Source organism: Candoia aspera, chromosome 6 (genome assembly GCF_035149785.1).
Source record: "Candoia aspera isolate rCanAsp1 chromosome 6, rCanAsp1.hap2, whole genome shotgun sequence".
Taxonomy (NCBI): domain Eukaryota; kingdom Metazoa; phylum Chordata; class Lepidosauria; order Squamata; family Boidae; genus Candoia; species Candoia aspera.
In genome coordinates this window covers 16081994-16142941 of record NC_086158.1, presented here as the reverse complement: position 1 = coordinate 16142941, position 60948 = coordinate 16081994, and the positions used below count along the sequence as shown (strand labels likewise).

General features: G+C 39.8%; 1 protein-coding gene across 3 annotated transcripts; it reads left to right on the top strand.

Moving 5' to 3' along the window:
* The first annotated feature begins 610 nt into the window (after positions 1–610).
* Positions 611–27248, top strand: SEC62 (SEC62 homolog, preprotein translocation factor). 3 transcript variants are annotated; one of them, XM_063306460.1, is made up of 9 exons: positions 665–717; positions 8925–8980; positions 10475–10583; positions 13551–13656; positions 14662–14872; positions 17463–17555; positions 20384–20444; positions 22523–22642; positions 25306–27248. In XM_063306460.1, the coding sequence occupies exons 3-9, from the start codon at positions 10553–10555 to the stop codon at positions 25770–25772; spliced, it is 1089 nt and encodes a 362-aa protein (XP_063162530.1). In that variant the 5' UTR covers positions 665–717; positions 8925–8980; positions 10475–10552; the 3' UTR covers positions 25773–27248. The 3 variants fall into 3 exon arrangements, with proteins under 3 accessions (XP_063162529.1, XP_063162530.1, XP_063162531.1); XM_063306461.1 differs by lacking the exon at positions 665–717 and adding an exon at positions 8118–8396; XM_063306459.1 differs by lacking the exon at positions 8925–8980 and having other exon boundaries at positions 611–717.
* Positions 27249–60948: the final 33700 nt, after the last annotated feature.

Below are 60948 nucleotides of genomic sequence, written 5' to 3'. Positions count from 1 at the left end.
ATATGCAAACCAAATCATCATCACTTTGGAAGCTGGCCCGTGGGGTAGATCTAGATGGATTTAGGGAAATACAAATACATTTTGATTTGCTTCGTCTGCCAGCGCCTTAGTCACAAGCCCCTGGCTCTCTTCACACCCTCAGAAACAAACGTCGGGTCCGCCTTTGTGGCAGCTTCCTCCCGCTTGGTGCCTTCCAGATGCGTGAAGGTCATCCCAACTAGGACCAGGCTGGGATTTGGAGGGCTAACCGATCTCAGGGAGAGCAGCCTGGGGAGAACGGGCTTTCAGCGTTATTTGGGAGGGGCTGGCTCGAATACTCTGGGTTACGTTTTCAGAATGGGGGTGCTTTGTGCCCACTCACAGAGGATCTTTTGTTCGCACAGAGTGCGCCTCAATCCCGGGCTTGCATAAATCACCAGCGTCTAGACGGCGTGCCGGTTCGCGCGCGCACGCTGAGCCGACAACCCCTTTCCTTGGGAAAAAACGGAACAGAGGGAAGCCCATCGGCCGGACCGCGCTCCCGCCCCGCCTCCACGTTACCTAATGGCTCGCGCGGCCTCTCGCGAGGTTGCCGCCCCTCGCGAGCCCGCTGGCTGGCGCCCGCTCCGACTCCCTTCCTCCGTCTCCCCCTCCCCGCTTTCCGGCTCAGCCCACGTCACCAGGAGACCAGACGGGGACAACATGGCGGAGCGGAGGAGACACAGGAAGCGGATCCAGGTACCGCGCTAGTTTATCTCCTCCCTCCTTTCGCAACCGCTTGCGGGATTAACTTCCCTCTTCTCTCCCCCACCCCCCCGCCGCCCCGTCACCATGCCCCGCCGTCGCCGCCCGTCAGCATCTCTCCTGCTATTTCTGCGACTCTTCCAGTCCCCTCTTCTGTCCTCACAGGGCCGGCCGCGTCCGGGGAAGATCGTGGCCCCTCAGTTCCCGCTTCTCGCGGCCCCGGACTGAGCGCCGCCGCCCCCGCCCAGCTGCGACGGGCGCCCCCCAACATCCATCACTCGCCGCGAGCCCGGCAGGCGCCTCACCGCGACCCCCGAGCTCGACGCCCTCTTCTGCGGGCCCCATCTCTCGCGAGCCCCGCACGGTCAGCCCCCGATGCCCATCGGGTGCCCTCTGATGCCCTCCCGCGAGAAGCCCTTTCCCTCCTCTTCCTGCTGTTGCCTCCCCTTTGCCTCTCGTCATTCTCCCGTGCACAAACACCAGTTTTTCTCGAGTGTCCTCCTAACAATCCAAAGCCCTTTCTCGAACTCCCCCTGCTAATAAGGTAAACATCCTCCCTGTTTCCACCTGTAATATCTGTTTGCACCTTCTCCTCCTACTTACCTGCCTTCAGGCGGCGTCTCCTTTTTGCACCATGACGAGAAGTCCTCACCTCATACTCCACCGCTAAATGTTTTCTCCAAACCTCCAGGGAATTCCTCAGTCGGCAGTCTTCATCCACATTATAGTGATGCAGGATTGCCGGTCATAATTATTACTGAGAGATTTTTAATTTTTTTTGTTGAGCACCATCCATCTGGGTTTTATTCATTATCTAGATTCTGTGTGCACTCAAATAACCATTTATCAGCTCTTCTTAATCCTACTCATCCTAGCATGCATGATTAAATGCACTGTTATTCCAGTATTGTATGTAAAACCTTTCCAAAATCTCAGAAGCTTATCAAGGGACATTTATGGTTCTCTCTCCTCACCCCCAATTTATCCTGTCAACAGCTGTATGATACATGTAAGGCTGAAAGGTGGAGGCTGACCCAGAGCTGCCCATGGAGCTTTACAGCTGGATGGAGATTTCAGCCTACCTTATGTCCAATATTTTATTATTTATTTTATTTATTTTCTATCCTGGCTTTATTATTTTCATAAATAACTCAAGGCGGCGAACATACCAAATATTCCTTCCTCCTCCTATTTTCAATCTCCTGAATTTTCCTTACATTCATGTACATCCTCACATGTACTTGTACAGAGAACAATTCTTCCTTGATGTATTGACTACACATAAATGAGTGATTTTTCCTGCATCACTTGCAGTAATTATTTTTAGTTTGTGAGAGGGGCAAAGCAGGTGTTTTTCTTAGTTCAAATCCAGTGCTGTAAAGCCTGCTGCCATATGATGCATAACATGAACATGCTATGAATGTCACATATGTATGTGTTTTTAAGTAGTGTATGGAATACATTTTGCATCTTTAAAGGACTCTTATGTATGTATGTATTTAGTTTAATAAGAAAATTTAAAGCAGAATGCCATCTGCTGAACAGGTAAAATTAAAACACTTCAGTGTTTTTCCCATATGTGATTCAAATGGAAAGTGTGCCAGATGTTGAGAATATTATCTTATGTGTTCAGTCATGTTTATATATAAGTTAGCAATACACATTAACCTTTGGCAACATCTAGAATATTATATCAGAATATAGTAATATGCTGTAGGTATGTATTATGTATACATGGTTGTAGCAAATATGCTAATAAATACTTGGGAAATATAATTGGAAATGATCTCAACAAACTTGTTTCTTGTTAACTTCATGAGTAAGGCTGCAGTTCTCTAAGCCATGTTTTAGAGGATTGTGAATAAACTCATGTAAGTATGAACAATATACCCCTCCTCTCTTTTGGCATTGACCTTTTTTCTAATGTACCTGAACAGTACTAGCCATACGTTGCAAAATTCCAAAAGTCCCAAACTACCTATAAATTGTGATTCTAAATCTGCTTAGTTTCTGCTCTCCATACATTTGTAAATGCTATTGTTTCTTGATTTGAGCATTGTAGCAAAGAAGTACTAATAAAAAAACTAGTAGGAAAATAATAAAACAGGGAACATGCATCTCTCTTATACACTCTTTTGTTAAAGATCAAGCATGTTTAGATTATTAAGAATTGGATTAAGAATTTTGTGGTCTTCATTTCCATACATCTGAAATTAGAGAACGTCATCTCACAGGACCCATGAGGTGTTCTTTTCTGTCACAGCGCTGATCCTGTAGAACATGACCCTGTTGGCTTCTCAGAAAGCCCTTAAAGTATGGCTATTTTCCCAGGCATGGGTGTCAGGAGGTTAGCTGAGCCCAATGAATCAATTGCTGGTTTCCATGGTTGCATTATTTTTGGTTTTGGTTATTATTTAGTTTGTATGATTTTTAAATTTTGTTAGCCTCCCCGAGTCACATTTGCAAGATGGGAAGCTATATAAAATACATTCATACATATATACATACCCACTCCATAAATTATAGACAAACGTTATTTCAGATATTCTGGAGACCAGGACTTGTAGAATCTCCCTGAAATTAAAGACTACATAAGCAAAAATTCCTGAAATGGATTGTTTTAAAAAATTGTACTATCTTCTAAATGTTAATATCTATATAGTAATTAACATGTTGAAAAATTCATAATGTGTTAGTCCTTTATTCAGCCATTTATAACTTTCAGGCAATAATAGAAGTTCCTGATTTACAAAGAAAGAACATAGCACAATCTTTTACCTCTGTGTAGAGAAGTAAAATACCTAGAAATTTTGGAATAATGGAAAGTTTTTTTCTGTTTGGGGAAAAAGAATAGTTTTGGAAAAAATGGAAATAGATATAATATTTCATTACTTTATGTACTATATATAAAACTTGATTTATTCTTCCAAAAACATCTATGTTTGGCATATAAAGTTTATTGATTATTCAGACAATTATAGAGTTATTTGTTTTACTATAAAATGTTTAAAACTTTTATTAAAATGAAGCTGTAAGCTGTTGAAGTTTAAGGAATATAGCATCTCTTCATTTTTGCCTGTTGGAAAAACAGGCAGGCAGAAAGTTAATACTGAAAACAGAAGGAACCATGAGCATTGCAATAAAATGAAGAAAGTGAGATATTCTGAACAGATGTAGTAAGGGCTAATTTTCAGAGAGAAATGAAAAAAAAAAACATTGTCTAATCAGTCTCATTTTCTGAATCTGAAGTGCTTTTACTTCTTAAAAACTGAAGCATTTTTTCTATTAAGTAAATCTTCTCTATCCTTTCCTCATTGATATATTGATATATTTTGTTGATATATTTCCAAATATAGACCAGTTTCTTTCACATCTTAATGTTAAAATGTGTCTCATCTGACAAATGTTTTATAATACATTTTTCCAACAGTTTTTATCTTGAATTTTTTCTGCTTCCACCCTACCCCCATATCTGTCTATATACAGTAGAATCTTGTTTTGCCAGACATTAGTGCTTCACGTGCAGTGGACCAAATTCCTTCTACAATTCATGTCATTTGTGTAATAATGTCATTACTCAGTGTAAATGATATGTTAAAATGAGGTTTTAGGTATGCAGTATATAATTTCTTATCATTCCACTCCATTAAAATAGAATTACTCTTACTTTAGGATCAATGTCCCTCCAGTCAAGTGCTATTTTTAATAAAACATCCATGAACAAAATTCAGCACAATGCTACAGAACACATGCATCAGGTTAAGCTTACATCTCAGGTTTCTTTAGGAACCTTTCAGAGATCCTTAAAGTTTTAAAATTTGGTAATTTAAAAAATGCTACATTCCTTTTTATATAATATCCTATCTGAGATAATCAATTATATAAGAGGAAGCTGACCATCTTACAAATGAAAAAGTCTTTGCTGTTTAATCAACCACTGGTACTTCTTTAGGTAGATGCTGGTCAGTTAACTAACAAATAATCAAAATACAAATGGATCCCAGCTGATTAAAAAGTTTGATAGATCAGTGTGGAATTTTGGGGGATTGGGTTGATGAAGATCAGGTGGCTGACAAGTACCATGGCTTGTTTCGTTTAGCAACAGAAAGCAGCCATTTAACCAGTTTCAAGCAGTGTAGTATGATACAGTTATTCTTGTATTTTCTCTAAAGGCACTTAAAAAAAAAGATTAGGTCAGTTTAACGCATTTATCCATGCTAGAAGCCAACAAGCACAATCTGTTCTCAGAGATATTTTTGCTTCTAATTCTTCATGTAGTGAAATTAATTAGAGTTCTTGAAGGAGCTGGACTTCAATGACTTGTTATTTGACTCAAATATCATTTAAGTCATACATTACATTCTTTCAAGAATAAAAAAAAATCATGAAGTCCAGATAAAATCAGATAAATGCAAGATATGCAGTTGACTTGTTTTTAACAGATTTATGTTTAAATGTCTAAGATAATGAGACTTAGACAATTCAGAGAAAAAGTTTTTATTGCTTTAAAAGATTGTCTTGAAGCACCAGCTTGAGTTAGACAATCTAGATAGCAGTGTTGGTGTTTTTACTGTAGGATTCCAATTCACCCTTTTTATTTGGTGCTAATCCAGAAGTACTATATGATAATCAGGGCAAAACACTGAAATGACAAATAACGTTAGAAAAAATAGATGTGATGGAGCTTAGAGCTGGGGGAGAAGGGAGTGCATTCCAGGCTGATAAATGTTCTCACAGCTTGGAGAGCATGGGGGGGGGGGGCGAGGAAGAAAGTCTAGCCCCTCCCTAGATTTCCAAGAGTATTTTTCCTTTTAGATCAGTTAGGAGACCTTTAGTCTGGCAAGATTCTGTCTGTGGCAAGAACAATAAAGAAACTAGAGTTGCAAATCCAATTTAGCATGGTTTCTTTGCCAATTCCCCTGACAATAAATGAGGAAATGTAGAAAAAAAGTACTCTTGAAAAGAAAGAATATTATTTGACATATCAAACCTAATATATTTAAAGAAGAAAATTAGCCCAGCACCTGCAAAATATATCTTGCAGGAGGAATGACTATGCAATATATGACAAGGCATATGCAGTCATTATTTAAAGCTGGCCAATACTGTAAATACTTTACACGTGAAATCAAGGTATTGGTAATAAGGGCGATAACGTATTGTAAGGCACAAAAGCTAAAATCTAGGAGAATCTACAAAATTTCAAATTTTATATAGGGATAGATGTGATTTTTCAAATATTGTTAGCATGTAGAAATGGAAAATAATATATTGTTACTTTAATTTGAATATTAAAAAATACTTTCATAGATTTATGTAGAGAAACATTAGAAAACTAGATCCTGTTACTCACATATGTTCATGTATTTGTGTCTCCATATCAGAAGCAGTCTGGTTCTGTTTGCTCAGACCAAATTCTATTAGACACAGTGAGGCTTGCTTCTAAGCAAATTCACAATCATTGCACCACTGTTTAGTTTTGACCACCTGAATATGAGTTATATCCAATACTTATAATTATATTTTCAAATAGGTTCACATTCAAAAAATTAGCTTGTGCCAAACAGCTTCATTAGATCTCATGGAATATAGGATAATATTCTGGATATTATGAGTATTCTGTGCTGTTCTCTACAAATACCAGTTCACTTAAAGAATGTATAAGGCAGGAAATGAAGAGTGCCTACAGGAAGATTTGAAAGCCTTTCCATGAAAAATTTTTTTTTTACAAATAGTCTGTCTGGATACTGAAAAAAAATCCAAATACTGGATTTTGTGAATACTGGATAATGTTCACTACTGAACATTTATCAACAAACATATAATAATATATTAATTGTCTTTGCATCTGTTGCACCTTATGCTTTCAGCGTACGTTTTATGTTTATGTGCCTATATGTATATGTAATATACCTTTAGTGTATGTGGCAGGGGAGAGTTGAGAAAAGGCCCACATTTCAGAAAGAATGAAGGGGATCTCAATTTTCTGATAAAATTGATAATGTATTTCCTATCAGTCCATTTCATATCAATCCTCATTGATGCAGACACACTTTATGTGGGAGGGGGCTTCTGTGCAGGGAGGAGCTTTAAAATCCCTGCAGAGCCAATGCAGAGCTCAGCATTTGCAAATCTTTGTATTCATGCCTTTTGCATACATGGAGCTGCTGAGGCTAGTCCTGAAGAGAATTGGGAAGTACGCACAGACTGGGATGCTAGAAAATTTGTCCCTGTTGCTTCATTAGATTGTGCACACCATAGTTATACTGATTACTCTATGCATTCCTTTTGAGACGCAGCATTTCTATTCAATGTGCAGAAATATGTGGAGTTCAACAATCCATTGCACTTCTTTAATTGTTGAGTAATTGGTATCAGTATGTTGTATAGTGTTTCTAAATAATTTAGTGATTCATCAGCCATTTTGAATTCCTAGTTGTTTTCAGGTGATCTGTCAAAGAATCCTGCTTCAACTTTGCCCACTTCCGACTACTGGGACTTAATCTCCTTATTAGTATGTGTATGGTACAATCATAAAAAACAAATCATTACTTATCCTTTATTTTATTTTTATTTTTATGATATGTTTATATTATTAAATATATATAAGAAAGATAACCTTTCAGACTGCTTACTCTGAAAGAAATAGAAGCTCTTCTGGTGAACAGCTATTGGCAGGAGCAACCTGCCATGGGGCAGTGTGAAGCAGCTTCATAAAGCAGCATGAGACTGCCGTTTCAGATGGCAGATACTTGGGGTGGCGGTCCTCTATCCAGTTCTCCTCAAACTATGGGTTGCAGTTCCCAGAGGATTGCAAATTTTAGGTTGGTGGCCAAAGCTGGAGTCCTATGAGGCCACGCTCCAGGCTTTTCGCACTGCTCTGCCTGAACAGACTGACAGTCCACTTGTCCTGATAGAGCAGGGAAGAAAGAGCTGATCATAGTCTGCCAAGGCTCCAGTCTGTGTGCTCTAGCGGGAGGCCCAGCCGTGGCAGGGTACTCCCAGCTGCTCTGCTTTTGCTTGGCCTTGACCAGCCCCCTGTGGATGCCTCTGCCTGGGACAATCAGAAGAGTCAGTATACCATCTCCTTAAAAAGGAACCCCCTGAACAGAAAGCAACACCTTCTGGATGGGAATGGTATTCCGATGGGAGGCAGGGCGGGCAGGGGACCTGGAAGCAGAGGTGGCCTTCCTCCAGAGCGAAGCAAAGCAGCAAGATGGAACCTGAAGGCTGGTGCACTTGCAGGAGATTCATCCACTTTCAGATATATGAAATAAATGGCAATTAAGTCTTCAAACCTTCCAAGGCTGTACATTAACTAGATCACGTTTTTTTTTTTATAATCCTTTCCTGTTACACCATTCCTAAACAATCCTCTAACCAAAAAAAAAAGGATGTTAAGATATGATAACACTCCTTCCTATTTTACATAACAGTATTTCCTTATCAGTGCTGGCTTGCACAGTGAAAGGTTTAGTTTGCTAGTCAGCTAGTACTATCATTACCTATTCTGCAGCTGTAAGGTATAATAGCATTTATACAGGACGTGTTCATTTTCTTCCACGGATTCACTTCTGCGCAAAGGCTTCATGTGGGAATTTGAAGACGAAGGTCCTGAAGATACACCCCTGTGCATTCCACAGCTTCCTTCTGATCTGTGTCAAAATGAGCTGGTCAGTAATTTTGTGTGGTGGGGAGCGTTGGGTCTTAATTGAAGCTGGCATGTCATACGATCCAGTAGGTGGATTCTCTTGCAGATTTTTATTCTTGAGTGTTTCCAAACCGTGTAAATGTGTAGTCAGAACTCTAAATGGGAGCACTGTTTACCTGCAGATCAAATGCCAAATATCTCATCTCATCTCTGCCAGCTGTTACTAGTTTTGTGAAAAGTGTATTTAAAGCAGTGGTGGAAGTTTGCTTTTGAATTGCTTATGTAGGGTTGGTTGGTTGGTTTTTTGATATAACTGATTCAGTCTTAATTAGACATTATGTCTTACTAAAAAGAAATACCTAATTCTCACTGACATAGAAATCTATTTAAAATATGAGACCTATATGCTGGAAGACTATTCCATACAAAAAAAGGTCCATCAGTCAAGATAGGGGGAAGTGAAAGTATAAGTGATTAAATTTGTACAGATTATTTTTTCTTAATGTTTCACTACATCTTCCTTCATCCCTCTGTCATCTTACTATTGTAGAAATTTAGATTACAAGCTACTTGAGGCAAGACCTGCCATTTTTAAATTTTTTATAAGTAAGTGCCATTTACATTTATACTGCTGTTTCAGTAATAATCACAAAATATATCAGTCCTGCTGGTTTCAGCAGAAATAACCGATGAAGTGTTTATATAAACAAAGTGGGTTTTTTTCTAGATAATTCAGTATTCTTCAGCTGTATTCTTATTTTTATATAAAACAAATTTAACAGCTTTCTAGAATATTTAGCCCAGAGGTTTCATCAGATTCCCTTTTAGCACTGTTCACATCATCAGATATTTACAATAGAATTGGAAATAGCTTGTGGAATAAAGCTGCTCAGTAAATTATTTACCTCCCAAATCCTCCATAATGCTTGCTGAGGCTAACATCTCTTGCATGGTTTGTTCTATGTTAAAGAAGTAATGGAGGGGAGGTGTTTCCTTCAATTTTTAATTCATTGACTAACAGGTAATGTTTATGTGTTGAAGCTGAATTTTGAAAAACAATTTGACTAGTTAAATATAATGTATGGAATTCATGTCCTTATATAATAGTACTATATGATATTAAAAGGACTGCTATCAGCTTACAAAGAGAGAGAAGTAACTATCACCAATAAACTTGTTTCACATTATTTTTCTTTCCTTTAGAAGGTAGAAGATACTTTTTAACAGGATTTCTGTGTGTCTTTATCATCTTGCCATTTAATTAAGCAAGATTTGTTTACATGTTTTTACCATTCAGTTACTTGCTATTTTACTGTCCTTTTAATGTGAAATGAGGAAAAATAAGAGAAAAAAATCAATGCTATTGTTTTAGAATGTGGTATTTTAACCATAACTGTTTATATGAAATGTACTTAGCTTCCAGTTTGCTTTTTTACTAAAATGCATTCATTCATTCATTCATTCATTCATTCATTCGATATTTCTAGACTGCAGTGAAATGATTTATAGATCAAAATTGCAATAATAAATTAAAATATAAACAAAGCACATATAACTCTTAAAGCATTCATTAAAAAAAAAGGCAGCCAGATAAAGAATTCATAACTGAATTGAAATCTGTGGCAATTAAAACATACACAATACCTGGCAACACTTTGAAATAGCTTTTTCTATCTGAAGATCAAACAATGGCAGTTGAGTCCAAATAGATGCATCATTCCACAGTGTGAATTTCGCTATTTAGCCCATAATAGAAAAGTCTGGTTCTGCAGTTTCACAGCTTAGACCCCACAGAGGAGGAACAAAGAACTATGCATTTGCCAGAACAGGAAAGAGACTTAAGGATGTACAGTATCTTAAGGATACATTGAATCAGAGAATATATTTGGGCTTCAGAGACAATTGAATGCCTAAAGTAATGGCATGGTAGTTGATTGACAAGCTCAAAGCCTTTGCTTTCTCAATCAATCTTAACCAGCATTTACCAACCAATTATATTAAATAGATAGATGAAGTCTATGAAAATTAGCAAGAAATCTTATAAATTTTGAATTCAAATGAAAATGTGCTACTGTAGCATATGTCTGTATTTTTTTATAGGAAGTGGGAGAACCATTCAAAGAAGAGAAGGCTGTTGCTAAATACCTGCGTTTCAACTGTCCGACCAAGTCTACCAACATGATGGGTCACAGAGTTGATTATTTCATTGGTAAGTTGATTATTACATTTATCCAAATAATGAAGCTATCTCATTATCAGTAGTTGTACTATATAAGGGATTCTGTAATTGAGTATCAGGAGCAAAGCTATGAGGAAATAATCCCCACTGAACACTGTGGAACTTGTTATACATATGCAGAATTACACTATTATGTTTCTAAAACTCTTGGCATTGTGATCTTAAAATAATGTATAAACTATGCTTTAAAAACAAACAATAATTTGATAGGTGTTTTCTTCTTGGTATAGTTTTTGATCATTTTCTGTGCAGCTATTGGATAATTTTTAAAAAGTTGATGTGACATGCAGCAATATTGGATATCAGATATATTTTATTTAAATGTGTCATCCATACAACTTAAGTGAAGATAGTCCATTGAATTTGGCTTCTCTCTCAGTTAAGATTAGGCTCACAGTATCCTCTTGTAGAGCAAATTCTGTGAACCATCATATTACGGCTAGCTGTCACTTAGGAAGTAGAGGTTTTCATTAGTTTTCAAGAATTTTTTGTAACCACCAGGTTCTTTCAAAGAACATTAAAACAGCCTGTTGGGCCACGATGTAACCTTAGAGAGAGAGGGTGAAATATAAATGCATTTATAACTGCTGTCAAAAAGATCGGAAGCTGCTTCTTTATAATCATTCCATTCTTTTTCTTTTTCTATGTTCTTTCTTACTTATTCACTATTCTTCCTTATTACCTTTGTTTCTTTTCTAATATTTGTATTGTTTTATCTTGTTAAAAATTTCTTCAATAAAAATTATATTTAGAAAAACCAGCCTGTTGGACCAATGGCCCATCTAATCCAACATTCTTTATCAAACAGTGACTAGTTGCGTTCAAGAGGCAAAACAGCACCATTTTGTTTTGAAAGAAATGGTTGTGTGGGAGATGGGAAAAAGCCAAGGATATCAGCAGCTGATAAGATTGGAGAATGGCCACCTTAGGGCAGTGTTTCTCAACCCTGGGAACTTTAAGATGGGTGGACTTCAACTCCAGAATTCTCCAGCCAGAGTTGAAGTCCACACATCTTGAAGTTCTCAAGGTTGAGAAACACTGCCTTAGGGGATGTGCCACACAAGGAATTGACAGTGGCTGTCGGGAAGAAGGTGACACTAGGAAGGTCAGGGTCAGCCAGGCTGATGAAATTTGATGCACTGAAACATTGGTGGTGAAAATGAGAGAAAGGAAGAATGGCTATATAAGGCAGAAGGGCTGGTGAAGCGTGCTGTGCTGAGACATAGGCAGAAGCTGAAGACAAAGAGAAAAGGGAAGGCATTGGGAAAATTGAAGGTAGATGCAGTGGTCTATGTGTCAGACTGAAAGCTGCTGAGGGCAGTGGGGAGACACACTCCAGCTCACAAAGCCAGAAGCAAACAGCTGGAAACCAGGCTAGTCGATTATCAAGACAAAGGAGAGGTGGAAATGTTCCTGCCGCCCAAAAGAGAGTTGCTTCGGGCTCATTGCATTTCACAGGTGGGAGAAAAAGGCAGAAGAATTTAAATCTTGATTTCACTATAAATAGGGCTCGCATTTGATACAGAGCAGTAGCTGGAATTCTTTTGTAACAGGTTCATTAGTTGTTGTTACTGTTTACAGTAAATGTATATTTAATAGAGATGTATGTTTTTAAATGCCTGCTTGGATCTACTTTCACATCTGTTTTTTTGTTGGGAGAAGGTTGATAGCCTTTCCCTACTTCTCATGCCCAGATTTTGTTTTGTCCAAAACCTGAACCACCAAAAGATTCTTGGGTTGGTTCTGGTAAATCATGGATGATTCAGAACTTTTAGACAGAATCCCAGAATACAGTGGTTTGTTCTAGGTATGAAACAAGACATTTCCTCATTTCATGCAGAAACTTACTGCAGTCATATTTTACAACCATAGGTAATAACAAATTTCAGTTTTGCTACAGTAAAAGCTTAATATAATGGAACTAGGTTAAATTGTTCAGACTTTGAACATAATAGTCTCTCTCCATATAGCACTTCTGCTTGTGTGTAATTCCTATAGTGTGTTAAATGAATGAAAGACAAATACAGAACATTCTGTTCACATTTGATAGACCTGCTTTTTTTACAGGTATCCTTTATCCCCTTTGTGTAAATAAATGCTTCCTTTTTCTCCCCACTTTTTATTTTACTGGATCACTCTTTTCTGATATTGTGGGAGGGGAAAAAATACCTTGATACACATTTTTCATGCCAGTCATGATTTTATGTATTTTTGATATCGCTCCCTTTTGGTTCAAGATTGAAGGCCACAAATACTAGTCTTTCCTCATAGTGGAGCTGTTTTAATTCCCTAATTATTTTGGTTACCACTTTTTACCTTCTCTCTAGGGTTTTAAAAACATTCCTGCAGTACCATAGTCTTAAAATTATTCAGATTTTAATTTCTAACAAAAGAGAAAACTCACTATCCAGCATCTTGCATGCTTTCTTAACATACTCCAGAATACCTGTTTGTTTTTAGATTAAAGTTTAGAATAGGTAATAGATGGAATGGGAACAGGAAATTGGCTGCCACGGAGAAGGCATGCCTTGTGCCAAAATGTTCTCTTCTCCCCATTTCTTCCACCAGAACTGTTTTCCTTCAGAATTGACAACTGAAGAATAGAACTGTAAAGTCATAACGTCCATACCATGGGAATCAGCAGAGAACTCTTCACAACTCCAGATTTATAAAAATGCTCCCAGATTTCAGGCTGTTCAGACTGAAACCAGTACCAGTGAAAGTTTTTTATTCAGACCTTTACTTTGCACAAGTAACCCCGATTTTCTAAGTTGTGTTTAGGGTTGCTAGCCCAGCATAGCAGTGTCTAAGCAACAGCCCCTCAGTGCTAACCCAACACATGCACCAGGATCAAATAACATTAGAAGACTAGTCACCTTTTCTTACTTAGTGCTCTTCTGAAAGTTGTGTGTCTTTCCCCCACCCGACCCCGATCAGCCTCAAAAGCTGTGGACTGCCTTTTGGATTCTAAGTGGGCAAAAGCCAAGAAAGGAGAAGAAGCCCTGTTTACAACTCGAGAGTCGGTGGTGGATTATTGCAACAGGTAGGATCCTGGTGTTTGAAACTTATTGTAAATGTTGTGAATATTGCTAAATATATTGGGCATTGCTCAGGCAGAGTTTAGTACATGAGCTGGTTCATGCTGGATAAGATAAGAAGGGTCATTCCAACCAATTTCTTTTGCCTGCTGCCCCCAGCCTTCATTTTCAGGATCCCCGTGACCCTCTAGGACAGCTTTTGGAGATACTCCAAAGGGAAAAGTTGGGTTTATTAAATTTGCTCCTTCAGCTGTCGCCTTTGGGTGGGCATGCCAATTTAATCCAGAGTGTTAAAATAGACTAATTGAAATGTGTTTTTATTATACTATGCTCAGTTTAGCTAGAAAAAAGTTATTGCAATAGAAATAACACACATGGTGCTCTTCACTTGGTAACTGCATCCCAAAGGCAGAGTTTTCAGAGATTATACTGGTTGAAAAAAAGTGTTCAGTAATCCGTTACTTTAATGTTTATGTCTTGTAGAAGTAAAATAAGCTGTTCATAAAGGACAGTGTTGAAGAGACTAGTTCTTATCATCATGTCTGATGAGGAATTCCCTTGCTCTTGGGTTAGGGTACATTGTCAAAATAGGACCCATTGTAAAATGAGTCTGATTTTTCAATGTTGTCCAGCCTATAAATGTAATTAATAATACACACACATATTGACTGTAAAACAGTAACCAGTTGGAAATGTGAATGTTATGTACTAAATATATAACTGTAGGAAGATAGATACATTTTTAGATCTTCTCTGAATCATATTTCCAAGATGATTTATAAAAGCGAGCCAGTGTGGAGCCAAGCCCAAATTCTGTCCCAATGACTGATTTAAAAAAATTTTTTTGAAGGATATGTGTGTTTTGCCATATTTCTAGAGAATCCACCAAGAGAAATAGGAGTAAAAATTGGCATTTGCTTGGTCAGAGTTGTATTTGAAAAGCTACAATACCATATAATTCCAATGTACATTATCTCTCAAATAAAATTCAATTTTAATTTTCTTTAAAGACTTCTAAAGAAACAGTTTTTTCACCGAGCACTAAAAGTGATGAAAATGAAACCCGACAAGGACATAAAGAAAGAAAAGGAAAAAGAGAAAGGAAAGACTGAAAGTGGAAAGGAAGATGAGAAGAAGAGCAAAAAGGATAATGGAAAAGAAGAAAAGGCTAAAAAAGAAAAAGAAAAAAAGAAGGATGGTGAAAAAGAAGATGGCAAGAAGGTAAGTGCAGTTTCCCACGTTTAGCTGAGATCAAGGCATGCTATAAGAAATTTGTGTAGTTGAGATGGAACCTTAATTCTAAAATATAAAACCAGGGCTAAATATGTATCTATGCACTTAGACTTCCTAACTTGATTTTTTTCTGCCTACTGCATAGCTAGGTTCATGGAACCTGTGTATGTGTGCCTTCGAGTCAGCATTGACTCCTGGTGACTGCCTGGACAAGTCCCTGTAGTTTTCTTGGAAACATTTTCGGAAGTGGTTGCCTTTGCCTGCTTCCTAGGGCTTAGAGAGAGTGACGGGCCCAAGGTCACTCAGCTGGCTTTGTGCCTAAGGCGGGACTAGAACTCACAGTCTCCTGGTTTCTAACCTGGTGCCTTAACCACTACACCAAACTGGCTCTCATTCACAGAACTTGCTAATCCTTATTGTAGTGAGAACATTTGTATTATGCTGTCTTCAAATTGATGATCATCTAATGTACAAATATTATTAGTACAATTTCAGTAGTAAATAAAATCTGTTTGTATATCAAAATAACATTCAGTTAGTTTAATGTTTTAAAGAGCACTTTGCTGATATATTTATTTCTTAATCTGATGGTTTCATCCCTGGCTGTAAAAGATTGTAAGTCCTTAAAAATAATATAAGCTATGTTTAGAGAACATTTTTGCATATCCTAAGGAAAAAATTGTAAAACTGATACAGAGTTAAGGAATTGATACAAAGTTAAGTTTCCATCCTTTCTTCCATACAGCCCTTATATCCTGGAAAAAGTATTTTTGGTTTCTTGATTAATGGAGGCTGAATTAAAGGTGAATGATAGAGAGAAATTATGGGGAACTAATTTTGTGAAATGCCTTAAATTAAGTTACCCTAGGACCCAAACTGTTGACTGTTTAAATAACATTTGGAAAACATCAGAAATGATAAATAACATTGGACAAACATTAGAGATGATGAAGTTCAATTTTTGGTTTAAACTTCAGATAAATGTATAGATTATTAATATTTGTTTATTGGAATCAGAACACATCCTCTCCAGTAGCCAACACCCAGATAAGCAGGGATTACACCAGACAAACACTCTAGCAGAAAACAACACCCTAATCAAGGAACTACCAAGGAGAAAACCAGACCCCCACCAACACTGGCAGGGCAAACTACTGTATACAAACAGGGAGCCAACCCCACACTCACTAGTACTGAAGATGTTACCTAGTCAGGTAATGAAACATCTGCAAGCACACAACCCAGCTCAGAGAGCACCAAGGACTGTATGGTTCAGCCCTGAGCTACGTACACTGTATTCTCTTCTATTGATACTATTTAGAACTCTAAATATTTTCAGCATCACTGAATCATCACTGTGATCCTGAAAACAAATGATTAACTTATAGGGATGTGCAAAATTTTATTTATATACCCATCAGACCATTTCTGATTATATTTGGGATGAGCCATTTTAGGAACACTTAGAACAGGCTATTCCGAGGTGGTGCATTCTGTGATGGAACATTTTGTACACACTTGTTAGCTAGTGTAGCTATGAAAAATTGGTGTAGTATAATGAAACTTCAACTGCCCTACAGTGTATTAGCAGCAGAATTTTGTGTTAGCTGAAATTCCTAAATTGCATTAAAGGATAATCTACACAGGCAACATAATTGCTCTAGTCTTGACATAACCAGTTTGGTTACAGTATTTATAAGATACTCATATCACTGATATTATATCTCCAAAGATAACACTAGATCCAAGATATCTGGCTGGCTCCAGGTTCTCCATCCCTGCTTTAAGTGATCTATATCAGTGCTTAACTAGTGCTAGATCAAGTGCAAAATCATCATTCTTTTTTGGTAAACAGTAGTTGGTGAAGTAAGGTATTGAGAGATTCATAGTAGAGTTAGACAAAATGAGTTTGAAACAGTCATTTGGAGTGTTCTCAGTTTGAAACAAAATTTACAGCATGACCTTGGAGCAAAACTTGGCAGTTTTGAGTGATGTTTCAAGCACTCCAGTCTTAGAAAACATCCATTCTGAATATCCCAAGCATGTCATAAAGCATATGCTTTGAAAGCCCTGTTTTTAGGTCAGAACAAAACATTTGAGCTGCTTCAAATTTTGTTGCAGTGAATACAGCCAATATGCTGTTTCAAAGGAATGATGTTTGGTTCTTGGTTAATAAAGATACTAAAGTAATAAGAGATCACCACACTGTATAATTTTGTGTTCTACAGCGGAAAAGAAAAAGACTCAGTGGGTAGAACAATCTGTGGCTATCTTTCTTACTGAAAGATTGCATAGTAAAAATCCAGTGTTTATTTCTAATTAAGATTAAGTTTCTTGATCTGTACAGAAGAAATGCAGTGGGAAATTATGAATTTAAGGACATCTAATTTTAAAGGTCCTAGAAGAAAGATTTGATCTGGTATTTATCCTGAATTTAGCACTTTCAAAGAAATAACTGAAAGTAAAGAGATGAAGGAGGGCTTTTTATATCTCTAGAATAATTTGAATACTTTTGTCTTAACAGAGATACGCTTATAAACTCTATTTCATTCTTGATGTTTCCAATATATATTCTTAGGATGAGACCCCTGGCACACCTAAGAAGAAAGAGACAAAGAGAAAATTTAAACTTGAGCCTCATGAGGATCAAGTCTTTCTGGACGGAAATGAGGTATGGTATCTGTTCTGAAACTCTATAATGTTTGCTGTCACAAACTTTAGTTAACTTTAGCTGATCTCAGAAAAGCTATGCAGTGTGGGATCTGGTCAGAATTTGTACGAGAAACCTCCAGGAAACCGCAAGGTTGTAGTCTAGATGGAAAGTGTTCCCCTAAAAGGCAATGGCAGACCATGATGGCAAACCGTTGTTGCCTAGAAAACATGAATTTATTTGTGTTGACACCAGAAGTCAAGCTTCCATCAACCAAGGCTTAATATTTACTGGTGTTCAAAATCTGTACAAAATACAGAGAATTCTTTAGTTCATTCTTGATGTGCTAGTAGCAGATTGATAAGCAGTAGGTGAAACTGGAAGATATGGTTCTGTGTGAATGAACAAATTCTTTATTCTGGCCAAGGGTCGTAGGTTAGCCTATGAATGTTAACACAGCTAGGTAATAAACAATACTGTATAAAACAGATAATAGATAATAATATAAAAGCAGTAGGCAATTATTTGCTACAGCTGCTGAGCTGGATTACCAATGTTGCTGGTGATCCTTTGTTATCTGTTGCAGCATTCTACATGTCACTGCTCAAGGTGTTGCTATTATAGCAGGCTGCTTGTCCATAAATATAAAGATGAATTCTCTGTGTGAATGAAAGCATATCTAAATACAGATCAATGTATATATTTCAAGAGTTGCATTTTCAGGAATAATTCTGTCAGATTCTTAAAATTATATTACATCTACCATCGGTTTAGCATACCCATTAGACAGCTATTGAAGCAAAATGTTTACATTTTCGTTATCTAGCAACAACAAAAAAAATCTAATATGCACACTAAGAGCCTGTCATATGCATTCCAGAAGGCCTGCATGCAGCCATCTCATTTTCTTTAAACCCCTTCTTAAAATTAGTTTTTCCAGTAAATGTTTACTCATACTCCTAATACCTATATCATGTGCATAAATGAAGTAATCATGCATTCTTCTTTACTTTCTTATGACTGATTTTTCACACTTCGTATGTATCCCTGTGTTTAACACATAACCCCATGGGAAGTGGATATGTCATACATGTAAGGTGATATAGATTGTTCTGTGCGTAATTGTGCTTATTTTATTGTGTCTTTATGCTGTGTGTATTGCATAACTGTCGAGAGTCTCTGTTAATTGCAGTGGGTGTAAGTCCAATAAATAAATGTGCTATGTAAATAATTGTATATATTTCTAGGAGTAAGACTAACATGCAGGAAATGGGTGTATATTAAGGATCCATTACAATAATATTTCTGTTTGGCAGAAGTTGGTACTGTAGGCATTGGCAGTGCAGTCTTTGACAGATAATAGTGTATTAGAACAATACACTGAAATTCCCATTAACCATGTAATTTATGTCCTCTCAAATTTACTTTTATATTTTTAAGGTAAAGTTTACAGTTAGGAAGTATATTACAGTTCACCAATATCAGCATTAGCTAAATTTCTCTTTGTGTAAAGAATTTTCTCTCCAGCTTGAATTGCATTCATTAAGCGAACAGTAATATTGAGACAGTGCAGTGTTTCAGCGCTGGCTGAAAAACAGACATAGCACCTGTCCCAGAAGTACAGAGAGGAAAGCTATGGAATTCCTTTTACCTGTTTTGGAGACTAGGTCACCTCTTATAGTGACAGATTTTCACAGATTTTCTTCATTTAGGATATACTCATAGTTGCATGTATTTTTTTCCCCGTTTCTTGCTCAGTTCAGTTTTTATAATTTTCTGATAAATATGTTCTGTGTGTACTGTTATATCTTAAAAATTACTAGTTTTTATTTTTGAGGAATTGTTGCTGTCTGGTTTTAACTAAAAGTTGTTGCCAGCTTCAGAGCTTGGTTTTCCATAAATTTGAGGAAACTGGCAGGGAGGAAGCGACCTTTCAGTTTGACTTCTTGGAACTGGTATTCAGGTGTCTAAAGTCTCAGAATCTGGATGTTTAGCTGCTATTGTTATTAATATGAATTGACATTCTTCATGAGTACATCTGATACCAGTCTAATGTACTGTATGCTGTTTCTTGTTCGATTTATTTTTCTTTGCCTTGAATGTACTTCTGCTCAGTTGACTAGCTCTTCCAATACTGTGAAAGGAGAAAAGTTCAATTTTTTATATGGCACCCCTAATTTTACAGATTGTTATCTTGCCCCTTCTTGATTCGTTGTTTCCTTTATAAAGTGCTCCAAGAACATCTGGAACATCATGATTATTTTTTGAGCATGGGCAAGCAGAACAATGCATGACATTGAGGCACATTATCAGTATATGTAGTGACTGGCTTTTTAAATTTATGGTTCCTTTCCTGTAAATTCACCCAGTTAATGTTTTCACTGAGTATCAATGCTATCATTAATAATGTCTCTTTCTTGAAAAATCAGAGTCAATTTAAATCCACCTATATATGAAGCTAAAGGAGGAGGTTTGCTGTTTGCATAACTTAGATTTAGTTAGTTTGAATTTTATCCTGTTTGGACAGAATCTCTATCAGCTTCCTACAGCCTGGTTAGATTTATGTAATCCAAATAATTCATGTATGTTGGGTGACACTGAAATGAATTTTCCTATGGGAAACAGAGCATCTGACTAGACTGGAATTTGGTCTTGTCCGGTAGAGTTTTTCTTGTGTCCTTCTGTACCTAGAAGTTATTAAAACTAATGCTAGAAAATGATATAATACCCAAATGGCTTTTTCATAAGTTATGAGAAAGCCATTTGAGTATAAGTTATTCAGCCTTGTCAGATGCTCTCTTTACCTTTCAGGATATGGTTTAATTTTTGCATAATCATTCTCCTTTCAGGTATATGTATGGATCTATGACCCAGTTCATTTTAAAACATTTGCAATGGGCCTCATACTTGGTGAGTAAGAAGGAACATTAATGAGTTAAATATCCAAACCTATAAACAAGTTGTCTGCTTCTTAACACATCTGTGTCTTTCCCAAGGGCCATTTTTTAAAGTGTTTACTTATTCCATCAAAACTATGTTGTACCACCTGCTTCAGGATCCCAGAACTAGTAAAGGAAAAAAGAAAAACCCTCCACAAGCTGGTAGTAAGCTTTTTAAGAGTCTCAAATCAATGCTAGAATATGAAATATAGTTTTGAATCTGTTAAATGGAATATTTTAGTATAGTAGACCTAGTAAGTTGTGTGCCCCAATTTTGTTGTTAGTTCCTTTCAAATGTATAATATTTGCAAGAGAGAGAGTTCTAGTGTGATGACAGGTATACTAAAAATATCTAAAGGTAGCGAGGGTTTTTCTCACCAAATTATTCAGATGTGAGGAATTCTATTAAGTAGTTTAGCTACGTAGGTACATAAATAATAATTTAACATAAGCATCTAACACAGCTATTTTAGGAAAAACTAATCACAGAGTTCATTATAATCTTCAGAGATGTCTGCCGAGCCACTTTTCCACTTTCCAGAATTGCTTAATGTTAAAGACAAGGGTGAGGATTGTTCCGTCTAAGCCTTACACCTATAGTCTGTAATCACAAGGTTGATATAGAAATGGGATGTGGGCAACAGAAGCCCTCTCTCCCTGGCAGTTTTGAAAGAGGTTCCCTAACCTTAGAAAGGCTAGATGACTGCATGATTGCCATCCACAATACGCTAATGGGATATGGTGTCTAATGCTTCTAAAGAATGTTAATGTTATTAATATGAATGAAATTATGCATAGGCAAGGGTGGGCCCAGATCATTGTTTCCCATTTTATATATTCTGTTCCAGTTATAAAATAAAGGAATGGGATATGGTGGAACTGATAGGCTATTTATATATTTCTGCGCAAAGGTGTTTGCTCCCATTCATATTTTCTGAATTTTTGTGTATCTTTGCAACAGAATGTTTGCAGAGCTTCATAAGGGTCCTACTGAGGTATAAAGAGTGTATGAATGAAAAAAAATCATACCAAAACATGATGCTTGTTTCATTCATTGCATGAACAAACTTACCCAAAATGCAATCTGTTTGTGTGACAAAGTAATCAGTCAGTTCAATTAAAGAGATAATTAGGGCCGGTTGAGTGAGTACTTCATTAAAAAACAACCAGAAGTAGACCTGCTCTATTTAAATGTCAGAAAGTTGGGCTCCCCTCATCACAGTGAAGTTCTCACACATAAAGGCCCATAAATAAATAAATAATCATTCAGAAATATTGGACAGGACACAAATGAGCAATGCGTGCTAACAAACCTTCAGCGTTATTGAGTTGAAGCAGCACACCACAGAAGAATGGGCCAGAATTCCTCCGCAGCTAGGTGAGAAATGGATCCCTGATTACTGGAAGTGTTTGGTTGCAATTATTGCAACTAAAGATGGCCCAACCGGTTACTGACTCTAAGGAGGCAATTACGTTTTGCACTTGCATGTCAGGTGACTTCACATAGGAAATAAATGAAGCAAGGTTGCCATTTTTTTCACTCTATTTATATATCAGTAAGACCTGGATAAAATTCTGATCATCTTCAGAGGTGAACATATGCAGAGATTCAGAACTTCTGAAAAAGGGCAAACGCTTTTTCACAGGACTTTAAGTAGCAATTTAGGGATCAAAAGTATAGGAACTGAGGTCCAGGAAAAATTACAGAAAATGGGATAGGTGTTCTTGCTTCTAGTCATTGGAGAGGTCTTGTCGGGTCTGCGAGGGCACTTTTCCACAATACCCTCTTGGCCCAGTCCCACTGAAATGGAAAAGTACACAGCATTTACCATTTCAAGGCAATTATGAGGCCCTAAGGTTTTTTTCCCTTGCAAATAAAAGTAAATAATACAATGGATATACCAGGTCAAAACCAGTCACCATAGCATGTTCCTGAACATCCTTGATATATATGACCAATCAGATAGAAAGCTAAACCTCCAAAACCAAATTTAAATTGCTCAGTAGTTCTCATGCTTATATATATATGCATAATATATATTTCAACAGTGACTGCCGTTATAGCTGCAACCCTATTCCCACTCTGGCCTGCGGAGATGCGCGTGGGGGTTTACTATTTGAGCGTAGGTGCAGGCTGTTTTGTGGCAAGCATTCTTCTCCTGGCTGTTGGTAAGTGTTGGCTTGTTTCTCTGTTTCTCCTTCTGTGGCCCAGCTTGACAACTTTTCAGCCCCTTGAAAGTTTGCACAACGTGCTGATTTCTCAGATGGCCACTGCATGTCAGCATTGAGCTGGCTGCAAGTGAGCTTCTTTTGGGCTGTAAGAGGTAATTCGATATGCTCAGTTGCTTTTACTGTCTGGTGGGATGAACTAAGTGCAGCAGTCCCGGGAGAGAAGCCTTGCCTACTCGTTCTCTGATTGGTTTGCAACAGTGACTTGTTTCAGGACTGTGCGTAGTGATCTTCCCCTAGCATTGCCGCTGCTGTAGGAAAAAGATTTACACTTCCCTCCTCTTGTTGCCAGTTAGCTGCACTTAGACTGCAGAAAGTGTGTTTGGTCTGGCGTTGCTGAGAGGCTAGAGCTGTGGCTCGCATCATTTATAGTGTTTTCTGCTCTATATCTATAATCCTGAAGTAGCTCTTTATGCAACCAAGTGTGGGGGTCGGGGTTAACTATACAGTTCTGCAACAATTATCTGCTTCGTTTCAATAATGTTATTTGAAGAGGTGGAAGGTCCCCTGTGCAAGCACCAAGTCATGTCTGACCCTTAGCGGGGACGCCGCTTTTGCGACGTTTTCTTGGCAGACTATAGAGCGGGGTGGTTTGCCACTGCCTTCCCCAGTCGTCCCCTTCCCCAGCAAGCTGGGTACTCATTGAGCTCAAAACAATTCACCGTGGATCAATTTATATGGAATCTGTACCTGACATTAAAGTAAAACTAGAAGTAAAAAACTTGAAACCCTGAAAGTAAGGGGAAAAAACAGCAGGGGAGACAGATTTTTTTTTAAAAAAAAAATCTGTTTATTGATCAGGATATTGCAGTGTGCAGATTAATAAAAGTAGACATTGAAGGTAATAGAACAGTCAGAAGTCAGTAAACATGGCGCTTCTCTGAGATCAGGCTTCATTCTAAATACTTACGCATTAGGTGTAGCTTTCTTTAGCCTCCCAGGCAGACAAAATGAATGGCTTTGATCTTTAACCATTAGCAAACCGTAGCAAACTGTACCTTTCTGTGTTTTTTACAGCAATTTTAACGAACGTTCAGAATGTCCTTTGAAGGCATGTAGGGTATGGTTTGAGGCTGTGACTTCCTTCCCCTAAAGATTGCCAAATCTAGTTCTCTTTTGCATGGGTTTATTGCAAAATTACATAATTAACAGTATAGAGAAAAAATAGTTTCTGTCCACAGGCTTACTATGGACTCTCAAGCCATATTCTACTGATTTTGGGATTAGGAAAAGCCATGGATAAGATCAACCAGAGAGTATTCAGGTCAGACTTAGAAAATGATAGATCCAAATCTTTACCTCCGTACTGTATTGCCTTTGTTGACACTCCCTGTTTCAAGTACCTCCAGAACACCCACTCTGCCCCAGAGGTGAGATTTAATGCCCTACTTTGGAAGGTGGAGATTCAATAATAGCCCTTGTCAAAAACACTTTGGCTTCTGCTCAGACCCAGGGGTTGAGACAATTGTGCCTGTTCCCTGAGCTGCCCTCTGTGCCAGGCCTGGCACTTAGAGGCAGTCTCCCCCCCCACGCATCAGCAGATGCTCAGACTGGCCCCAGGCAGGACTCTTGTCTTTCCTATCGAGAGATCAGTCCATACAATCACTATGTAAGTTGTGAGATTCTGTGGAATTGCAAGCATAATTAGAAGATGTTGGGTCTGACAAGAACAGCCTTTGATAACTGCACTAACATAACTTGATCAACTTTCCCTAACACATACAGAGAAACGCCTTTATTTATTTTTTTCCCTTTATCTTTGCTCTTTTATTCATTCACATTTAAATTTTCTATATGCTGTGACCATAGACCAAATCAATACATTACAGAATTGAGCAGCGATGGTATTTTGAAACATAGTTTATAGGGTGGGTAAAAATCTGTGGTTTTAAAATGTCTCTTGAAATTAGAAGTAAACTTACTACTTTATTTTTGTTTTATGTACATTTATGGCTTCTTAAACAATAATGTCTCCGTCAAGCACACATTTAATTATTTATCAAATAGAAATATCCCTTTTCACTCATGGTAAAATCTAGGCCGTATGGGAAATCATTTATATGTAGGGGAATGGTGAATAGTATATATATGTGTGTGTATGCGTACACACACACACACACACACACACAGAGTAAGATTTGAACAAGCCCTCTTCTTCAAATGTCTGTAAATCATTTTTCAGGCACTTGGAATCATCTTTTCTCCAGTTGCTAAGCCAAATTTTCCCAGCAGTAATCTCCTATATAGGAACACAAAGAATATTCTAATTGTTTGGTATTATTTAGCCCAATGAAATAGGGAGTAAAAGCAGGAAAACTCTTACTCTAAATCCAGGAATGAAAGCAATGGGGGAGGAGGGAAACTGATGAGATACTTTATAGACAGCATACTTAAAGTAATTAAGGGCAGCTATCAGGTTGATATTGTGTATTTTGTAAACTGTTTTGCAATGTTTTATAGAGGGAGCAATATAAAAATAGATTAAATAATAACATTACAATGATTTTGCTTCTGTTTTCCATTTGGGGTGTTTACTGTGTACTGCTATAAATGCAGCTGTATTCTACAAACAGCTTATTGATTTGGGCATTTTCTTCTTGCAGCCCGCTGCATCCTCTTCCTTATCATCTGGTTGATAACTGGAGGAAGGCATCACTTCTGGTTCTTACCCAACCTGACCGCTGACGTAGGCTTCATCGACTCCTTCCGGCCACTGTACACACATGAGTACAAAGGACCAAAGGCTGACTCAAAGAAAGAGGAGCGACTAGAACCCAAAAAGCAGACAAAATCTGACAGTGAAGAGAAATCTGATAGTGAGAAAAAAGAAGAGGAGGATGTCAAAGCTGACATACAGGGAAGCTTGGGATCAGAAGGTTCTGGAGGAGAGCGGAATTCGGATACGGACAGTGACAGGCGGGAGGATGACCGGTCCCAGCACAGTAGTGGCAACGGGAATGATTTTGAAATGATCACAAAAGAGGAACTTGACCAGCAGACTGATGAAGGGGATTGTGAAGAAGATGAAGAGGAGGAACAAGAAACTAGGCCTTTACATGAACAATCATAATTCAGCTATCATTTGGGACTGAATATTGTGCAGAAAGAATTGGATTTTCTATGTTGGCTGCTACACTCTTTTGACAGCGTTTTCCCCCATTTGCTGAAGTATACAGCTTAGCCAAACATCTTTATAAAATAGTTCGTAATTTGATTTACAAACTAAAGAAAACTATAACTTGTTATCAGTTTTAAATAATGTACACTTATAAAAGCTTCACAAGTTTAACAGCTTGTCAATCAGTAGACATTTTGTCTAGATGGGTCATCAAACATATAGAGGAATATAGTTCTCTTCATAGTTTGAGAGATTGCATGTTTTCAGTAAGTAAACATTTCTGCAATAGTAATTTAACACAGTAATTCTGAATGAATTTGAGAGTTTGCTCAATTTATTCTCAGCAGATTCATTTGATCGGTACTTAATGACAGATTTTTCAGTTCATCCTGCTGTTAACTGTTACTAAAGCTGTAAGACTTTACTTAGAAAGTTTTCATTTAAGAAGATAACTTTTTTTTTCTTAAGACCAACAAATTATTGTTGACTTGGCTGTAGATTTTAAGACTCTCTTCAACTGTGTGCAACCAACTTAGGAAATCCAGTCTGTTCTGCCAATCTGGTTTGGAACGCATCATCTCCAGCAGGTGAAAGAAAAAACAGGATAATGTAGAGATTATAGCTGTTGACTTGACCTGCCCCATCATAGTACAAGAAATGTATTCTGTACATAACATACAAATAAAGCAACCCCCTATTTTACCTGTTAGTTATTATTTGGAAGTTTTATCCAGTTTTCAATTTGTATAATTAAAAGCCATTTCAGAATGTATATATGGTAGGAAAATTTCACAGAATCAGCGAGACTGGCAGCTGTGCCCACGGCAGCTCCTGTGCCAACATTCCACGTATTCAAGTTTAAGTTAACTGATTTTGATTTCACAAGCGCAGACAGTGCAGCTCGGTGTAATGCCTTAATGTTGATCTTCTCTTTCTGTCTTGAAACAACAGAGTACTGTATCTGATGAGTTGACACTGCCATGAGAGAGTGTTCACCGGAAGAGTAGGTTTTAAGAAGAAAAAATCTCACACAAAAGATAACCAAGACCAAATAATTCCTTGAAATCTTGAAGGAGCTCGATTAGCCTCTTTCTCTCTTGCACATATTTGACTGACGTGGGAGACCATTGTGTGTTTAGTTCTATAAACATTTTTAAAGTTAAGGCTTTACATCATTCCTCTGATTTACTGAATTTCAGCCTGAAACTGAAATTATAAATACAGATTCAGTGGTTTCCTGTCAAACTGTCAGGCAATAATGTTAGTTATTTGCTTGCATTTTCAACCGTTGACTTAACAGATCTCTCCTTTTTTCCTTGAACTGCTTTGTTTTCATCAACAGTGTTCTGACTGAAGATGTTAATTTTTCTGATTGTGCAAATATATACATTTTATGTGTGCATTGATAAAAACCATTCACAAATGTGATCTGATTTGCTTATTATCTCTTTTTTTTTTCATTTATCATCTGGGAAAGTAAATAATTTTCATACTTCCAGCTCATCTTGGTAGCATTTTTATGATACTTGTGAACTCTATTTATTTGTCTTAGCTCTGTTTAAAGATTTTCCATTTGAAAACCCAAGTCTGCCCTACACTGCTATTTAAAAATGCTTACCTTTATACAAAACATGTATTTTCTATCTCAGTACATTTGCCCAGTTTAGGCAGAAGAAATTCACACCGATGATGACTGCTGCTTATTCACTACTCCCCAGCTGTAGTTATTTGCGTAATCTTTTTCCCTGAGACTTATTTGAACAGCCAGTAAATAGTGTACATATAAAGGAAACAGATGGAAGAGCTTGTAAAACTTGTTCACGTTCTGTTTGACAAGGCCTTTAAGCATTTGCCGGAGCGGGGATGCCAAGCAACGCGTGCCTTTGTTCTTCAGCGGAGTTTTCCTGCTTGGAAATACAAACTATTCCTTAACAAGCGCTCCGTATTGTAATGGCCTATCACTCTCATCAAACCTAATTTTGGAGTTCTGTACATACAGACGTTTTGGGTGCTTAGTATTAAATCAAGAACAGAAAGTACAGTGTTAGGTCGATGAGAGTTGTAACATTTGTAGCTTGAAGCACAATCCCACAGCACAAATCCAGACTGAAATTGCTTCCTGGAATGTTGACCTGTAAGCAGCAAATGCTGTAGTGAAAGAATTTGCCTATAGTCAAGAATGATAATCAAATCCTACTTTTTGGAAGGGGAGAGCAATGTCTGAATCTCACAACAGGGGCGTAGACCTTTCGCAGCTGTTTTTATTTTCTTGGATATAGTGGAAGGGGCTCTGTTCACATAAGCATGGCAGCTACACTTGTTTTCTTCTGTCCAGCATAAATAGTTGCCATGAGCTGCTCAACTCCTGTTGCAGTGCAGCTGTAACTCCTGCTGTAGGTTTAGTATAGCACATTCAGACACCTGGAACAATAACTTGCAACCTGACATAAAGGCATTTTTAACTAGGGAAAATGTGGATTGTCCCACCTAATTGCAGATGTATCCCCCAAGTCTACTCTAGAGCAGAGTTTTTCACAGCTTGCTTTCACTCTGAAAAGGGCCTGAGGTCTTTCAACATATTGGCACATGTTTATGCTGATAAAAACCTTTGTTAAGGGGTTAGCAATAAGATCCTTTCTTGGAATAATTTCCTAATCTCAGGATAATAGTTTCCTAAACTCAGGATAATTTCCTAATCCAGGTAAACACTTCCCTATAAATCTAAGCAACATACTTTTTACGTACATACTAAGTTTAAAATGCAGAACAAGATCTATTAAGAACAAACAATACTTAACTTTCGTTGATTTGGTTGAAAGCTGCTACATTTTCAAAATTGCCAGCTAAAATGGTAGAAAATGGCAGCTGTTAGGAAATGGGATGCATTAATATGATTTGCACAGATTTTTCACCAGGTGTTGCTGAATTTTTAAGGAGAAATATTTATCCAGCTAAGCAAAAAAAAATGCTGGTGAAAAGTGATGTGAAGGGCACAAGGAAGAAAGTATGGGAGAGGGAAAGAGAAGGAAGAAGTGAGGGAGAAACGTTTTTTAAAAAAATCAAAACCCCAATTCCCAAATCAAATGTATATACCGGATGTCCTCATCCTATTCAGGCTCCCTGGAAAAATGGTGTTTAGTGTCAAAATCCATTGAATCACTTTTCTTAATAAGGAAAGTTTGTTCTTTTTATTTTGCTCCATCGCCCCAAAATATACTGTATATGTGACATTTGACTTTTGCTCTCTCTAAAGTATTTCACAAAAGGTGCTGGGGGGGGGGGGGGCTTCTCTCTATTTTCTGGTGTTACCTATAAGTTTCCCAATTTCTACTTTAAAGGCTTTAGGTGTTCGGCCTGCATAAATTTTAGGGTAAGAATATTGCATAGCATCCTTGGGGGAGATGGGCAGTATTAAAAATTTGATAAATAAACCATATTCGTGCATATATTTATATTTCAAATTTCTGTCACCACCCATCTCCCCCAAAGGGGGACTCTACTGTACATGTAGTGGGACATATACTGTACATACATACTGTACTGTACTGTACACATATACTGTAGGACATACACTGTACATGTAGTGGAATCCTGGTCAGGAATACCTCTGTCCATGCAGGGCAGTGTTTCTCAACCTCAGCAACTTTAAGATGTCTGGGCTCCAACTCCCAGAATTCCCCAGCCAACATGCTGGGAGTTGGAGTCCACACATCTTAAAGTTGCTGAGGTTGAGAAACACTGATCCAGAGGATTGCCAAACAACACATTCCCAGTGTATCTGCAATAAATAGGATGGCCACAAGGAAAGTTGTTGTAAGACAGCACCATTATGTCATCCACAATGCTACTTGTAGCTCTTCGATTTATTGTTGGTACACAAACACCAAGCAATGTTTCTGAGTATGTGAGCGCACAAATTTCAAAGCAGGGATCAGATTACTGAGGACTGATGAGTGTTTTTACCAGTATAGTAAAGGTAAAGGTTTCCCTTGACATTAAGTCCAGTCATGTCCGACTCTAGGGGGCAGCGCTCATCTTTGAAACAAAGCCGAAGAGCCGATGTTTGTCCGTAGACACTTCCTCCGTGGTCATGTGGCCGGCATGACTAAACGGAACACCGTTACCTGCCCGCCGAAGCGGTACCTATTGATCTACTCACATTTGATGTTTTCGAACTACTAGGTTGGCAGGAGCTGGGACTAGCAACAGGAGCTCACCCCATCACGCAGATTTGAACTGCCGACCTTCCGATCGGCAAGCTCAGCAGCTCAGCAATTTAACCTGCAGCGCCATCAGTATAGACATATGCTAACATATTGCGACACCACAATCCTTTTTCAGATTTGTCGAGTTAACTGTTGGGTGTGAACAATAGTGTTTTTTTAAACTGGTAGTTTAAAACTTTGTCTTCTCCCTCCCTCTCCCTTTTGGGGGGGGGGTTCTTGTTGTCATTAAGCTTATTTTTAATATAATGCAATGTACTTCACTTAAGAAATAAAACAATGCATAAGTATAGGATGGGGATACTGGGCTTGGTAACAGTTATGGTGAAAAAGATCTTGGAATAATCATTGATTGCAAACTGAACATGAGCCAACCATGTGAGGTGGCTGCAAAAAAGGCAAATGCAATTTTAGGCTGCATTGACAGAAGTTTCCAATTGCAGTAGGCATTGGTTCCATTTTACTCTGTTTTGGTCAGACCCCACCTTTTGTATCATGTGCAGTTCTGGGAATTGCAGTTTACAAATGATTAAGAGAAACGAGAACCAGTTTGAAGAATGGCAGTGAAGATGAGTAAAGGACTTGAAACAAGTCTAGTCAGGCATGTTTAGGGGACAGAAGAGCAAATTTTCAAATACCCAAAAAAAGTCAGAATAATCTCTCTCATTCTGGAACGTATGACACAGAAGATTAGATTTAAGTTATGAGAAAGCAGTTGAATGTTAGTATTTTCTAACAGTAAGCACTTCTACAGCAGAACTGTCACTGACAGAGTTGGTGGGCTCTTCTTTGCTGGAGGGGTTCCAGCAGAGAATGAACAGCCATCAGTTGAGGACACTTAAATCTGGATTCCCACACTGGGTGTGGTGTGTGTGTGTGTGTGAGAGAAAAAGAGAGAGTGAGAGAGTGCTTAATAATGCAATTGGCTCTATCCCTCCAGGAATATGTAGAAATAAATATGAATTAACAGTGTATGTTAGAACTTTAGTCTTGTTGGATAAAGCTACACCTTGAGAAAGGAGGTCAGCCAATTAAAGACATTTTAGGCAACTCTGTTAATATTAGTGGATTTATTAAATTAGCATGTATGCTCATTTTTGGCAGCATCTGCCACCTTCAAAGAGGCATCTTTATTTATTTAACAAATTTCTATGTTGCCCATCTCGTATACAACAACCCTACCCTTCCCCTCCCACTGCCTGCCACAGAGTGAGGATGACTTTTAGTGAGCTACTTGTAATTCTTCTAATCCAAACTCAGGTGAGGTATTGGATACAATACCGTACCTGAGTTACTTGAGCTTACTTGAGCACAACTCCATTCATGTGGTTTTCTTCACAGTGTTGCAGGTGTGGTTTGTTGTTTTGGGATGCTCTTCAGCTATGTAACCTAGGCAATGGCTCTGGAATTCCTAGGTGCCCCTCTACCCATCATCCAAGTACCAACCAAAGCTGTCCTGGCTTAGCCTCCAACCCCAACAGGTAGATAGTGCCACTTGCTGAGGTGTTCTAATCACTACTTTTTAAAATGTGTATCCCATGCCAATCCACATTTTAGACACTAGTTGTAAAACTCTAAAACTAAGGCTCGGCTATTACTCATCTGATAGTTTATGTAGAGTATGCTGGGTGTTGCTGTAATCCTACTGCAGGATGCAGAACTTGTTCAGCCTTTCCCAGCCTGTTACTTGTTTGACTTGAAGAAGCAGGATAGGAAGAGTATTGTCACTTTTGAACTTTTGTTTTGGAGAACAATCTTGAGAATACCAGGGATAACCACGAAAACAAATGGACCATCAAACAAATCAACCCAGAGTTCTCACTTAAGGCACAAATGACCAGGCTCAAATTAACCTACTTCAAACACATGATGCAAAGACCCAGCTCACTGGAGAAGGCTCTGATGCTGGCAAAGGTGGAAGGAGGAAGAAGAAGAGGACAACCAGCAGCAAGGTGGATGGACTCAGTTACAGCAGCAACAGGTGCATCATTGGAAGACCTGAAGGACTTAATCAGTCAGGAAGAGGGATTCTTCTCTCTTCTGGCAAACTATCAGAGGACCAGGAAAACTTCTAGCCCACCCACCCCCACTCCACCATCAAGTGCCAATTCAAACCTGGGGGGAGTATTTTAGAGTATTTTACATTCATAGAAAACACAGTTCATGTTCCAAAAGATTGGGGGCTGGCAATAATAGTCCCAATTTCTTAAAAAGGCAATAAGAACAATCTATGCAATTACAGGCCTATCAGCCTTTTGAGTGTTGTCAGCAAATTATATGCTAAACATCTAAATCACAAGCTCCAAGACTGGATAGAGACAGAGGGCATAATCCAAGATGAGCAGACAGGATTCAGAGAGGGAGGTCAACAGAAGACCACATTCTGGTGCTCCATCAACTTGCAAAACAACACACTCATAAAAAGAAATCCTTCCTCATTGTCGCCTTTCTAGATTTTAAACATGCCTGTGACTCAATTTCCAGGAATGCCCTTTGGGAAAAATTAAAAAAACACAACTACTCACAGGTGCCTTCTCTTTCTGATACAGAAATTATACCCCAACACCACCTTCAGAGTGAGGTGCAATCCCCAAAGGTCCCTCTCTGGCAGAGTAAGTGTTCAGAAAGGCATGCAACAGGGATGTATTCTTATCCCCTCTCTTTTCAACTTGTATGTCAATTCAGTGTTGGACCTTCTTCATAATCCAGATTTCCCCCTACACACACTGGAAGGGGAGGGACATCACAAGCCAGAGCTGGTTTTGCCTCAGGGCAGATGTGGTCTGATCTGAAATTGGGATGTTACTATTTGTCCCTCATCATGGACAAATCACTTCCAGTAAGCCTTTGAGTGTGGCTGTCCCCTGCCTTGGGGAGGAAGGATCTGTTCGATTAGACCACCCCAGGCTCTCGATGGACCCAGTAGTTTTTCAAAGGCAGCTTGAGGTTGTCCATGAAGTTCTGAGGCATAGTTTGATGGGAGCCCTAGTAGCCACTTGGAAGAAGTGGATGACAGAGCTTTGGAAACTGAATTGCACCTGTGCAGACTCTTGCTACTTGTGGTTCTCCTGGTTTTTGGAGAAGCTCTGGGAGATGAAACATCAGAAAGGACACTTGGCGAGCAAATGCAAGCAAGCACCAGCAAGGAGCCTTTGTTAAGGAATACCACACTGCAATAAAAGCAACAAAACATGAGTACTTCTTTGCTCTTTTTGCATCTGCAGATTGCTGGCCAGCAGCTTTATTTAAGATGACCTGGTCACTTCTGGGTAGAGAGGGACTAGGGGAGGAGCGCAAGGCTGCTGTAAAGACTATTGCAGAGATCTGTCAAATAAAGTTGCTTGGATTTGCTTTATGCTGGACAACAGCTGTGCAGGTCCTATAGAGTTGACTAGGCACAGTCTACCTGGGTATCAGGGATGATTTGAGCCTGTTAGTGTGAGGAAGTGGACAGGGTTGTTGGGGCTACAACTATGTTTTAAATCCACATCCTTCCTACTTGGCCAAGGCCTCCTGGGAAATTACATGTGATTGGATCCATGCACTGATGAATGTATCCTCGACAGAGGGGATGGTTCTGTCATCTGCAAAGGAGGTTATGGTTCAGCCCCTCCTCAGGAAGCTATCGCTGGATCCAACAGATTTGGACAATTTTTGTTGATTGGGCAGTAGCTTCAATGGATCCTGGAGGAAACAGATTATCAGAACCAGCCCCAGAACTTTGAAACCAGCAAAGGCAACAGCTGAAAGTTAATGAGCTCTCACTCAGAGATTTCTACCAAAGACTTAATATCCTGGAATCCTACGGATAGATTCAAAGTGCTATCCTAGCAAACCCTCTTAATTAAGATCTTGGTCTTCTATGGAGTGATACCTTCCAGGAAAATATTGCCTTGGATAAGTGTGCTGGGCATTCTAAAGATAGTATTTGTATCTATGCCTCTAATGATGCTCTAGCTGATGAGTTAAATAATACCTTATCCACAATGTCCCCCCTCAGATTTTCATGGCTAAAAACTATCTTTCAACTACTGGATTGTAAAAGCCTTGTTTGAGCAATTAACAACTATTTCTGTAAAAAATGATAATGTCATGAGCACTGATGGTGAGCAGGAGGGGGCCCCTATCCAGGAGGGAAAACACATGCATAGTAGCGAGGAATTGAGCAGTCATTCAAAGAGACACACAACAGACCCACCTTGAGTTTTGGGGTTTATCTGTATGGGTTTTATCACGCTTCTTCAGTTTGTTAGGATTTTCTATCTAATGTAGCAGTAATAAAACACTAGAGACTTATTCCTCGTCTCAGCGTGGTTCCTGCTTGTTAGGACAGATAACCTGAAGAGAACATTGATGCCCATACAGGATTCCTTCCAGAGACATAGAAAACAAATTATCTTCGGCAAGCCGCTGTACCCCACCAACTAAGAAGCAGCCTGTAAACAGCAAATCTCATGCTGTCATGTTCACTGTTTCAATGTTCAGTGTACATCGTAACGTTTCACATGCCATGGCGCTGATGCGCGTTTCTGTTGGGAGGGAGCTGCTGTGAAACCTTGTACCAAGCTCTGTATCTGTGTTCATTACAATGGAATGTGTTTGGGTTATGTGCTCTGCTCAAGGACTTTTCCCGCAGACCATCAGAAGCCATTAGGAGCACCTGGGATTGTGAGCCTGGGAAGATTCTACAGGGGGAGGGATCTCATTTGCACTGAGGGTTTTTAGTTTGCATTTGGCGCGCTTTTATCATTCTCAGCTTTCTCTGTGATCCTGCATACTATTCTTTAATAAATCAGATATCTTTGAATTCCTGCTCATGAGTCTGATAGTGCTTTAGAATAGGCACTCATTACACATGCTTCTTTAAGCCCAGATAATAAAATGGACTCTGCCCTCTTACATCAACATACACAATTAATTCTGCCTGCTCTTAGTAACAGCATTAATGCAAAAAGATGGGCTTCCAGAGGCTCTATTTGTTTTTCCCTAAGCCAACTACTTCACAGCCAGCCTCATGCCATAGACCTTGTTCATATTAGTTGGCTTCCCACTATGATTAACAGAAAAAGGATCCAGTTGCTTTTCAGCAGTCCAACAATACCATCCATGCTTTTAAAAATGAGGAGTTTCTGAATACTTTTGGAATTACCCCCATCTGGATGATCACTAATCAAAATGTGAGACTTCTACTAAATAATCTTCTATCAGTTCACACACTCCAAAATGTGGTATCTACCTCAGACAGCCACCAAGTTTCTTCTACTGTATCTCTGATCTTGACAGTAGGGAGTGTAACTAAACTTTCCACCAACAGAGGGGGAAAAAAATGGTTGGTCATTCTGAGAGTGAACTGGATAACTTGTGTAGTACAGTAGCTAAAGCCAAAGTAAGATATTATCCAAAACTGTAGGTCTTGCACAAGCAATGAAACTGATCCAAGAGACAGCAAAGTACCCTTGAATGAAGATGCCAGTCTTACCCATAACACAGAGTGGCATTTAAGGACAACAGGGAAGCAGCTGGATCCCAAAGGCAGTGTCCCTCCATCAAATAAAGTTAATTTTGATCCTCTGTTGGGTATCAGGAACACTGGGGAAGTAACTCAAATGGACATCTTGTCTAATAAACTCTCACAGGCTGCCTGCCTTCTTCTAATTGATGTTCTCGAAAGACACAGTGAATGGCATAAGCTCTCTGTGAGCAAGCTAACACCAGTGGAAACTGGTTATAGCCAGGAGTGGTAACTAAGGTGCAGGGTGTGGTAACAAAGACAGGACACTACTCTGGTCTGATGGATTCTTCTCTTGGCTCCCATGCCCCTACACTGGTTTTACAAATTAACCCATATCAGCTGTAGATATTCCACTGAAGACTGGTGTTTCCTTCCTTATATTGACAGGTGACTTTAATGCCAGAAATGGCACTAACAATAAGGCTCTTTCTTCTTATTTCATAATCATATTTCCCCCCTCAGAGATCACCCTGGAGGTTGGCCACATCTCTACAGGGATCAGGGTGTTAATACAGCAGGCTGGCATCTATTATGCATTGCCAGAAGATTTAGGCTCCAAATACTAAATATGGTAGCAGATGTGACTTTAATGAAGAATTCACTTATTGGGGGCCTGAGGGTCTAGTACAATTGACTAATTGTCCAAGGTATCTGAATAGCACCGGATCAGAGGAAAAAGGAATTGATCATGATGCTGGAGGGTCCTGCATTCTGAAGCTGAGAAAGAACATTTAAACATTAATGGATTACTGTAATGCCAATCAAAAAGAATATTTGTAGCTCAGGGTTTAAATGTGGAGTCCTTGGTGCTCTCTGAGCCTTGTTGTTTTCTTGCAGACGTTTCATTGCCAGACTAGGCAGCATCTTCAGTGCGAAGAGGGAGTGGGCCTTGCTCTCGGTTTATATACCGTGGCTTGCCCTGCTTGTGTTGGTGGGGGTGCTGTTCTCTCCTTGGGAGTGCTTTGATTGGGCTGTTGTTTGCTGCTTGGTTGATTGCCCGAGTTCATAGTTAGGGTGTATTGTGCTGATTAGGGTGTATTGTGCTGTTTGATGGTTCATCTGATGTTAATCCTAGTGTTGATTTTTGCCTATCTGGGTGTTGATTGCTGGCAAGGGAGTGTACTGGTCTTTTGGCTTTTCTGTTGTCTCTTTTGAATGGTATGTAAATGTTGTTTACCTCTACGTGTCTGTTGATGGCTGCTTTGTCTGAGTGCCAGGCTTCCAGGAATTCTCTGGTGTTTTTGGATTTGGCTTGGTTTGGGATGCTCACAGTTTCCCAGTTGAAACTATGGTTGGGTCTGTCCATGTGTGGTGAGATTAAGGAGTTCTCATCGTGTCTTCTGACTGCTAGTTGGTGTTCGTGGATGTGCTCTGCTAGTCTTCCACCTGTCTGTCCTACATAATGGCTGTTGGTGGTTTCTGAGATGTTTCAGACTGTTACAACGACATGGCATCACCGTAGCACATAAACCAACTAAAACTCTTCAAAACATATTAAGCAACCCAAAAGGGTGTTGTTCTCTCCTTGGGAGTTCTTTGATTAGGCTGTTGTTTGCTGCTTGGTTGATTGACTGAGTTAATACCCCAGTCCCTTTTCACACTGAAGATGTTGCACATAGTCTGGCAATGTAACATCTTCAAGAAAACAACAAGGCCCAGAGAGCACCAAGGACTCCATGGATTACTGTAATGCCTTCTATGTGGGGCTGACCTTGAAGAGCATTTGGAAGCTGCAGCTGGTGAAAAATGTGGCAACACAGTTAGGTGTGCTCCTCAATCAGCACACATTATATCTCTGCTTCACAAGCTGCATGGGCTACCAGTGTGCTTCCAGGTGCAATGCAAGGTGCTGGTAATGACCTGTAAAAACTTATATTTCATGGGACCAGGATAATTGAGGGACCGCCTCTCCCCAGTTACATCTACCTGTCCCATCAGTTCCAGGAGAGGCATGTTATAGGTCCCGTCTACTAAGGAATGTCATCTGACAGGATCCAGGAAGAGAGCCTTTTCTGCTGAGGTGCCTTCCCTGTGGAACATCATTCCCCCCAACTTAGATTGGCCCCTACTCTTTTGGCCTTTAGGAAGGGCCCGAAGACATAACTGTCCCACCACGCTTGGGGGTCCAGTGGTAGCACTCAGCCTTTCTAATGGTTATACTAAATGGGATGTATTGTTTGTATTCACCTGTTGTGATTAAGTTTTGTGTTTGGGTTTTTAATTGTGGCTTTAGTGTGGTTGTATGTTTGTTGTTTTTATTTATACTTTTTTTTTTCTTGCTGTTGTTAATTGCTGTGAGCTGCCCAGAGTCACATCTGGATGGCTACGCCAACTGAATAAACAAACAAACATTGTTTTTGCTTGTTTTCCAGCTCGGAATATCCAACCATGTCTTCGACTGATAATTCCTCAACTAACGTCCCTTTGAAAGTGTACTTAATGGCCATAGAAATCCACTCAATACAAATTGCAGATCCGCACCAGCTGCCATGTGTCAGAGCTGAGAAATGCCCTGAGCTGACACTTTAATTGTGCAACTGACTGGTTTGGGTTGCTGAATTTAATAGAAGGTGCACAGTGGCAGAGATTGTGTTCCATTTAGAGCTGACCTGTATATTCCCTTTGCTGCTTCTTTCTTTTTTACTTTCCAAAGTAAAAATGTAACAGCTGTACAATGTCTTTTAACTGGCAGTACTAGAAAGCATTAGGCCTCTGGCTTTTCTTTAAAGCTTTGTTGCTATTCAGACATTTGGTGTAGAAATATCTTTCTCCAATTCTGAAGTGATAAAGAAGCTTCAGATGAGACCCACTGAAGTTGGTTTGTCCTCTTGTTCTGTCTTTGTTTCCCAGGACAGTTGCAGGGACCACAGCGTTGGAAACATCATCCCTATCTACCTGGTCTCCTGCTTTCCATCTCTATTCTCTTGCCATTATATCCCTAAAGAGTGAAGATTGGAATAACCACTCCCTTTGGGACTCTTTGCCCATGTTGATTGCCTAGGGTCATGTTGCCAGAGGCTCTGGAAGGTTCTCTGTCCTTCCGATAGACACCATTAATAAACGTTCTTGCCTGTGGTTCATGCTTCTCCCTGCTTTTGTCTTTTATCCCGTTTTGCCAGTTAACTATTTTATGTTTGCTGATGTTTAATAAATAAGCATCAAGCTACTTGTCATTTTTTGCTAGCTGAACTGAGTGGCATGTGTGCTTGATCTGATGTGGATGTATGGATACGCTGGGAGTGTGCTGGGGTCAAAGTAGTCTAGAAATTATTTACAGTAATTTTCCAGCACATTGGACTGTTTTCATTCCTCTCTGCTATTAGATTCTCCGTCTCACTTCCCGTTCAGCCTTTGTGGTTGGCTGTTTCCTAACTATAGAAAGCCCACAAGGGTTGTTTTGGGACTTGGCGAAGATGATGTGGCTTCCAAGGTCTTCAGCCTTCTGAGCCTTCTTTCAATGCCCTCAAGCAAGGAAAGAATTTAAGGCACTTCTCAAACTCCTCTATGTTCCTTCCACCTTGTTTGCTTGTTTGTTTAATTCAACTTAGACAACACCCGACTCCAAACCCCCTCTGGGTGGCTCTCAATATAACAAACCATAAAAACACAATGCAAAACCAAACAAGATGGGATCCAGTTGCTCTGTACAAAAAACATAGACAAAAACTCATCCCACAAGGGACTCACCCCAGCTCAACACAAGGCCTTGGAGAACAATCAGGTCTTCAAGGTGTTCTGGAGTGCCAACAGGATGGGGGCCACAGGGACTGCAGGGGCATCTCAATCCAGAGGGCAGATAAGGCATGCTTCCTGAGTCCAGATAGATGGCACTGTTTAATCGAAGGAACCAGGAGTGTGCCAACTCTGCTGGCACATTCTGGCCAGGCAGAAACCACGGGAGATAAACAGTTCCTCAAATAACCTGGCCCTATGCCATGCAGGGCTTTATAGGTGAAGACCAGCACTTCTAATTGTGCCAGGAAGCAGACTGGCAACCAGTGCAGCTCACAGAGTTGTGCTCAATTGATTTTTTTTTTAATGAAAAAATATGGAGGTGAAATATCTTTCCAGTTTTATTCAGTTTGTATGAAGGGGGCAGCCAGGTAAAACCCTATCTGAATCTTCAGTTTGATCCAGATGTGCAATCCCATTTGATTGACTTTCAGATCAGTTGGGATTTCTGATCCAGTCTGATCCTGATTTTCTGAACCAAATCTCTAAATTGGATTGATTTGATTTGGAAGTGGATGTCTTCTGTTTTTTTAAAAAATGTTTTCTTTTCTTCTCTTTAAATTATGTAAGCTGCCCAGAGTAACTTTGGAGTTGGTCAGCTTTCCAAATGGTAATAAGCCCTACCACAACAAAATTCAGAAAAAAAGGCATATGTGTAAAGATCTGAATAGATTTGGAGGTAGCTCATTTGATTTAATGCTTCAGTTCAGAAATCTGAGTTGAGTTGGAGATTCAGTTGAATTGCATCAAATCTTAGAAGGTGAATCAAATATTTGCATAGTCCTAGGAACCAGGCAGACATTGGGATCTGTCAGAGCACACTGTCTCAACATTAGGATTGCTCTGTGTCTTTAATACAGGCGGTTGGGGATAAATAATATTTATATTGCAGGACTTAATAGGCACACAACTTTTTTGACAGAGAGTCTGGAATCTATTCCATTCCAAATAATTGCTTCCGGAGCTTCTGATTTCTGGCTTCGTATTCCCCCATTCTATTCATAGAATCATAAAATTGTGGAGTTGGAAGGAATGTAGTTCAACCCTTGTAATGCACATTAGAACCAATTAACCCATCTGCAAATGATGGCTGTCCAGCTTCTTCTTAAAAACCTCCAGAGATGAAGAACCGACAGTCGTTGTAGATAGACTGTTCCAATGTTGTACAGATCTTAACTTCAGGAAATGCTTATACTAAAATGATATCTAGGTAGCTGAAATGTGTGTCCATTATTTCTAGTCCTAGTTTCAGTGGCAACAGAAAATAGTTCCTAACCATCTTCACTATGGCACCCTTTTATGAACCTGAACATACCTTTCTTTTCTCAAGATAGAACATCCCAAGTTCCTTCAGCCTGTTTTCATAGAGCAAGTCCTGAAGTCTCTGTATCATCTTTGTGGCCAACCTCTGAACCCGTTTTAACCTGTCAATATCATTCTGGAAATGGGCTACCCAGAATTGTACAGAGTATTCCAGATGCAGTCTCACCAGTGCAAAGTAGAGGGGAATAAAGTCTCTGATACAATGCTGCTTCTTATGTAGCTCATAACTACTCCTGCCCCCCTAGAACTGTCCTACATGGGTTGGCTCAGGTTCCATTTGTTGTCAATATCCACACTCAATTCCTTCTCCAGTTTAATGCTTCCAAATCCTGCATCCTCCACCTTACATGTGTGCTTCATATTTTTACTCCCTAAATGTAATACCTTATATTTCTCCCTTGCTGAAGGACATCTTATTCCTCTCAGCCCAGTCCTCCAACCACCTATCCAGATTAGATCATAATCTCACTCTGTCATCCTGAGTTAAGGTCATTGTGCGGTTTTTAAATGATGGGTCTTCCTGTATGGGTGCAGGATCCAAACTAATACCTATGCCTTACCACCTAAAGAAGCAGTGAGCTCTGGAAATCTATTAAGTCTCAAGATTAAAGTTGCCCAACAGCCAACTTTCCAGTGCTGAAGCGGTTCCACCTCCTGCAATTCAGGAAGAAAAACTCAGTCACAAATTGTGCAATGCAACAGCTTGCCGCAGCAGTAGCCGAGCTTTGCACAAACCTCCAGAAGCATCAAGTGGGAAAGCTGCTGAGGAGATAGTGGGGGAAAGGTCTTTTTTGGAATACCCAAAGCAACCCTAACCTGCACCTACAAAGAGCCAAGTCAGAAAGATTCAGATGATAACCAGTTATTTCACCTGGAGCAAAATGGCATTTTTTCCTAAAGTCAACTTGTCTACAGGTAGTCCTCGCTTACCAACCACAACTAGGACTGGAATTTTGGTTGCTAAGCTAAGCGGTCATTTTGCAACCATTTTTGTGGCAGTCATTAAGTGAATCACAGCAGTTATTGAGCAAACCAGGTGGTTGTTAAGCAAGTCCCAAGGTTCCCCACTGATTTTGCTTGCCAGAAGCTGGCCAGGAAGGTTGAAAACAGTCATCACATGATCACAGGATGCTGTGACAGTCATAAATGCAAACTGGTTGCCAAGTGCCCAAATCGTGATTGTGTGATCGTGGAATGCTGCGATGGTCATAACTGTGAGGACCGGTCATAAGTAGGTTTTTTCCAGCAACGTTGTAAGCCCAAACCATCACTAAACAAATGGTTGTTAAGTGAGGACTACCTGTAGTGACTTTGAGGGAGGACCTCTTCCCCCCAACTCTGTTTCTTTACCTACAGGGTGTGGCCTGGTTCCCTGTAGGCAAAACCTGCTATTATTAGCTCAGCTAAACATCTCCTGCCCAGCACTTGCTCATCTGCACACAGGATCTTGTGTTTGGATGGAACGAGTTCCTAGGTGGCCATGCAGCCTATCTTTAAAATGGTGAAACTCGTAAATTGTGGCCAAAGTGACCTCTACAGCTTGCAGAGGTGAAATACTGGCAGAAGGCTGTCTGACTTCCTTCTCTCCAATAGGAAGAACAACAGAAGCCCTGGCAGAGGCCTTGCCTTATTCTGTATCTTGCTGTCATGATCACCGTTGAGATGCTTGTGACATCGCAACGGCTCGCATAACAATACAGGGAAATGGGTACCGGGCGGATTAAGGAAAAAGGCAACTAGCTAACAAAAGAGATACTTGGCAACAAAGTATCGACTCTAGCCGGAGGCGCGGAAGAGAGCGATACAATGTTGCAAAGAAGGTAATTGACAAGACCAGACCACGAGGCGCGCCCGAGCTGTCAAAAAGATTACGAACCTGATCGCCCGGCAATGAACCATCACTGGCCGGGAAAACAGTCAAGGAAACGCCCGGAGCACAGGAGGGGCTCCACGACCCCTCACCTACCGGCAACGGAACCAACGGGGCTCGGGGCGCACCCGGAGTAAGAAGGGGTGGAGCGCTGACTGGCGCGGGCTATTTAAATCCCGTTCCAGCGCGCTCCACTCACTCTCAGCTTTTCAAAACGGCATGCATTCTGTTCTATCAATAAAGCCAGAACCTAAGCCCACGCTAGCGTCTGCGTCTTTACTGGTTAGCAGGCAGAGCCTGACACTTGCTTATTCAGAAAAGGTCCATCCTCGATCCAGATCAAGAGAATCTGTGACTCCCCAGATTATCTCCAAGCCCCCCTAGGAAGTATGTCTGATGATAAGGGATGCTGGTCGCTGGAGCTGAGCAACAAGTGCCACTGATTGCCACCTCTTATCTAGTTGGCTCAGCATTTCTGTAGTGCTGAAAGCACAAGCAGCTCCATTTTCAATAGGAGAGAATACAGGTAGTCCTCAACTTACAATCATTCGTTTAGTGACCATTCGAAGTTACGACGCCACTGGAAAAGTGACTTGCAACCAGTCCTCGCACTTACAACCATTGCAGCATCCCTTCAGTCATGTGATCAAAGTTCAGGCACTTGGCAACTGGCATGTATTTATGAAGTTTGCATCCTGGGGTCGTGTGATTGCCATTTGCGACCTTCTAGCTGGCTTCTGACAAGCAAAGTCAATGGGGGAATCCGGATTCACTTAATGAATATGTGATTCACTTAATGGCCATGGTGATCCGCTTAATGACCATGGCAAAAAAGGTTGTAAAATCAGGCTGACTTGCTTAACAACCACCTCACTTAGCAATGGAAGTTCCAGTCCCAATTGTGGTCATAAGTCAAGGACTCTCTGTAGCTCAGGGTTGAACTGTGGAGTCCTTGGTGCTCTCTAAGCTCGGTTGTTTGTTTGCAGACATTTCATGACCCAACCAGATAATATCAGCAGCTCCACTTTATATATGCCTGTTTATAATGTTCTCTCAATTGCTCCTTTAATGAAAGAAGGGGGAAAAAAGCAAAGTAGCCATAGAAAGATTTCATGTTTAGCAATGAAGTGGCGAGTGCAGAGGACTGCTTAACTCTTTTCCCATCCTAGCACTTCTGCTGTGAATCCCGCTTTTCATCTGTTGTCTTCCCTGCATGTTCCAAGTTTAAACAAGTGTGATTCCTAAAAATGTATACAATAGTAAATGGCTTCATCTTTAAGCTGCCACATGAATCAGCAAGCAACCCTTCCCACAGCAGCTGTTCTTCTTCCCCAGATTGCCATCCCTGCAGCATTCGAAGTGTGAGGTCAGCAAATAGACCTTTGCCCACTATTGCATTGCAACGTTCACCAACAGACTTTTTTTCTTGGCATGCATGTTCATACCATGCAGGAAGCAATCTGTTGTGGACTCTAGTGGAAAGCAAAAATGGCCAGTCCCGCAGGAGCCACAAAGGCAGCGCCAAGAAAACGAAATCAAAGAAAGCAACAGGCTCCAAAGTACTTTTCCTCTCCCAAGAAAAGAGAAGGGTTGTCAATAGTTTGTACAATACAAAGCATAGGCGTACTCGGGAGATTTGCAAAATAATATTTGCCAGTGGATTCTGAATAATAGAACACAACCTCTTCACTATATTTGCTAGATATTATTAAACAACAGTTCTTAGAAATTATGTTTTTTGTCCTGAATGGTATGGACAAAGATGGGTGGGCTGTGGCTTGTGAGCTATATAGGACCCCCAGACTCAAATCTGTGGGGCCCCTCTGAGCACCCTGAGATGGTGCTGCTGGAAAAGATTATGGCTAACTTTCTGACAGCTTGTTGTTAGTGCTATTGTTTCATAACAAGGATGGGAATGCACGCATCAAGCATCTACTGCTCAGTCTGGACTTTGCCCTGTTTTACTTACCTCATATGAAAACGACTACCAGTTACATGTTCTCAGCTGTTACTTTGATCCTGAACTGCTGAAAAGTTCACACTCATAATTCTCTGCTCCATAATTCTTCTACCCCTTGCTGAGGAACTCCAGACTAAGTCTGACTTGGCCATTCCTACCTACTGTAAGTATGGAGACTTAAAACTCTTGCATGTTAGATAACAGTAAATAACAAAAGCACTTGCTAGAAAGTTTCAGAGATTTGTCAAAGGCCTCCAGACTCTCAAGAGTGTCACAAAATGGACATTTTTTTCATTCAAGCTCTGAACGTATACTATGTTGGGTGGTGTGTGACTTGAAGTTTCATTGGCCTAAAAGATATGGTTCCCAGAATCTGTTAACTTTTAGGAGTTCTCTTAGTCTTGGGGTATTTTTGCAAAGTTGTCACATGCTTGTTCAGTCTAGTTGTTTTACTATTGCTGTATTCTTTCATACACACAGTAAATGGTGGATCCATAAAGCACAATTGATTTGTTTGTAATAAAAGATTGAGATAAATAATTAAGAATGCAAGGGTTATGGGAGATGCTGAATGTGGAACAAATCTTTGTTGTTGTTGTAGATGTTTTTGTTAGTGTCAAGGGTGTTGGAAGTCCTGGCAAATCCAGTGTGCCTCATTAGCATGTAAATTGAGTTTGTTCTCAGGATGCAACTCTCTCCATGCTTGTTAGAGGAAGCTGTTTGCTGCCACACCCATTTCCTGCTCTCTTGATCGGGGCCACATGCTTGGGCCTTGAAAAATTCTGCCCCTTTCTTCTATGCAGCTCTTAGCAGCTGTAGGGCTAAGAGTGCATTATGTTTATGGACAAAAGAACAAAGATTTCAACTTTTCCACTGAACATGGATGCAACCAAACCAAGAATTAAGTCAGTAAGATATTCTTTTTACTTCTAAACCTACTATGTCTAAGCATGTGATTCTTTATGCTTGGGAGGGCTAAGTGTGTAAGATCAATAACCTGTATTTCTCTGACATGCTCATTGAAGCTATTTAAGAGAATATTCTTTTTCTGTATACAGCTTCTCAGCTGTGTTAAGCTCTGCTCCATTTCAGTGGTTCTAGTAGGCCACGTGGTTTCAAAGAGAGGATTTGGTGGGAAAGGGAGACATGGAAGAAAAGGAAAGAATTGAAAGAGAGTAAAGTAGAATGACTGCAGGAGTATTAATCTCCCAACAGAATGAATAGAAAGTGGAGAAAAAGTTAGAGGACATGGAAGCTGTTTGGAACCGAGTGACAATTAGATTTCAGAATGTGACAGAAGCATGGGGTGTTATGCTAATGGGAAGTATGAAAAAGGAAGTATGGTGGAATGATGCAGTGAAAGGTAAAGAATGAAAAATAATGCTTATAAGGTAATGTTAGACAAGAGGAAGTTATTACATGATGTGTATAAAGACAAAAGGAGAGCAAGGAGTTGTTCAGGGCAAAAGAGGCAGACAAACGTTGAGCGATTTTGATGGAAACAAGAAACTTGGTTTGTAAGCAAGGGAAAAGAGGCTAATAGACAGTATGAAAATACCTATCCAAGGCCAGGAGAGGCACACAGTTTTACCCTTTACTGGGCTGAAGGGGAAATATTTGTTAATTTAATTTAGTGTCACCATTCCACTGGAGAACTTGTAAAAAAACACAATGATCATGGAGGGCAGTGATCAGGGAGTGGAAGGGCCAAGGCATTCCTGCACACAGCAGCCAACTGGAATGGAGGTGTTTGTGTACAACAAAATGAAATCCAGCATGCAAACCAGACAGCATGGCTTGAGCTGGCACAGGTCAGAAAAAACTGCTTCTGACATACAGCAGAAACATACGGGTGGAGGTTGCCTTCTGGGTGAGCTGAGCGCATTCCCATCCTCAGGAAAAGGACTTGCCTTGGAATCCTACCACAGCAAATCAAGAAGCAAGCATTCAACACAATCATGCAGCAACTGGCTTGAGGAATGGGAACGATTTCATCTCTTGCTCTATACCACTTGGAGAGCTGCTCCAGACGTCTGTGCTGCTAGACCAGGGTTTTTCAATTCAAGCCAGCTGTGGAATTCTGGGAGCTGAAGTCCACACATCTTAAAGTTGCCAAGTTTGAAAAACCCTGTTCTAGAATATTGGCTGGGTCCAAGAGCTCAGCTAATTTATTTCTGGTTCTGCTATGGTGAATTTGAAGCCACAGTAAAACCAGTCTTTTCTTCAAAATGCTACAACTCTGTGGAGCTTGCAGCCAATGCACTTTCCAATTTGAAGAACTCTTGCCTCTCTCCTGCTCCTGGTTTCATGTTAGCAAGACTTTTGAGGGAAATGGTGGTTTGGCACATTTGCAGTTCCTTGTTGTGGTTGTTGTCCAGCCTATGGCCTGACAAATGCACATGGCATGAAATAAGGAAGAGGATTGGAGCTGGGGGTGCAAGTAATTTCCTTCCTTTCCCCTTTTCCACGGAGTCAGAGGGAAGTGGTTTTTGCTTGTACAAGGCCTTGCAGCAGCTCAGGAACCCATTGCTCCATGTTCTCAGGATATTGTGGCTGGTGGAAGCGAAGATAACTGCAGATTATTTTTAAACTGCTTCTGGGGATTGGGGAAGTTGAAATGGTGTCAACATGGGTGTTCCCTTACCCTGACTGGATCATTTTGTGGAAGTAGGGGCAAGAGTGTGAGACAATGAGATCCCTAGCCTCAACATTAGTCAAAGGATTCAGTTAAAGTCTAGTGAGGATCAGATCAGGCCTATCAGTACTGGAATCATGCAGATGTGAGGGTGTTCCAAAATATTTTGCTCTGTGCTCGTGTGTAATGGTTGTGGAAATGACCTTGGGAGACAGGGGGAAGAGCCATAGCCAGGGGAACAGTCGGATAAGAGGCAGCCGAGCTCACAGACAGAATGGGAATGTAGCAAAAAATCATAGAAGGGACCATCCCTAGTTTCTTGGACTGTAAAGGCGAGGGGGGAGAGATGTACCTTCAGATTTGCAAGATTCAGTTTATATAACCTTACAAAAAAGTTAGAGCTAGTACTTCTGGGAATGCTTCTTGTCTGGACTACCCCACAAGGCTGACATCAGGGTCCCCAATCACCAACACACTTTGCATGCATATGCCCATGGAGTCCTACACCATTTGGTATACCATGTACAGTATGTGAAGCCATTAGTGGACAGCTAGGACCACTGAATGGAGCAGAGCTTAACACAGAGAAAGATGTGCACAGAAAAAGAATATTATCTAAAATAGCATTAATGAGCACATTAGAGAAATACAGGTTATTGATCTTACACACTTAGGCCACCCAAGCATAAAGAATTACACACTTAGACAAAGTAGGTTCAAAAGTAAGTAAAAAGAAGTCCCACTGATTTACTTGGTCCAGTTACATCCATCTCAGAAGAAAAGTTGATTATTCTGGTTCTTCTTTCTGTTCCCTAAACTTAATTTACCCTCAGCCCTCATTGCTGCTGAAGGCTGCATCGAGAAAGGGGGAAACTCCTTCCTTAGGCCCACCACATGGCCCAACATGAAAGTGCAGCATGCCGCATGCTGCTTTTCCGATGGAGGAAGGAGGAAGAGAGGAATGTGGGAGGGGCAACAAACAGCTTCCTCCAGAAACACATAGAGAATTTGCATCTTAGAGCGAACTCATCCACATGCTAATGAGGCATGCTAATTTGCTGGGACCTCCAAAAGTATGTGGCTTTTAAATCTGGTCAGTTGTTCTAATCTGAACTCGGACAAGTTTATTCCCAGCAACTCAATGAAGTGATGCCTCTTGCAATGTATCAACTCATTGAAAAGTTGTCAGCTGCCTCTGGCAGATTTTGCTTGCTATTCTGATTGCATATAGCAGGCTGGATTAAAGGGAGGTCAAAGAATAAACTGATTTGTCCTTCTGTATGAACTGGAGTTCCTGTTTCCTAGATAACAAGGTGTGTCAACCCAGCTTATGGTTCTTGCTTAGCACAGGCTATTTTCTGGTTGAGGAGAAGGAATCTTACAAAAGAGAAAAACATAATTTACAGATTCCAGAAAGCTCTTTGTTTATGAGCAAGGATTATGAGCAAAGAGTCAAACAGTATGAAGTGTACAGCTAAGCTAGACTTTACATACAACATTTCAGAACTTCCTTGGAGGTTTTCTGTTGGTGTGCAGGCAAAACAGATAAATACAGTTTTGACTGCATGTGGCTTAGATCTTTCGACTGGTTGAAAGTCTAGCAGAAGCATAGATTTACAAATCATTTTTTTAAAAATTTCACTCTTCCTGCATCTTTTGTGATCCCTGGTCACAAACTGATAATCTTCTGAGCAAAGAACATTTTGTAGTTTTTTAACCTTGACATATCCTTCATAAACTTGCACACATTGTAAAATGCTGTTTTTATAGTTTTTTTATTCCCCATCTCTGGGGAAAGAAGGTTCCTTCCTTTTATAGTATTAGTTCCAGAAACTCTTTTTTTTTTTTAACCAGCACACCAGCTTAAGTGAACCTGGCACTTTCGTTAATTAGTTGGGTTTTTTCCTTTCTCAAAGGAGGTATGTCAATACCGCCCCCCAACACACACCATAGATACTGCATACAAAAATAAATTGGGGAGGCTTCTTCATCCTTTTTTCTCAATTCATTTAATCCAGATGGGAGGAATGCAAGGATAACCCCACTCATTTCAAGGAAGCTAGACAGGAGAAAGCAAGATGAAGGGGTTCATGACAGGTGTAGAGAGCATGGCCTTGAAGGACAGGACAAAGATCCGTTACCAAGGCAAATAAACTAATTTGAGAAAATGACTCAGACAAGTTCTTCCCCAATTCACACAAAGATAATGTGAGGGAGGGGGAGAGCCCATACAGACTTACAAGATTCTGTCACCATAGCTGTTCTATTAAAAATAATTTTAGACCTATATGGCATTGGTTTCTTGGTCTGGTCTATCTTATAGGGCTGAAAATTGATCTGCATCTGGGCCTGGTGATAAAGCAATCTGAGTATGTATTATGAGACAGTGGCTGTTTTGACACAACATACTAACCAACAGTTTGCTTAACTTTGGTTTATTTGCTTAGTCCAATTTTCTCAGTTCACACAGTACACTCAACTATGAATTGACTACATGAGCCAGGAAAGCACGACACTCTAAATTACAATGTGATTGTCTAGTTTGTACTGCAATGTAGCTTCACCCATACTAGTTAGAGGGGTAAACCAGGATAAAATGCAAAGTGAAAGTGGGGAAAGATTCTTGAGTGATACTTGAAAAAGCACACATTTGGCTATAAAGCACTTGCCCTGTACTTCTCCATTATAAGGAAATGTTCTTCATCAGCAGAAAGCGTTGGTAGAATTTTTGCATATGATTTGGAATACTTCAGGCACAATGGACAAAATCTGTTTGCATATTGTATGCTGCTTCTGCATAGGCATAAAACCGCTTTTCTCATTTTACACACATGTAAGGTAAAGGTAAAGGTTTCCCTTGACATTAAGTCTAGTCGTGTCCGACTCTAGGGGGCGGTGCTCATCTCCGTTTCAAAGCCGAAGAGCCGGCGTTTGTCCATAGACACTTCCATGGTCATGTGGCTGGCATGACTAAACGGAATGCCGTTACCTGCCCGCTGAAGTGGTGCCTATTAATCTACTCACATTTGCATGTTTTCAAACTGCTAGGTTGGCAGGAGCTGGGACTAGCAACGGGAGCAAACCCCGCCACGCGGATTCGAACCGCCGACCTTCCGATCGGCAAGCTCAGCAGCTCAGCGGTTTAACCCGCAGCGCCACCGTGTAAAATACAGAAAATATGCATGAATAAAATCCCACATGGATTTAATGGACATTCTCTTTTAATGGATGCCTTTTTCCCTTACTGGTCTGATAAGTTGAGGATTTATTGTACTTGGTGAATAATAGTGACAATTTGTCCCTCTGTGTCGTTGTGTGGTTGTTGTTACAATTACAATTATATTTTTATCCCACTCATCTATCTGTCTATCTATCATCTATCAATCTAGGTGGTGAACTTATCTAATACTCCTTCCTCCTCCTGTTTCCCCCACAACAACCTTGTGAGGTGGGTTGGGATGAAAGAGTGTGACTGGCCCAAAGTCACCCAGCAGGCTTGACAAATATACTTCAGTACCACAAAACATTAAGACAAATGCTAATAGCATGCTGGGGGGAGGGGGGGGCAGGCACAATGTTAAGAGTAAAACAGGAGGGCAGCACCCCGAGAATTTTCACTGGGAGAAGATTGGCTACACAGGCAATGCTGGATCAGCACATATCATTTTGGGGAAACTATTCCAAAGTCTAGTCAATGCCCTCAGCCTTCTCCAGTGCAGCAGCCCCATTTGTGTGGGAGGCCTCTATACTATACCCTAATCCAACAGTCTCATGTCATTAGAGTTCAATTCCCATCTCCCTGGGGACGATGGCCGTTGTCGATCAACAGATCAGGAGGTCCTAGGATGGGGGATTCTACTCAAGGGTACTTACTTGGCCACTGAGTGGTACATAAGGACCTACATATCACCCTAGTCATAAATAATTAAGTTTCATGACAAAGTTTTTTTTAAAATGTAAGTAATGCTTTCAGAATGTTTCTTTGCCAGTTTTGGAAGAAACCACAAGAGGACACTTTTTGTCAAAGCTAAAATATACAAATAACAGTCTTATGTCAAACAGAAATTACTGTCTTCATTTGGACTGCTCTCAACTAAGAATTAAACTTCCACAAACTTGAAAGGAAAAGTATAGCTCATGATTCTGCTAGCAAAAAAAAGAAAGCCTCAAAGCTTAGGGTATATTTACTTAAGTCAGAGCTTAATGACTCAATTTTCCAGAATATCTCACTACTGCATTTTATTCAATATTGCTCAATGAAATTACTATATATGTTTATCTGTGGTTCATGTCCCAATATATCTGACCAGTGAGTCACATCGTACATTTCTAAGTATACCCAAACATCAGTGAGTTTTTGTTGTTGTTGTTTAACGCTGATCAAGTATTCAATAAGAAGTGCTGCCAAAATCTCTCCACATTTTGCCTGGGCAATGAAACCCAATGGAGTCATTTTTTTTTTAAATCAGGGGGAGTTGTACAAATTCATTTACCTTTTGTAGGGAGTTTGGAAACTCTGGGACTAAGACCATCTGGAACTCTCCACATGGGCATCTTGCATTTGTTTAATCTAGAATCTAAATAAAGATGTGGAATTCGGTTCATCACCTAAGCCATATTATTATGCCTGCATGATAACTAAAACTTTAATCAGCTAAACATCATAAATCCTGGACATTACGCTTCTTGTTTCTAATGGATAATCTAGTTCAGTTTGACATCCTCAAATCCTTGTGATCAGAAATGTTGTAAGAATAACTTCAGACAGGATTAGTTAATGGAATCAATAAGAGATCTGGAAATTATCTTAATAGCACTAGCATGTAACTCCTCTTAGGAAATTATCAGTAAATTTGGTAGTTGATCCTGTTATTGATTTAAAGTCCAGTTTTCTAGGTTTTATAAGACAGTGTATCATATTATTATTTTTTAATTAGGAATTATTTTAATTCCTTTTGCAAACTGCCAGATATTCTGTTACAACACACTGGAAAATGACGAGGGCATTCTTATGACCAGAACTATTTAAATATGTAGGATCTTGGAGGAATCCAACAATTAAGGATTGTTTTATTAAAGTCCACTCACCATTTCTCAGCTACAGTATCTTAAAATGTTCTTCCTGATAGGAAACATTCTTCTCCACAAATGTATTTTTACTGGAAATATTTAATATGGATGTTTCAAATGTTGGTCTTTGTGCTGAAGACTACATATATTTTCCTTTGTTATTGTGCAGGTTCTTTCAGTGTGCTGTTCTATTTGCTTAAATAAAAAGTCAATAAAAAAGGAAAGTATTGGTACACTATCCACTGTAATTGGGAGATAGCCAGTGAATGTTCTGGAGCTTGGAGCAACTTCCACCCCTCCATTCCCTGTGGGAATGATAGAATTCAGTTGTTTCTGTGCAGGAAAAGACAAACAGTGTACTAAATGGCATGTTGGGGTGTTGGCCATTCCTTAGAAAAACGGCTTGGTAGTAATGGAGTTCTGTTCTCGACTGAAGTGTTCATCTGAATAAAAGTAAACATTTGTTAACTCTCCACTCCACCCCACCCCACCCGAATACTCTTCGCATTGTTTGTGTTTGAAAAGCTGTAGTGGGAGTGAAGGTGTTTGCACGGCTCCTTTGGTCCAAATTACCGTACAGCAACATGAGGTAGAATGAATATTTAGCGATGCTACTGTTGCAATATCTTTATTTAAACAACATATAGAACAACATATGGAACAGCTCATCCTGGGGGTGGCTGGTGACATAGCGTTCTCCCTCCCGAATGGAAATTTTCCCACTTGGATTTTATATTTATATTTATTATTTTAGTATTGTAGGTGTTGATTCGGTGATTCTATTACGTTGAGGAACTTTAGTGTAAACTGCCCAGAGTCCTCCTCTTGGGGGGAGATGGGTGGTAATAGAAATGTGAATAATAAATAAATAAATAAATAAATATGCCGTAAACACTGGCATATATGTCCATCTGCGGATCAGCTGACCCTCAAATTTTTAACCAAAATACTGTACCATGAAAAATGCACCACCTGCAGATAAGCTGACCCATATTTTTCACGGACAGGCTTATCCACAAGTATATACTTTTTTAAAGTATTACCATATATAGTTATGGATAAGCCCATCCCTGGATAAGCTGAACCCAATTTCTGGGGTGTATTTTGGCACCTAAAATTCCCGGCTTATCCACGAGTAGATACCATATAGAAAATGTTGAGCAAGCCTAAGTTGGAATCCCCCAGTTCATTTATTGTAGGCCATCCTGAACAGAACATACAAGCTTGAGTAGAATCAAATGCAGCAAGAATATCCAGAGCAGTGTTTTTCAAACTTGGCAACTTTAAGATGTGTGGACTTCAACTCCCAGAATGCTGCAGTGCTGGCTGGGGAATTCTGGGAGTTGAAGTCCACACATTTTAAAGTTGCCAAGTTTGAAAAACACTGCTCTAGAGAGAGAGATTTAAGGTCCAAAAGGCCACATTGACTTTAATAAGGAAGTGATATGATCCAATAGAGAGCCTACATTTTTGAATTTCTGTCCTCATGATAGGGAGGAGGAGGAGGAGGAGGATGGAAATATGAAGTATGAGAGCTCAAGAGCATCAGTCTTCCAATCAGAGGATGACACAGAGTTAAGAGAGAAATGAAAAGGGTCCTTTGTTTGCTGCTTCTCTGCTCAGTGGTCAGTAGAATAAAAGATGCAAAGAATTGGTGCTTCTGGACCTGCATCTCCAACAGACATGGTCCTATGTGTCTGTCAGCACACAATAAGAAGAGTATTGCCGTAGTAATTCGCCTTCCCCAATCATGATTTTTTGTGACCACTGAGTCTCACAAACTTAATGACTGGAGGGTAAACAGAAGGGTCTCTGTGCTACCAGTAGGATAAGGGAAAAGATGGGTACCCATTCTTCCAAGCAAAGGAAATAATGTGGCCCTAAGCAACTACTTTTCCCTCCTCCATTTAATGGCATAAGAACAAATGTTAATAAAAGATGGAGAGTCATGGAGGAAATAAGATTCCTGCTATAAGATAAGGAAAGAAAGGACAAGAAAGCTATGCTATAAGACTAATTCATAATGGCTGCAGCTGGACAGAATCAAATCCTGCTGTGTATTCCTCATATAACTGAATATTTGTGAAACTGGACTTGCTTACACTCAACTCTTGTTTCTCATATTTAATTTAATCCTGTCTTCTCTGTTGCAGAGAGGAGTCTTATTTCTACCCACAATTTAATCTCAAGTAACCTTGAAGATTCCTGGGCAATTTAATAAAATGACTTTGCCCTCTCTGTGTTTGTCTCCTAAGACCAGGATCTGTCCTGTTTTTTGGTTTCTCTCTTCCTTCCCTTTTATGGGTAGTCCTTGACTTACAACCATTCATTTAGCAACTGTTCAAAGTTACGACGATGTTGAAAAAAGTGACTTATGACCAGTTGTTGCACTTACAACCATCGCAGCATCCCTGCTGTCACATGATCAAAGTTCAGGCACTTGGCAACCGGCTCGCACTTATGACGGTTGCAGTGTTCTGGGGTCGTGTGATTGCCACTTGTGACCTTCCCAGCTGGTTTCCAACAAGTAAAATCAATGGGGGAAGCCAGATTCGCCTAATGACTACAGTGATTCGCTTATCGACCAGTGTCACTTAATGACCACAGCAAAAATGTTCATAAAGTTGGTAAAACTGGAAGTTCCAGTTCCAGTTGTGGTCATAAGTCAGGGACTACCTGTATTTCATTTTATCTCATTGCTATATGCAATGACCGATAACATCACTGACTTTGGATGACCTGTCAAACTTCCCATAACTGGCAGAGCCAAGGAGTAAGAATGGTGCAGATTTCAGGAAGATCTCCTTAATGCTACTTTGGGGTAAACAGAGAATCTTGAAAACTATAAGAGTCAGTTCCCAACACCAGTTGCAACTGGTTAATTAAGGCAGAGGCACTTTGAAATGTTTTATTCCCATGCGTCTCACATCTGGACCACATTGCCTCTTCTCAGATAAATTAAATACCCCATCCCCCACTTGCCCCCAGTCGTTCGCATGATCTTGAAAAAAGGAAGCAGGTCTGTGTCTGGTTAGTATTTGGACAGGAGACCACAAGGAAATCCCATTTGTGCACACTAGATTGGGAAGGCGAAAAACAGCCCAGAAGAAGGCAACTGGCAAACCATTGTTGTATCATTGCTAAGAAAACAAGATGATGTGTCCGTGTAGTAATCAGAAGTCAAATACATATTTCCTTTATATCCTAGAAAGCCTCTTGTACACTGCTATTATGTATGAATAACTAACATTGTCCAACTAACCAATCTGATTATCTGGTGCACAACAATACACTACGCATTTTAGCTTTTGCTTTATTTAATTATTTATTTAGATAGAAAGTAGGCTGTAAAAGTAGGTCTTGTCTAGCTGTTTAGTGGGTGTGGAAGCCAAATCCTAAGGAAACGTTTAACTTCAGTCCTCAAATAATGCTTTTTCATCAGGCCCTAGGATAGGGAATTGACTTGGATATTGGATATTTTGACCTCTTGGTATTTATGTGTTTTCTTCCTTGATATCATAATTATATTGTGTTTGTTTCTGGTTTCTGTTTTTTTTTTCTTGCTTTCCTTTAACGTATCCCATGTCCCTTGGAGTTGCTCCAGCAACTGAGATAGCTTATCAATGGCTTAAATAAATAAATAAGGCCATTTTCTAAAATGCTCCTTCACCTGCATAGTTACAAAAACAACATACCAAAGTTTTGACAACAGTGTGCATACCTGTCATCATATTCCTTTTTGAAAGGAACCAGCTTAATGCAAAGGAAAGTAAGAAACAATAAGCCAAACAAGGAAATGCCTGATGTAAGAAAAAGAAAAGGAAATACAGCTAAATCTAAATACGCCAGTGCCATTCGCCATGCCTTTCTCTTTTTGCTGTCACCACTGCATCCATACACCGCTTTGCACAAACCTTTTTCCTCTCTCTTCTTGAAGATCCCACCAACTCCATCCAACCACAACTTACTTGGTCTTCCTCTCAACCCTCCTTTGCAATCCAATCCTCTCTGTGATCAAACTATCTCAACATACTTCTTTCATCCCGGTCACTCATTTTGCATTCAATCCACATTCGTTCCTTCGGCACCCATTCATTCTTGACCCCATCTCTTCTTGTTTTGCTACGCACACTTCTCAGGTAACACATTCCCATGGAATCAATTCACTTTTATAATTTTCTACCCTGACATAGCCAACTCTCACTTCCATGTATAACAAAGTAGGCAAGAGGATGCTCTTATTCCCAGCAATCTGTGCTTCTTTTGACAAACATGAATTTTTCACAACCACTTTTCTACCAGCTCTTGCGTGTCTTAACATGTCTTCACCCATTTTCCTACCTGTAGGATTCTGGGTGTTCTCTGAGCTTGGTTGTTTTCCTGCAGACGTTTCATTACCAGGCTAAGTAACATCATCAGTGCAGGGGAGAGGAGAGTGTCCTGGCTGTTCTAATATATAGTGGCTTGCCCTGCCAGCCTCTCTAGATAAATCCCATCTACATATCACGTACAAGAAAGGAACAAACAGCCCAGAGCACATCCTTCTTGGCAGCCAATACCCAGGAAAGTAGGAAACACCACCAGATAAACAATCAAGGAAGGAACAATTCCCTCATCAAGGAACCATAAAGGAAGAAACCACACACTAACCAAGACTCTTCCTAGCATTCACTCTTTTCAGTTTCATCCCCAAATGATTCAATTCCAGATGATTTCATCACTTTTATTTTCATTCCGCTCACTCTTCTGGAGACTCCTTGTTTAGCCCTCCTCCCAAACATTATTTAATTTCCTTCCTTCCTGCAATAACATTTTGCCGAGCCTTTTTCACATTGCTCTGGTGAAAGCAGGGGCATCTACAAGGGGAGGATCAAAAAAACAGTCAAGATCTTGGCTGCACATGCGTGATCACAGCCCTGTTCCCTCTTTGTGTGCAGTCATGCAGACAAGGCTCTCATTATGACTTTCTGACAGCCCAGGGTGAAAGGATTACTGGTGTGATTGATATGTATGTATGTATGTATGTAAAGAAAATTATAATAGGGAGATTAATAGGAAGAACTCTAAAGCTCTCAATACGCTATTCCGTTCCTGTGGTTGTTGGATGGCTTAGAAATAGAATAAAATAAAATAAATCCCTATGCATTGATAGGCATTAATCAGTGAAGCAGGATGGGATGAATGAGCATCTGAGCTTCGATCTTTTGAAATAGGACAGGATGCAGATATCTGTTGTTCCACACTCTGTTTGTGGGTAATTGCTGCTATCGCTCCAAGATTAATAGCCTGAGTGCCAGGCAACCAAATTTATTATGGTTTATAGCTCTGAAAAAGGATGGGGCCCTTTCCTGGAGCTTGGTTGGATCTGTGTAAAAGTCACTTCATATGAGTGAAGATCAACTTCCCACTAGGCAAAAGACTAACTGTGCAATCCTATATGGATCTACTCAGGAATGAGTCCCATGGAGTTAAGTGGAGCTAACTTCTAGGTAAATGAGGATCAGCTTGAGAGAATCAGCTTTGGGTGTGTAGAAATGCAGATTCTGGCACACATAAACCTGCTTAGAGCTGAGAGGGTTTGCTGACAGGGGGGCATATTAATTAACAAGGCAGGAAAGGATTATATTGGTCATGTGGCATCTCTAACATCATTTTCTATATTTCAACCACATCCTAAGAGACAATCACATTGGAAGAAAAAGGAACTTTGTCGGTTTGGGAACCTATTCAATAATATTCCATTATTGTGAAACCTTATTCATTATTCATGGTGTATATTTGTGGCTGAGATGGAGTAGAAATTAGAAGATACTTCATGAGCTCCATCATATGCAAAACGGCTGTTGTGTACACAGCTCTCCAGTGTTGGTAGAGCTAATTGCCCATTGGTTAATTGTGATTGTCTTATAAATCTGAAAGCATTGGTTAAAGACAATCACATTCAAGCTGTACAAGCTAATGACTGAAATACTTGTTACTTAGCAATAAAAGGATACTGGGAAATGGATTTAGGGATGCTGATAGAGAATCCACTTTGGGACAAGTTCTCTATTTCTGACCCAAAGATGACAAGGGAACTGGCTTTCAAAGTACATTCTTGTAGGCTCATAATCTTCTCAAGGCACCAGAGTTTTTCAATGAAATGTCAGGAGAGACCCTTAACTACAGGTGGTGGTATGGTGGCCACATCCTCCAGTCGAGGCATTTTGGAGCAGAATTTAAAAAAAAAGATTGCAGTATGAGCAAACCAGCTATCAACTAGACTCCACTGTTGCAATTCTGGAAGATTTTCAAGCAACACATTCCTTCTAGACTGGAACTACATTTTGCATCCTTTAGAACAGTGTTTCTCGACCTTGACAACTTTAAGATGTGTGGACTTCAACTCCCAGAATTCCATGACTGCTTTAGAAGGAGGAAAAGAACAGTTTTACACAATGTAAACATTAAATGAACTTGTTAAGGTTTGGGTTTGGAAGCACTGGGATCATTTAATCATGGGAAAGCTTCCTCATGTGATATTCTGGGTTGCTAAAGGTTAGGGGAATCTAAATCCCCATCAAAATTTGTCATATAATGACCATGTATTCCAAAGTCACACACCTCCAGGATTATAAAAATGTATTGATTTATTAAAGTGAAGCTACTTTCAGTGTGAAGGTTTAGCAGTTCTACTATGCATTTTTAAAATTTATTTATTTAAATAATTGGCATGGCTGCCCATTCCTCCAAGTCCTGCTGTGCTGCCTCATCATGGCAGTGTATGTGTGTGGGTATGTGTTTCTGGGAGGGATAGGGGAGCGTATGCCAAGAGTATAGATTCCCAGCAGGGTTACCCAAGGTGTGAAGGTCATTCCAGCTGCCCACCTAAAGCAAGCGGGCACCAATATTGGGCAGCACTGATATAGGAAGATGCCAGAGGCAGATGATCACTTTAGTGACAATGGCAAAGGCATCAATTCATACTATTCAGGAGAAGGCAGTGGTAAGCCACTCCTGTATTTTTACCAAGAAAACCACATGGACAGAATATAAAATGACTGACAATATAGTGCTGATTGATGGGCCCCTCAGGTTGGATGGTATTCAACAAGCTACTGGGGAAGAGCTGAGGATTTTTCAGAGTTTTAATGGTGTTTATGACATGGCTAGATAAAAGCCTTCAGGATGTCTAGTTGCTGATGTTACCAAACAGGAAAAGAAAACCTGAAGCTGCAAAGACAGAATTACAGTAGGAACATGGAACATAAGCAGCCATGAAGGCCTTGGAAAGGGTATTCAAATGCCATGATGTGTCTATGCCTACAAAGATCAGAATCATGCAAGCCATGATATGCCTTGTGGCACTCTATGGAAGTGGAAGTTGGACTTTGAAGAAAGCAGGATGGGAAGAGTATTAATGCCTTTGAACTTTTGTGTTGGAAGAGTCCCAAGAGTCAAGTAATTACACCAAAGGATCATCTAACAAATCAACCCAGAGTTCTCACATGAGGCACAAATGACCAGCCTCAAATGATGCTACTTTGGACACATGATGCGAAGACCCAGCTCTCTGGAAAAGGCTCCAACGCTGGGAAAAGTGGAAGGAAAGAGAAGAAGAGAATGACCACAAGGTGGATGGACTCAGTTACAGTAGTGATGAGTGCACTGTTGGAAGACCAGGTTACGAGACAGATCATCTTGGAGAAAATCTATCTATATGGTCGCTAGGAGTTGAAAATGACCCCACAGTTAAAAACAATAGCCCCATGAAGCCCAAGGTACATGATACATTCCGATCACAAAATCACATCGCCAACATTGCTTGTCTAGCCTCCTGACCTGAACACTGAGGAAACAGCCAGGTCTTCAGAGCCTTATGAAACACTAACAGGGTTGGGGCCATCCAAATTCCTGGGTGGATGCTGTTCCACAAAGCATTTTAATAACTATGTTACTTCTCTTTGGTTGTTCGCTTAAATGTCTTTAGGCAACATTTCACCAGAAATTCACTGTTCTGAAATACATAGGTATATAAAGTTAAGAAAAGAAAAAATAAGTATCTCACACTACCATGCCAGGAAAAAAGGGTGCAGCATAACTCAAACCTAGTCAGCTTGGAATGTTTTTCTATGCATTATAAAAAGAGATCAACCTATGCCTACAGTCTGAAGCAGTAAATTTTATGAGCTTAGTAGCCTATTTTACTAGCACAGCATTCTACCATTTCATTCTGCTGTATGTCAACTGCAGGTTGTACTAGTTTGAAAACAGTGATGATATCAATACAATTCTAGAAATCCAGCCAACAATAGTCAAAGCATGTTGAATAAGAATTATATTTTTCTGATACTATCTTCCTCTTCCAATCTCATTAATAAACATTGCAGAATAAATTATATAATACAAACTTATATGTTCACTATGCTCTCCTCCAAGAATCAAAGCACAGAGGATAACTAGTACTATTTCCACTGCTGTTGTGGGCTACAACCAGAACTGAAACAAGCTAGTCATACTTCAGATATTAAGTAGCGCCTTTACAGTGTGGGAATCTTCTTACAGTTGGTCTGTAAGATGAATACAAATAGTTCTCACTCCTTTCTCCATCCCTTATTGATCATCCCACCCACCCTTCTTCCAACATTTTGGAGCAGATGATTCTTACTGCATGTTTGGCACCCAATTTTCTATATGCATCCTTGTGTGTATTTTACTGTCCTTCGGCCAGTTCACCTGCAAAATTAAAACAAAGGTTGTGTCAGGGTCAGTCTCGCTTCGCAATAAGACACAGACTCACTTAATGGATATTAAGGATTTCTGG

What these genes read in the sequence shown, in the direction of transcription:
- SEC62 (XM_063306459.1), top strand. Translation starts at nt 682, where the DNA reads ATGGCGGAGCGGAGGAGACACAGGAAGCGGATCCAG. An exon ending in CAGAGTTGATTATTTCATTG is followed by an intron (nt 10,584 to 13,550) that starts GTAAGTTGATTA and finishes GACCCCGATCAG; the next exon opens with CCTCAAAAGCTGTGGACTGC. An exon ending in TGCAATGGGCCTCATACTTG is followed by an intron (nt 20,445 to 22,522) that starts GTGAGTAAGAAG and finishes ATATTTCAACAG; the next exon opens with TGACTGCCGTTATAGCTGCA.